Here is a 72,089-nt window from a genome sequence, read left to right on the forward strand (position 1 = left end):
AGAGCTGTAAATGGGGAAAGAAGAAACCCGAAGCTAAGATCACACTGGAAACTGAGAGTGCCACGACTCTGCCTATTGGAAAGAAGGTCACTGACATGGAGGCAAAAACCTCTGCTCCTAAGACGGCCGAAAAGGAAAGTGCTAAGGTAGGGGAATACCTGCATCCGAAGCGCCAACTAGAGGCTATCAAGAAAATGAAGGAATGGGTAAAAGAGACCCAAGAGCACCTAAAAGATGCTGAGCCCATCCTAGACGATGAGATCGAAGATCTCTTCAGCATGAGCATGTCAATCTCACCCCCTCGACCAAAATCGAGAGATGTGATTGCGCCGCAAGCGATACCGCTTAGGCAAATCCTTGACGCTATAGGCCAGCAAATCAGTCTCACGGCCATGCCAAGATAATCTGGAATAGGAGAAAGATGAGCAGTCAAGGACCTCCTTATCATGCTAGTGACTACCCCTGTGACGTTGAGCCTAGGAGACCTACTTAGGCAGCACTCCACCCTATGGCAAGACCTGAAGCAGTGGGTTGAAGGATCACGAGAGAAAGCTGCTCTACAGACATGCACGACCATGATGCAAAGACACAAATATCGAGTCTAATCCTGCACTCTGTGCCTAAGTCCTTACACATTAATGCTTTCTAGGAAGGCACTGAGATGCATGCGGTCTTACCTGTCTTAATCCTAGGTGACACAATGAGAAAGGGGATTGTAGACACAAGAGCAGGGGTTAGTGTACTGAGCCACGCAGTGCTCCAGACCTGGGGAAACTCGCATGTCAAGACTTCCATGTTCAATGTCACACTACCAAACGGTATGAGAGTGAAATCATTCGGGGTACTTAAAAACTGGTCGGTGAAAATCGCAGGCGTCTAGTTTTTGGTTGACTTTATAGTCATGAAGGGAGTGGACTATGATATCCTATTAGGCCGACCCTAGATGCGCAATGTCAGAGTCATCAAAGATTGGGATAACGGCTTAATCTTCCTTGGCATACTTGGAAGACCTCGTCAGTCGACTTGGATGCCATCTCCGCGATGCTTAAAGGTAACGCTCAAGTCAAGCAGTCCTATGGGTCCTTGGCCCAGTATATCCCATGCCCAGAGGATGAGTGAGACTGGATACGTGTGCTTGCTACACGATCGACTTGCCATTCTCGGATCATGAGGCATATGAGCAAGCCATCAAGACAGTCGGCAAGTCAAAAGATACACCCTCCATACCAATCTGCATGATGGCAGGAACCCTTCGTGGGTGACCTAAACCTGTCACATTTCAAGTGCCAAATAATAAGAGGGAGCTCCAAGAGATTCTGGAGTATTTGATTGGCAAGATAGCTAGCAATCCAGCGGCAAACTTCAAGCCACTCCAAGATCTGTTAGATGAACCAAGGTGGCAATGGACCAGGGTGCACGACTTAAACCTCATGTGTAATTGGGCCCTAGTCCTCAATCAGAGACAAGAGATAGACCAAAATCAAGGAGACAATGAGCAGTCGGACAAAGATGGCTCCCACAATGAGTACAAAGGCTGCCATTCTTTCAGTGATGAAAGTGAGGATGAGATAAACACAGTGGAATACAACACTGAGGGACAAGAAATAGAACAGATATAAGTGGACTCCAAGCCACAGAAAGAGAGTGTCTTTAAGATAGAGCGAGGGGTCATGCGCATGGATTGTGACCACACTTGGTTGGAACACATAGGAGCCATAGATTTCGAACAAGCAGGCCTAACCCAACCAGGTACGGCACCAGTACTTAGAACAGAGTCACCCTCTGAGCTACGATCGCTAGGAGATACCACCTATTCTAGCGAAAATGGCGTGTTCGATTTTGAGTCGGAAGTAAGCTTAGATAGCGACCTAGAAATACCTAGACCATCCAAGTCTAGACACACCAAGGGGGACCTACCCGTCCACCTGAGGCACAGACGGTTGAAGGAAGAAAAGGCAAAGCAACCTAGCAGCACACAAACAGAAGAGCAAAGAAAGCCGCATGATCTCCTGAAGAGATTTACGAAATTCAAGAAGGGTGACAGGGTAGTAATCATGTTGGGTGCCAAACGCCAAGGGCAAATGAGTGAACCCATCGAGGGACCAGCCAAGGTCAAGGAGGTGAACCTAGCACAAGAGGGGGAGACACCCCGACCGGTCTTTATTGCCGATGACTTGACTGAGGAAGAGGAGACGAGTCTTGTTGCTCTCTTGCGAGACTATATAGACATGTTTGCTTGGACCTTAGAAGAGCTTAAGGGGGTAGATCCGAGTGTATTGACTCATAACATACCCATGACGCCAGATGCAACGCCGATCAAGCAGTGACTGTACCCGATGAATCCAAAACATGCTCATGCAATCAAAGAGGAGATTGACAAGCTGATGAGAACAGGATTCATCTACGAAATTGAGCACATAGACTGGGTGTCGCCCATAGTCATAGTAATGAAGAAAAATGAAAAGATTAGAGTGTGCGTCAATTACAAGAAGGTGAACGATGGCACTAAGAGAGACAACTACCCATTGCCGTACACCAAGCACGTACTCGAAAGAGTGGTGGGCAAAGAGGCATACAGCTTTCTGAACGGCTTCTATGGATACAATCAGATGCAAGTGCATCATGCAGACATGCCTTCGCCACTGAGTGGGGCGTCTTTGCTTACATAGTCATGCCCTTCAGGTTGACTAATGCCCCAACCACCTTTCAACGCCTCATATGCACCATATTTAAAGACATGCTTCGCAAGGAATTGGAGGTATTCGTGGATGACTTGTGTGTTCACTCGACTTGGAGAGAACACTTAGACAAACTCCGAGCAGTCTTTGAGCGGTGTCGCCTATATCATCTCTCCTTGAACCCCTTAAAGTGCCAGTTCTGGATGAAACATGGATGCATCCTAGGGTATGTAGTGTCAAAGAATGGCATTGCCACTGACTCCTCGAAAGTCAGGGTTATTGTTGATCTTTCGTCCCCAATCAACTATAAGGGAGTTCAATGCTTCTTAGGCCATACGGGATACTATCGACAGTTTGTGCTGAACTATGTATTGATTGCTAGACCTTTGTACAAGCTATTGATCGTCTTTGAGTGGACTGAAGCATGCTAATGAGCATATGAGGAATTGAAAAAGGCTCTGACTACTACTGCACCGATTCTATGAGCCCCAGATTGGACCATTACCTTCCACGTGCATATTGATGCTTCGAAATTCACCATGGGGGCAGTGTTGTGCCAACTTGGCGAACACAACCTCGACTATCCAGTGAGCTTTGCTAGTAGACAACTCATTGAGACTGAAATGAATTACTCGACGACTGAGAGAGAGGGTTTAGCTATGGTATTTACTGTAAAGAAGTTTCAACATTATCTGTTGGCTATGCCTTTTACTTTCTTTGTGGACCATCAAGCCTTGCTATATCTAGTAACCAAACCTTGCGCTATAGGACGCATAGCTTGATGGCTCCTTCTGCTTTTAGAATTCGATTTCTCCGTGGTTGTATGGAAGGGAAAACAGCACTACATGGCTGACCACATATCACACATCCTCACGGGAGAGGCCACTGGACAAGGCATTGCCGATAAATTACCAAACGCCCATCTATTTAACCTTTCCAACGAGAGAGATTTATTCAAGGCTGATCTAACACCATATTGGGCAAATGGCATCATCCAAGTGCTAGAGCACAGCCTACCTGAGCAACCGATAGAAAAAGCTTAACTTAGGCAACTTATCCTCAAAATCCAACCCTATCAGTTGATAGTAGGCCAACTATATAGGTTAGGGCAAGACGGGTTGTTGCATAGATGTGTATACGTGCATGAGATGCACGATGTGCTCGCAGAGGCACATAGCGGGATTGCTAGAGGGCACTTTAGTGGAGGCACGATGCCCTGCAAGGTGCTGCAGTCTCAACTGTGATGGCCCACGCTTTTTCGCAATGCAGCACGATTCATCAAGCATTGTGATGAGTGTCAGCAGACTAAGGTCCCAATTCGCAAGGATAAAATGAAGTTGACCCCAATCATTGCACGACAACCCTTTGAAAAATGGGGGATCGACTTCATAGGACCCATTAGTCCTGCGGCACAATACTCACATGCCAAATATATCATTGTGGGCACAGACTACCTAACGAAATGAGCAGAAGCGAGAGCGATACAAAAAAATGATGCTAGAATGACTGCCAAGTTCTTATGGGAGCAGGTGATCTCACGATTCGGCTGCCCCATCCAACTAGTCAGTGACCAGGGCACGCACTTTATCAACGAAGTGATAGTGCATCTTCTGTCCACCTTCCTAGTCATCCATCGAAAATCCTCTCCATACTACCCTCAGGCAAATGGGCAGGCAGAATCCACAAATAAGATCCTTGTAAACGTCCTGACCAAAGTAGTCTCTGCCTCACGCAGCAACTAGGATAACAAGCTAATGGCAGCATTGTGGGCTTACCGTATACCTTATAAAATGGCTGTCAGCCAGACTCCCATTAGGTTGACCTATGGGACTGAGGCAATTCTACCAATAGAGTTCTTCATTCCTACCTTGAGAATAGCGCTTCAAGAACGATGGGAGGGGAAGGAGGCATGGATGCAATGCTTGGTTGAACTTGAATGCCTCTGGAGACTCGCCTTCTAGCCACTCATGCGCTCATATGCGAGAAGGCACGACGCAAGAGCTGGTTTAACAAGCACATCAAGCAGTGCAACTTTGAACAGGGCGACTTAGTGCTCCTGAACTCAGTTAAAGGACACAAGCAGAAAATGAAGTTTAGAGATCTTGGGCCTTTCAAAGTTCGTGCAATTAGTCGAACTAGCAACGTTGAGCTCAAGACTCTAGACGGAAGGGCATAGGCTTCTTCAATGGCATTCGCATTAAGAAATACTACCCTTCCACGCACTCGCTACATGATCCACCAATGTTAGAACCCCCTGTCAGAGTACGAGTTGCCACAATCACGGAAATTGATTATGAGGATGAGGAAGCCGTAGAACCCGCATATCTCCACATCACGGTCATTGCCAAGCAAACATGCGCTTTCAATGCCTTGATCAACGAGGGATCAGACTTCAATGTCTTAACCCACAATCATTAGACCCAGCTTGGTAAACCACCACTACAGCCCACTAGTGCCAAATTACACCCATATGGAGGTCGCTCATACACACTTCTCGGCAAGGGCAAGGCCGTTGTTGCTATCAAGTCTGAGACTGTACCAATGATCTTTTACGTGTTGCCAATCACTAAAGACGCAGGCATGGTGTCACTGCTAGGACGAACCTTCAAAAACAAACTCACTACAGCGTTGATTATGAGTCGCAACGTATCCACCTCACCATAGGCAACATCCGCATTATTACTGCCTTCAGCAAGGGCTGCGCGACCTCATCAAAGTCTGCACGGCCACTGATAGAAATACTTGCAACCAAGGCTACGGAGGGGGATAGTGCTCCATCCACCAAATCTCACAAGCCACCACTCACAACAGCAAAAGTTAAGGCCCAATAGCCTAAGTTTCAATGGAGGCATAAACAACCGCAATCTCCACCTAGGAGTAGATGCTCATGTCCTCGTAACACAAGAAACTCTAAATCCAAGAGGCGGAGACACAGTTACAGAAATCAAAGCATGATCAAGCCAAGATGGGTTCCTAAAGCCCTCTTGCACGCGCAAGGCTACTATGAGAGAAATGCCTGGATATGGATCCCTAAGGCCTGAATGGCCCAAGGCACTACTCACACTCCGCCCTCAAGCTTGATCACCCTGAGCCCCATAGAACCTCAGAACCAGAAACCGCAGCACTTCCCGGAGCCGCCTCCTATTGGCTCTTCCACACCTAAGCCCAGAAGAGTTGAGCAAGCCTATCGGCCCAAACCACAAATGTCGTTATCCCCTTCAATCCCTGCTAGTGCCGATAAGACTTGCCAAACCCAATCCGAGTGCAGCAGCCCATCCGTAGCAGCTATTACTCCGACGCTTATCCACGAGGCTCAACCACCGCTTCATGGGAAACTACCATCATCTATCATCGAGCCTTCTAGCCCCATCAAACCCCAGCCACCTACATCCCTTAAACCCTCCTACGAGTGGAAATCCTTCTTAACTCTGGCCGCAAACCTAGTTGAAGACACAGGGGATGATGTTATTGCTTGTCTTAGATGCTTAGATGCCACATTCATGTCACTGGCTCTAAGTTATGACCGCTTGGACTTAGGCTTGTTGCAAGAGCCTTTAGCGACTGAAGTTCACACAATGCCTTATTCTTGGGAAACATTCGAATTCGCATTTGTCAAAGCACCCCACTCAACTACCAAGTTGCTATGCATTGAGATATCAAGAGAACAAGCCATCAAACAGCACCTCATTACATCCTACGATAAGCACATGTTTTCTTCCATCACTAACAAGGAAGTCGAGGAGTTGAAAGCGTTAGCTAACACCGACTCCCCATTTTTACAAGAAACTGGTACACTCTGCGATTGCAATGGGCACTCGAAGTATGTCAAATCATGACCAACATTGAGCAACGTCACGCAATCAAGACATCGGAGTATGACCCAACCTATGTCATGCACCCACCTCATATAGAGTGTTAACCACTCTTTGTGGCCAATCCATGGAAGAGCATGTCAAAGGACACCCATATATTGACCATCTCCTGACCGAAGAAGAGCTACACATCACTAGCCGTGTCGATTCCAATGATTTCCTAACGAATGTCCTCACTTACATCACACACGTAAGTACCCGACCCTTCAATCTGGACCGCAAGGCTCAGTTGGAGTATAACCCAGAATTCTATACTTGGCTCATGCACAAGTAACCCTTATATCTGCATGTTGAATGCCCTTGCCCTCCTAACCTTCAATCCTAAGAAGGATTCTTCTCAATCTGGAAGGGGAGGGGGTAAGGTGAATCGAATTTCATGATCAAGCAAACGCATAAACACAGAAGAAACTAGTGATGTAGGAGGAATGCCACAAAAGCTTTGAAATAAAAGGCAAAAAGTCTGAAGGGAAGAATCTATATTGGATCTTAATGCTTTCATTCAACAAACATAAATTCTTTCTTTTTGGAACATTATTATTTTGAAAAGCACTAATGGGAATTATGGTTCATGACATGAACAAAAGATGTCGCAACAAGACCGTGCCCACCGACTCCCCTTCACGAAAGAGGAGAGGACCCAGTACGGCATCTCCTTGGAAAGCCATGCCTACAACCAACTAAAATTTTGAACCATCCATAACATCGAAGAAGTAGTGGCCAAGTAGGAAGTGGCCAAGAGGGTCATAGAGCAGTGCAACCTCGTGAAGTACCTCGAGAAGTTTGCACAAAAGCCCGACCACACAAAGTGTGTGGAATTCCTCATAACTAACAACCCGGACTAGGAATGTGGAATTGTAAGAGAAGGCCAAATAGGTACAGGTATCCTTGAACCCACCCTTGGTGGAGAAGGCACTAGGGCTAGAGCCTAAGGTAAGAGCCGAAATGCCAAAGAATCTAGGTAAGAGATGCTGAATCTAGGTAAGAGCCGAAATGCCAAAGAATGGAAGCCTCGACCACCCCAATCCCCACCACTATGACGCCACCTGCAAATCATGATGCATACGTTGATGAATTACTCTTGCAGTTAGAGAGGGCAAGGGAGGAAAGGAGGATAGTGATTGCCGAGTTGGAAGCGGTAGTGGTCTTCCAGCTCAAAAAGACAAGGCAAATGGCTACACAACAAAAGGAAATTCTCGACCTGAAACGAGAACTAAAAACCAAAGAAAAAAAGGAGCAAAGTTGGCGGTGATAGCTCATAACTGAAAATCAAGAGCTCAAGAAGATATAAGGAGAATATAAGCTTCTAATCATGCAACACGAGGATCTAGCAACAAAAATAGATCGGATTGAATAGGGCATGAAGGAGTTTACCACAGGAGAGGAAGGAAGGAAGCGAGAAGAGGAGCAACACCACCGAGAAATGGAAACTGTGATGGAAAGGCTGAGCCTCAAAAGAGAGGAGCAGGAGAGAATGAGCAAAGAACTGGAAGATCAGGAGCGGAGGCTCACGGCCTTGGTGCAAACACAAGGAGAAGGCATGGAGGAAATGAAAAAGCGAGCTGAAGAGTGGGCATGCCAAAATGAGCAAAGAGTGAAGACCTTGGCACATCGCCTGGCTCTTGTGGAAAAAGAGAAATTTCTAGCAGAAAACAGAGCAAAGGCAGCCCAAGTGGACTTTAGTACTCAACAATGAATCTTCCTGAATACCCTGATGGACGCCACTCATGCGGAGGAAGGGGAGTCCTTGGAGGTGGTAAAAATGAAACTAAGCATAGCATGTAGAGCCCTACGAGCAGGGCTACACATGCCCTCCCAACCCATTCCAGTTGGGCTAAGCCCGGAGGAACAACATAGGTATCTGCTATCGGCTAGCCTAACGCCCCAAGAGGTTGATGCTCTGGGGTTTGTAGAAGAGGTACAATAGCAAGAGTGCCTAGGGAGTGAGGCAAAACTGCACATCGACCTAGGCGGATTCAAAGAAGAAGTTGTTCCACAACCCCCTTCACCCCATCCTGAAGGGCAGGGGCAGCCAACAAATGCATCCGAAGAGAGGAAAATTACCTTGAGGGAGAAGAGGAGGAAACTGGTGGAAGAAGCCAGACAAAGATTGAGGGCTAACCCCATGGCCCAACCATCTGTACCCCTCCCGCCATGCCCAAATGGCATGACTCCTAGTTTTCATGGAAACTCATAATCTAGGAGAGACAAGAAAAGGAGAAGCGGCCCTTCACCTTCAGCTTCCATATCCCTAATGTCTTGCACCGAGTCCTTCCCACTAAAACAGTGGACGAGGTGATCAATGTCGAAAGCCGACTAAGCCAACAGTGGGTGGTTGAAGGAAAAAGAGAAGAATCCCACCCTCTGGGGGCACCAAGGATGCGGAATACTGGCAAAATAAAGTTTTTGAAGTGCCTCAGTCCATGCCCGGATACGAGTGCCAACCACTGTGAAAAAAGTGCATCTGCGACAACAACGTATTCGCATGGATGGCCTTCTATAACACTCTTCCTTCGGAGAGGAACAACCCTACCTACATGGCATACCCTCGACAAATAGGAGTAGACTTTGATGCAAACGCCCATGGCCATTACGACTTCCCTGTAATATATAACCCCTATACCACCACTTTAGCCCAGGCCCTCACCTTCACCTCCGACAACTTAGATGCCACCATGACACGCTTTATCGTTGATTTCTCCTCTTGCCCGGATCCCGCTTTCATCACCACTTGCAACTATCTTAGGCTCCTAAAAATCCTACTTAAGCAAGACCCCACCCCGATCGAACGTGACCTTCCCCCACTCTTTTTTTATCCTAATGCAATCGATAGATGTGCAATGACCCACCTGATGATGCGAGCCAGCCTCCTCCCTTCTTTCTGCCTCGTTGTTCTTGAAGATATGAGTGACAACTAGTTCACTCACTGCAGCCATCCATTCCTCTCCACCACTCCCCTCCAGGTTCGATTGAACCTTAAGAATTTCATGCAGAGCTAGAGATTTTTGAGCCATTCCATTAAATCTCCTTCACCACCCCCTCCTGTGAGGACGAGGACTAACAATTCCCTACTACTGAACCCCACCCAAAAAAAAAGAACGAACGAAAGAAAGCACATGGCTCATAGTCCCTACACCTAGGGGTCCTTAAGTTAGGCACGTCCGATGGCCTCGGTTGGCCGGCCCCGTTCCTGCCCCGTTCCTAACCCCCTAGCCCCTTTTTACCCCCACTTCATGCTTAGGGCACCCCAAGGGTAGGACACACCTAGGGAGGTAACACTCGGTCGCCTATGGTTAGACCTGTCACCCTATGCTACACATATGGCACCTCCCTACCACACGAACAGGGTCCTGAAGTGTGGGACATCACCTAGGCCTCTGCCTGTGGTTAGACCCAACTCCCTATTCCACCAGTATGAGCGCAATGCACCACACAGTAAGGCAGACACTCCCCTTAGATAGAGTACCGCACCTTCTCCTTTTAGATACTACAAAATGCAATGAATCACCAACTTCGGGGGCCCCATCATCCACGTGATATCTGATTCGCTCTCCATCAACCATCATTGCCAAAGCTTCCAAATCATCTCAACCCACATATGGCCCTACCATCACCTGACCAACAACTTGCCAACTGCCTACCCTTTCCTAACAAACAACTAGAAGTGCCATGGGACTGGCACCTGTCTCGGAGGGGGGTAATGTTAGCCCCAATTCGTCAATTCGACATGGCAAAAAAATGAAGGAAAAAGCAGAAAAATGATGGAAAAGAGCAGAGGTGTAGAGGCAGCCCCTAAAGCTAAGCTAGGGCAAAAAGCGCAATTTTAAATGAAAGGCGCCTCTAAAAACTCTAAAAACTCTTGTAAAGAGCGCCAGACTCCCTCCTGTGCCATTTGTAAAAGAATAGACCGGTATAGGTTGAGGGTGTGAAGCAAGAAGAGGGAATTAGAAAAAGGGACCTTGCTACAATGGCTGGTCATGTTAAAAGGGATGAGCGCCCAAAAAGAATTTAGGGTTTTGTATATAAAGTTTAAAAAGTGAATGAGAGGTCATTATTGGTGTGTGGCTAACAAGAGTCCTCTCTTCTTCTCTTCTTCTCTTCTTCTCTTCACCTTGCTTGTGTGTGTGCTCTTGAGAGAGGGAGTGTGAGAGGGTGAGGAAGTAAGTGAGTGTGTGGGAGTGAGGGATCAAGAGGGTGAAGCTCTTCACCACCCCCTCTTCTCTCTTCTTCTCTCTTCTTCTCTCTTCTCTTCTCTTCTCTTCTCTTTTCGCGTGCGCACGGCTATGGTGGATGGAGCTTGGAGATGGAGGAGGCTTGAGGATGCTTGAGCTAGCATCTAGGATTGTGGAGCTACCGGCGTGTGCGAGGGAGGAGGCAACTCATTTCAGCATCAAGGTAAGCTCACTACACCCCGAGAGGATCGACGGCACGTCGGCTAGGTGAGAAATAGCCATGAGAGCTCGCTTGGAACGCTTGAAACAATAAGCGATCCATGGGTCTTAGCGGTTGAGCAAAAGCTCCCACATTTTTCCAAGAAGAAAAAGTATGCATTGTACAAGAGAATGATTGAATAACAAGAGAATGATTGAATATCTATCTAGGATATTCCTTGATAGTAGCTCCTCTCACTAAATTGCTCAAGAAACAAGCAAAAAGTATATGGATGACACACAAGTAGGAGAGTTTTGATCAGCTGAAGGAATATCTTACTACCACTCCCGTTTTGAAGCTACCAAACTTCACAAAGAAATTTGAGGTCATCATTATTGATACTAGTATGATGGAACTTGGATGTGTTCTTACCCAAGGACACCCATTAGCATATTCTTCTCGTAAGCTCAAACCTTATGAGAAGAATTACACTGCACTTGACTTAAAGCTTGTGGTAGTTATTCATGCCTTAAAACTCTAGCATCACTATTTTCTCAATATAATATTCATGCTTGTGACAAATCGCAAGAGTCTTAAGTGGATTTCCACCCAACTTGATATTAACACGAGGTAGAATATATGGATTGAAGTCCTCAAGGAATTTGATTTTGAAATCAAGTTTCCTCCTTGAAAAAAGCTTTGAGAATCATTTAGATGTCTAGTTTGTGGTTAGAGATTTGCATGTAGATTCATGTGTAGAGAATTTAATGTTGAATAATGTTAAATGCATATGCATTCATTTGGGCCTCTCTCTCTCTCTCTCTCTCTCTCTCTCTCTCTCTCTCTCTCTCTCTCTCTCTCTCTCTCTCTCTCTCTCTCTCTCTCTAAACTCTTAGTGACACCCATCTATAACATTTGAGGAAGTTATTTTTAGTGTTGGAAATAATTTAAGAATCCTAATGTTTTGGGTATACTATGCATTCATGTTGAATAATGATATATTTGGTTTGAGTTATAGGCTTGGGGGATCACTTGCTGGTTAGATAGAATTTTTTTTTTCTATCTTTGGATGAGATATCTAATTATATAGAATGTATCATTCTAGATTTAAGGCCGAGCAGCCAAGTGTTTCTTTGTGGCACGGCCGGTTGGGACAAAGTCTTTTTAAAAATACTAATCCCAATAAAGTCTCTCCTTAAAAGAACACATGGTCTCTCTTGACATGCATGCTTTGTGAGAATCCAATCAATATGGAATTTTCACATCGGACAACTAGCAAAGATTATGTGTTACATGTTCATAGGCATAGACTCAACTCTATGTGACATAGATGACAACAAGTTGCTAGGCTTAGGACTCAAATCATTCATGACTATAGACAAAACATAATCGGAGGGAGCACAAAGAGATATGTTCTCCTATGGCTGGGTGCCAAAACATTTCACAGAGAGAAGCTCTAAGTCATGATAGCTTGATTCATGTGGGAGTTCAGAGTTTGGTGCGTATTATGCAAAATATGCCTTCTCGCATGAGGATTCTAGATGGGAATAGTGAATCAATTGAGCACCGAATTGTTGTGAATTATAATTTCAATACTAGAAATCACTAAAGTCTAGGAAATCCTGTGATTGATGAGTCACGTGTCAATAATGCTCCAACCTTTAGCCCTCAAAATGGAGGTTTTTGCTCCATTTTGCTTGATTTACCTACAATGGATATTTATCCTGCAACCACAATATTGCTATTTTCAAGACCTGATTGCACATTCCATGGGAAGTCTTTTTGAGGTGTGTGAGTGATGTTCAGCTAAATTATGGAGACGCGAAACTTAAGTGCAAGGATCAATTTTGTTTAGTAAACATTGTTGTCAAAATGGAAAAGTGATGTTGCCACCGTTGCAACATCCACTGCAACCATTGCATGATTTGTTGCATGGCATGCATCCTCAAAGTAGAGTATTTAAAATTAATATATGGGCATATAATAGTGCTCTTACATTTGTGTCACTTGGTACCAATGTTGATGAGTTTTTGTCTACTGCGGGGATTTCTTATACCTTTAGAATGCATCGCTCCATTTATCATTGAATAGGCCCTATGCTTCCTAATGTGCAACAACAAGAAAGGCCAAGATTTCACAACTTTATGTTTATGATACTAAGCATGATTTATCTAATCGATTGGGTGCTATGTCTAATTTATTACCAAATTTACCTTGGGGAGCTTTAGTCTATGATACATTGACATAATGTATATGCACAAGCCTTTAGATCCATGGGTATACAATTGCAAAACGATCCCTTGCATGATTTAAGAATGACTATTTTTGGAGTTCAACAGGCTAATAAAGAGGAAGGAAATTCTGCAAAAACTTCTTTTGGAAACTCTCCCAGGTAGTGGGACAATCAATGCTCTTGCGAACCACAGTCCACCATAGAGATGCTCGATCGACTAAATGATTAGTGACACATTTAATTTTGTCTTTCTCAGCATATGTCTCTTCATGAAAGTAATCATCAAACGGACTGATAAATGCAAGTACAGTCTTTCCATCTCGAGATCCATTGAAAGTACGAAATTTGAAGTTTCTTTTACTTATCTTTGTTTCTTTGCGGATGGATTGAGCTTCGAGTGTCGCATCAATGGTACGTTGTATAAGATCTTAGGGTTGCGGTCCGTTTTTGTCGGTGGTAGGTCGTTGCAAATTGGCCAATTGAACTTGCAAAGCTTGTCGGGCTCTTCGTTCTTCATCAAGTTGCATCATAATCAAATCCAATTTTTGTTCCATCATTGGTTCGGGAATATCACCTTCAGCCATTAAATCGTCCATATTTTGTTCCGTCACCTGTAAAAATCCAAAAGGCCTCACACTCTCGAAATCTGATTAGCGGGATGAGCGTAGCTCAAAGTCGGGTATACAAGGCTTATAAATTTTTGTTTGGCTTTTGTAGTCTTTGTCTTTTGCGGTTGTGAGATTCGTTATCTTTGGTATAATCTTCGTATGACCTTCTGCGTTTGCTGAAACTGGTTCAGCAAGTCTGCATGTGTGAACAGAGTCTTCCAGAGAGCAATTCCATAATTCTGTGCTTCTGCGCAGGAACAATCTTTATGGGAGTAATTGAGATAAGTCTGTTTTGATCCTCTGTGACTTCCAGGACTTGAAGGACTTGCAGGAGTAAATAAGCTTGAAGAACTTAAGTGATTAAGCGTTTGTAAAGCTTAAGTAACTTAGACTTTAGGAGAATTTTGCTGACTGTCGACGATTTAGGGGGGCGTCTGTTTTTCACGCTGTTTTTGTCGTCAGCATGTCGCGGCCACAATCGTTGAATTTTCGTTTTAAGTAAGCTTTTTAAAGCTTACTAATAAGGCTTACTAAGCTTTGACTTAAGCTTTTGAACTTGTGGTTATGGATGAAGAGCTTACTGTTCACTCTTTCAAAACGACTTGAAGAAGGAGATGTTGACATGGAACTCCGCCTCCTCAGGCCGGTCCTTCGCGATCAGAGGCTGCAGATAGAGGTTCTTGACTGCCAGAAAGCCACCAATATCGACCGTTCGCAATGAAACTGACTGTAAAGCTCGTTTGTTCCAGGAGCTCCGCCTTCACGCAAGATGGTAAGCGATTGGAAGCTCTCGATCTCAGCTTCGCTCTGATACCACTAGTGCACAGATCGGATGCCGTAAGCGCGCGTACTGAGCGTCAGAAGGTCCCCAAGAACAAAAGAACTCTACTTTTTGTACACAAATCAATGTAGAAGACTTGCACGACATGAACAAGACACCAATTGGGTGCAATCTCCCCCTATGCCTTGTGTGAGCGCTCCACAAAGCATGTATTTTATGTATTAATCATCTTCAAGCTCAAATAATAGCCCAAATTACAAAATAGCACGCTTTTGGCTTTTGAGTTTGCTTTTGTGCAAAATAGAAATAAAGCTAATGGGCACCCAAGAAGTCAGGCATACCCAATACAATGTCCAAATACAAATATCTAAATCGTGCGCCCATGCGCATACAAAAATAATAAATAAATATCAAACGCCTTGATAAATAGGCACGACAAAATATAGGCGCCATGCCCAAGGTATGCGCCCATCAAAATATTGACGATAACTTGAATACACGCTATCCTCCAATGCTTTCCACTGCCACTGTTGCTATCTCTACACATCAACTGAAGCATTCACAATCGTTAGTAAAATAATACAATTAAACCGACAAAAGTGAATACCTAGCAATCTTCAGCTAAATAAATCAATTGGTTAGAAATCAATCCTAACCTTAATTTATCACGAGTGCGCACTCTAAACTCATAAACGTTTATTAATTTAAATATGTATTTTGCGGAATCACCCGCTATGGAATCACCCATGTACACACTAAATTAACAAAACGCCCAAAAAGGATAGGCGTCCCCATCAACTTCTCACACAAAGAATCCACTTTGTGTATGAGCCCTGGTAATAAAAGTTTACGGAATCCACCGTAAAACCTCATGGAATCCACCGTGAAATATGCCTCCTGGCATCATACCCCCAAGGTGGGATAGCAATTGTCCTCAATTGCTATTAGCTCAATGTGGAGCTAACAGAGTGGGGAAAGCATTTAAGTCTCTAGCGTGCATCCATTGGGCCTCTTCAACAGGATGGTTTTTAAACTTGACCAAATATCTAGAATATCTATGATCGGTTCTAGTGGTCATAAAGTCAGTATCTATAATAGCTTCAAGTTCAAGGATTTTAGTCTCTTCATCTAGTAAAGGTGGGTTTTCGTAAACAGGGTGGACAGATAATTGGCCTCTAAAGGGTCGTAATAAACTAATATGAAAGGTGTTGTGGATTTTCCAATGTGGTAGTAGTTCTAGTTTGAATGCATTGTCATTGATTTTGTGAATGATCTTGAATGGTCCATAGAATCTAGGTGCTAATTTCACAATTGGGTGTTTATCTATACTTTGTAATCTACGTTTTTCTATTCGTAACCAAACATAGTCATCAACTTTAAAATTCATGGCCTGTCTTTTCTTATTGGCTTGTTTTGTATATGATTGCTGGGCTTTGGCAATCATATCTTTAACTTCATAAAAAATAGTAGCGTGCATGTTAGCAATACCATCAGCACTCTGAATTTTATTTGATAATGATGCAACAGGTGTAGGCAATCTATAACCATAAATCACTTCAAATGGTGCTTTCTTTGTAGCTGTGTGTGGTGTATTGTTATATGCAAACTGAAGTAAATGTAGATGTGTATCCCATGTATGTGGTTTAGAAATAGTATAAGCACATAAAAGATCTAAAATAGTACTGTTAGTAGCTTCTGTTTGACCATTTGTTTCAGGATGAAATGCAGATGAAAAATCAATCTTTATTCCTAAGTTAGCAAACAAAGTAATCCAAAAATTATTACAGAATCTAGAATCACGATCAGAAGTAACAACTTTTGGTAAACCATGATTAGTAAACATAGTTTTCAAAAACAATTGAGCTGCTTGAGATGCAATTAAAGTTTTATTGCATGGAATGAAATATGCTTGTTTGCTAAACCTGTCTACAACAGTCCAAATCATATCATGGTTAGCTTTAGTGTTAGGTAAACCAGTAATAAAATCCATAGAAATCTATTCCCATGGTCGTGATGGAATAGATAAGGGCATTAGTAAACCATACTATTTACCATGATGTCTTTTAACCCTTTGACAAACTAAACATTCAGAGACAAAGTTAGATACATCAGTGTCCATATGTGGCCAATAAAAATCTTCAGTCAATGTACGCAAAGTAGATATAATACCTCTATGACCTTGATATGGAGGACAATGAATCTCATTCAAAACAAAAGATCTAAATGGAACTGTAACACAATCTCTTTTCATAAAATATGAATCCATTATTGTAAAAGAGTGAATCAATAGGAATCCAATTATTTGCAACTAATTTATTCCAATCAGATTGAAAAATAATATCCTGATGATAAGTATTTTTCATAGGGATAAGGAAATCAAATGATATCACAGAAATATTATGAATTGTTGGTCTTCTACTTAAAGCATCGGCTACTACATTCTCTTTTCCTGGTTGATATTGTATAAGGGGATGAAAACTTTGAATGAAAGCTGCCCATTTAATATGTCGGTCAGATATTTGGGGTTGACTAAGGAGATGTCTAATACTTTGTTGGTAAGTTTTAATCATAAACTCAGAACCCATTAAGTAATGTTTCCATTGACGTAAGGCTTGTACTACAGCTAGCAATTCTTTATCATATGTAGAATATTTAAGTTCGAATGGTTTCAGTTTACAGCTAGAGTAGGCTATGGGATGATTATCTTGCATAAGTACAGCTCCTATTCCAGATCCGCTAGCATCAGTAACTACTAAAAAGAATGGTCTATTGAAATCAGGTAGTTGTAATACAGGAGCATGGGTTAATGCATGTTTCAATAAATCAAAAGATTTTTGTTGATTATTAGTCCAATTATACACAATACCTTTCTTTAAAAGTTTAGTCAAAGGCAAGGCAAGTAATGAAAAATTTCGCACAAACTTTCTGTAAAAACTAGCAAGACCTAGAAAAGAACGTAGCTCATGCACATTTTTGGGTATGGGCCAATTTAAAATTGATTCTATCTTTTTAGGGTCAACCTTAATACCTTCTGATGAAATAATATGACCTAGATATTCAATTTCTCTTTGAAAGAACTCTTTTCTGGATTAGCATACAATTGATTATCTTTTAACAACTTGAAAACTAAAGACAGATATTCATAATGCTCATTCTCATTTTTACTGAATACCAATATATCATCAAAGAATACTATAACACAATACTGATATTTCAAAAATATGCGATTCATGATTCGACTAAATGTAGTAGGTGCATTAGTTAGACCAAAAGGCATCACTAGAAATTCATAGTGTCCAAATTGTGTTGTAAATGCAGTTTTGAATATATCAGATCTATCCAATCTTACTTGATGATAACCAGATTTAAGATCTATCTTACTAAATATGGCAGAACCTTGTAGTTTATCCATAAGATCATCTACCCTAGGTATCGGATATCTATTCTTAACTATAATTTTATTCAGGGCACGATAATCAATGCACATGCGATAAGTATTCTTCTTCTTCTTTACCAGTAAAACAGGTGCGCCAAATGGAGAACTACTAGGTCTAATTAACCCTCTGTTTAGCAATTCCTCTACTTGATTTTGAATTTCTTTCAATTCAATTTGGTTATGCCTATATGGTGCTTTACATGGTGGTTGTGTACCAGGAATTAAATCTATTTTGTGATCTTTAGGTCGTGAAGGTGGTAATCCAGGTGGTAAATCATCAGCAAAACAATCTTTAAATTGAGCAAGAAATTGTTTATGCCTAGGATGCATATGTTTTTCTTTAGCTTGAAGTTCATTCACCCAAAGTAAATAAGATTTACTACTTTTACGTAATGCATGTTTAGCTTGAGTATGAGTAAGCAGTGGAAAATTATTAGAAGCGTGTATACCATGCAATGTAATTTGTTTTCCTTGAAAATAAATTTTAATTGAATGCGTGGAATAATCTATGTCAGGATTATACTGATGACGCCAAGGCATACCTAGGATAATATCACTAGACTGCAAAGATACAACTAGAAAATTCCTTCGTTCAGTATATTCACCAAATTTAATTTCTAAGTTATGCACCTCTTGTGTTCCATTATATCTTGTGCCTAAGAATGTTGCTTTAATGCGATAATGTGTAGAAGCAGTTTGTAAATTCAATTCTTTCACTAACTTTGCAGAAATAAAATCATGTGTGCTACCATCGTCATGCAAAATAATCTTTTCTTTACCATGCACTAAACATTTCATTGTCAACAAAGAATGTGGAGTTGGCATACCTGGCAAAGTATCCGAAGTAGTAGCAATGTTGTCGTCATCTTCCGTAAAATCAGGCATTTCCTCATGTTCTTCATCTTCCATTGCGCCAAGATAATTGATATGGACAGGTGGCTTTTTCGATTGGCAATTGGCTGTTAGATGTCCAGGTTGATGGCATTTGTAACAAACTATTGGTTTGGCTTTAGATACATTGTTGGCAATGGCAGGAATCTAGGAATGTTGGGATTTGGCTGTGAGGATGGCTTAGGGTTTGGATTGGTATTCGATGCAGGTGGTCTTGTCTAAGACTTACAGAATGATAATGGAAGAAAACGACTTTGATTGAATCTTCCAAAATTTGAATTGAATTGCTTGGAACCACAGTTACCATTTGCTTGAAATTGTTGCGGACGCTTGTCTCTTCCTTGAATCTTGTCTTCAGTGTCATGAGCCAAAGAAATTGCATCTTCAAGGGTTGTTGGCTTGAACATATTGACTTCAGCATAGTAATGTCCAAGTAGGCCAGACATAAACTTGCGTTTGTGAGTCGCTTCAGGTACGTCTTCGAGCATGCGTAGTTGCAGTAGGGCATTCCAAAAACGTTCAGTGTATTGGGAAATAGGTTCACGATCTCTTTGCTGTAGAAGATCCCATTGCTTTATGGCTTTTTCATGGAATTGAGGAGGAAGGAAATTTTGCAAAAACTTCTTTTGGAAACTCTCCCAGGTAGTGGGACAATCAATGCTCTTGCGAACCACAGTCCACCATAGAGATGCTCGATCGACTAAATGATTAGTGACACATTTAATTTTGTCTTTCTCAGCATATGTCTCTTCATGAAAGTAATCATCAAACGGACTGATAAATGCAAGTACAGTCTTTTCATCTCGAGATCCATTGAAAGTACGAAATTTGAAGTTTTTTTTACTTATCTTTGTTTCTTTGCGGATGGATTGAGCTTCGAGTGTCGCATCAATGGTACGTTGTATAAGATCTTAGGGTTGCGGTCCATCTTTGTCGGTGGTAGGTCGTTTGCAAATTGGCCAATTGAACTTGCAAAGCTTGTCGAGCTCTTCGTTCTTTATCAAGCTGCATCATAATCAAATCCAATTTTTGTTCCATCATTAGTTCGGGAATATCACCTTCAGCCATTAAATCGTCCATATTTTGTTCCGTCATCCTATAAAAATCCAAAAGGCCTCACACTCTCGAAATCTGATTAGCGGGATGAGCGTAGCTCAAAGTCGGGTATACAAGGCTTACAAATTTTTGTTTGGCTTTTGTAGTCTTTGTCTTTTGCGGTTGCGGGATTCGTTATCTTTGGTATAATCTTCGTATGACCTTCTGCGTTTGCTGAAACTGGTTCAGTAAGTCTGCATGTGTGAACAGAGTCTTCCAGAGAGCAATTCCATAATTCTGTGCTTCTGCGCAGGAACAATCTTTATGGGAGTAATTGAGATAAGTCTGTTTTGATCCTCTGTGACTTCCAGGACTTGAAGGACTTGCAGGAGTAAATAAGCTTGAAGAACTTAAGTGATTAAGCGTTTGTAAAGCTTAAGTAACTTAGACTTTAGGAGAATTTTGCTGACTGTCGACGATTTAGGGGGGCGTCTGTTTTTCACGCTGTTTTTGTCGTCAGCATGTCGCGGCCACAATCGTTGAATTTTCGTTTTAAGTAAGCTTTTTAAAGCTTACTAATAAGGCTTACTAAGCTTTGACTTAAGCTTTTGAACTTGTGGTTATGGATGAAGAGCTTACTGTTCACTCTTACAAAACGACTTGAAGAAGGAGATGTTGACATGGAACTCCGCCTCCTCAGGCCGGTCCTTCGCGATCAGAGGCTGCAGATAGAGGTTCTTGACTGCCAGAAAGCCACCAATATCGACCGTTCGCGATGAAACTGACTGTAAAGCTCGTTTGTTCCAGGAGCTCCGCCTTCACGTAAGATGGTAAGCGATTGGAAGCTCTCGATCTTAGCTTCGCTCTGATACCACTAGTGCACAGATCGGATGCCGTAAGCGCGCGTAGTGAGCGTCAGAAGGTTCCCAAGAACAAAAGAACTCTACTTTTTGCACACAAATCAATGTAGAAGACTTGCACGACATGAACAAGACACCAATTGGGTGCAATCTCCCCCCATGCCTTGTGTGAGCGCTCCACAAAGCATGTATTTTATGTATTAATCATCTTCAAGCTCAAATAATAGCCCAAATTACAAAATAGCACGCTTTTGGCTTTTGAGTTTGCTTTTGTGCAAAATAGAAATAAAGCTAATGGGCGCCCAAGAAGTCAGGCATACCCAATACAATGTCCAAATACAAATATCTAGATCGTGCGCCCATATGCATACAAAAATAATAAATAAATATCAAACGCCTTGATAAATAGGTGCGACAAAATATAGGCGCCATGCCCAAGGTATGCGCCCATCAAAATATTGACGATAACTTGAATACACGCTATCCTCCAATGCTTTCCACTGCCACTGTTGCTATCTCTACACATCAACTGAAGCATTCACAATCGTTAGTAAAATAATACAATTAAACCGATAAAAGTGAATACCTAGCAGTCTTCAGCTAAATAAATCAATTGGTTAGAAATCAATCCTAACCTTAATTTATCACGAGTGCGCACTCTAAACTCATAAACGTTTATTAATTTAAATATGTATTTTGCGGAATCACCCACTATGGAATCACCCATGTACACACTAAATTAACAAAACGCCTGAAAAGGATAGGCGTCCCCATCAACTTCTCGCACAAAGAATCCACTTTGTGTATGAGCCCCGGTAATAAAAGTTTACGGAATCCACCGTAAAACCTCATGGAATCCATTGTGGCACGGAATCCACCGTGAAATATGCCTCCTGGCATCACCCCCCCTTTTGGAGTTATATTATTGACAAGGAGCAAGCTCCTCCATTACACATAAACCAGTTCTTAACTTGTAGATCTTGGGAACAAGATCAGGGTTCTTTGCACAGTATACAGTCGGCTAACACTTGCATAACTTGGAAGTTGGCATCTTTTGATCCTTCTTGAGTCTCTCCTTCTCTCCTACACAATATGTGTAGGGATCTCTTGGAGCTTGATTTCAGCAGAGCTTCTGCAACACTTGCACAACTCGAGGGTTGGCAAGCTTGAACTTACACAGATCTTTGCATGGTATATAACCGATGAGCACTTGCACAACTCGGAAGTTGGATCCTTTGATCTTCTTGATTTCTCTTCTTCTCTCCTACACAATATGTGCAGGGTTGCCTTCTTGGTGCTTGACTTTAGCATAGCTTCCACAGCACTTTGTGAGACTTGAACCATCTTCTCTCCTCCTCTTGCATATATGCAAAGTGATGCTTCCTTCACCTCCTCCACACCCAAGGAGAGCCTCCATTTTATAGGCTCCGAGAGCTTCTCTTCTTGGAGAGAGACTTGAGTGCCAAGATTGGAAAGCTCGATCTTCATGCAAGATGTGTCTATTCCAGGACCTACTCTGCAGCACCAATTTTGGAATATCTTTCTATGCCTTGCTTGGATGGAAAAACATCCAATACAAAAGTTGTAGATCTCATCGTTTCTATCGCAAGATATTTTAAAAATGGGTTCACTATATCTATTTTAAGAAAATCAACACTCTTACACTTGGCAAACACTTCCTTCCCCCTTCATAACTTGTACTACCTGTACCAGATATCCTCGTCACATTGCTTAGATCACCCCATTAAGTGATGCACTAGGAATACTGGTCTCTAAATGGTCTCATGGCCATGCTAGATCATCATCAACACTTAAAGAAAAGTGAGTCATTAACTCATTGATATAAATTTACTAAATAGAGAATGCGTAATAAGCAATCAATTTAGTGACACTAATTATTTTTTACATTATATTTAAGTGTTTGCTCGACTTTTTGCAAATGCCTACTCCAAGTTGGGGCTATTATCCAAATTTCGAATATCAAAAGGAACTGCAATGTATCTTGGGCGTAGTAATAATGCATTATATTATAAGAAGAATGCTTGCAAGGGTCATTGAGCGTTTATATGATGATGTCAATATAGAGGTTTTACTTTCAATTTTTTTCGAGGTGGTGCATTGTGGATATACCTAGTGTTTTCAAGTGCATTGTGGATATACCTAGTGTTTTCGATGTTCTTACACCGATAGAATACCAAAGGGGTGGTTGACATATGAATTTAAAGATTTCGGTTGCTTTGTGATGCTACATTAAGCTATGACAATGCCTACTAAATAGTTTGTAGATGTTAGACTATGTATTGTTATTCTAAAGTTAAAGTAATCTTCGTCAATTGTTATATGTGTTTACGTTTACAGTGTGGCTTTCTAAAATTTTAGGTGCAAGAAAGAGAGCAAAGACTATCATGTCCCCTGTACTATCACCAAGACAAGGAGTGGTGACATAAATTGCTTCACCTAGCCATGTTGTGTTGGAGAATGGAATTATTTCTAGTGATTCCTCAAAGAAAAGAAAGCTTTATTTTGGTTAGACTCCATGGGAAATTTTTGATTTTTTGTTCACATTGGGGCCCTTTGTGTAATATTTGGATACAAATGCATAGGCACAATCAAGGAGTAACGCTTTGTGGTTTGTTGATGCTTGACTTTGTGGTGCAAAGTTATTAGTGCAGTCTCTAGAACAAACTTTGGTTTCATGCTCTACTTCACCTATGTGTATTATTATAGTGAGAGTTTGTTTGTAATGCTTGGATACACTTAGACTTTGTGGTGTATTTTGTGTAATTGTAACACTTAGAGAGGTGGAAAGAAGGGGAGAGAGAAAGTGAATGGTGTTGCAGAGAGAAGAGAGAGATAAAAAGGAGAGAGAGAGAGAGAGAGAGAGAGAGAGAGAGAGAGAGAGAGAGAGAGAGAGAGGTGACAAATATGTGAGAGAAAAATCATAAAGAGGAGAGGTGTGAAAAAGGGTGGGGAGAGAGAGAGATTGACAATAAATAGTGAGATAGATTAAAAAAAGAGAGAAAATAGTGAGCAAGCATGTGACCTCTTGCGCTTGAGGATGCAAAAGAAGAATATGTGTTCATGTTATGGTTGTGCAATTGTATAGATGTTATGATTGTATACATGTTATGGTTGTGTAATGGAAACAAATTATATGATTTTTTTACACTTAAGGATGCCAAAGTTACTATGCGATAGGGAAGTGAAGCTGCCATGTGATAGCATAATAGTTTCACTATAGTGTTCCCGTGTAAGAAACGCTAGTTAAGACATTAAGGAAGATGTTGGTTAGTACTCTAGGTGGGAAAGGGAATACCAATAGAAAGCATGAAAAACACTCACTAGATTGTTGGAAGGCCTCACCTCATGTGTGCCATTTTGCATGCATGTACTATGGGGATATTGCTAGGTTTATTTTTACTTAGGGGTGGGATGCATGTTTGTAGAGAGGCTCACACCCCACATGCTACTTGTAGAGAGGCTCACACCTCACATGCTACACACTTAGTGTACAACACAAATTAACATAGTAGCAACAATAATTTACAATTTGGAGAAATGTATGACACAAAATCACCTACTCTTTGTTTGCTATGCATCAAGCATGGAGTTGATTTTTCAAAGGGTGGTAGGTTTGGTGCCAAGGGTGGCTTGAGTGATGACAAATCGATAGGAACCAATAAGTTGTGGAGAGGTTTTGGGGGTAAGGTTTGAACGGATCCTAAGGTATTAGCCTAGGCCTCTGGCAAGAAAGAGAAGGGCAAGCGAGCTTGGGAAGCAGCTTTGGCTATGGAGCACCTAAGGTGGCAGGCACGGATCCGCCAACTCTCGATGGCCATCATCTTCATCTTCTGAGGTATGTTATGGCGCCGCCCCTACGTACATAGTCAGCACGTTCCTTCCATCCATCATTCCATCGGACTGCCCCATTGTCTGCTAAACCCTAATCTTCCTCTCTCTTCTTTGTGTGCTGATACTTTGCCTCAAATTTTTCTTGTCTAATTGTCTCTCTGCGCCTTGCTCTGTATCTCTCTCCTGCTTCCTGCAGGTATGCCTTCTCTTCATGCTGCGAGCACTATCGCGTCTCAGGCCGCATCGCCACTTCGTTTCGCACATTTGAAGTACCCTAGCGACCATGTACGGACATTGGAGCTTGACCTGGAGCTCCTATTCGCTCTGACCCCCTGCTTCCCTGCACTGATTCGTCCCCCAACCGCTGAGCAGAGAGGATTTGTTTTTGTGGTCACTGGCTTGAAATCAAAGGACGAACTCAGATCTAGCGCAACAGAGGCTGTCGTACACGGGACAATAAGCAGCTCCGTATCCACCAGACAGGTGCCGAAGAGAAGCTTCAAGGAGAGAACTATTGCAGGAAGGCTAGTTCTGACAGCAGTAGCTTGGAGCATTGCGATTTTCAGGAACAGGCCCAGAGGCAATTCAATTTCAACATTTAATAGAAAACCCATCCTGTTTCAAAGAAACTACAGCACGAGAAATCTTGCAGGGATTCTGCCATTCAACTTGATAGACTTTTTTACACCCCTAATTATATTCAACGGCGTCCAATGCTCCATTCTCTTTCACATCTCTACTCTGCTCCAAAGCGTTAGAGAAGATGGGTGGCCAGCTGCCTCCTGCAAACCACTACGGTCTAAATGGAGGAAACCCCCTGATCGTTAATGCAGTTCATGATTTGAATACAGTCGATTCAAGGAACGTTGACGTGGATGAAATTGTGGAGCCAGACAGGAATGATCAAACCACAGACAGCTTGGAACAGGAGGATGACTCTGACTCTGCGGTATATCTAATCTATTCCTCGAACTTCTGTTTTCACTCTCTTTGTCCGATTAACACTAACCTTTTGGCCAAATTTGGCTTGTAGATTTGGAAGTTCACCTGCTACCATTAAGTTTCAAGGATTTTGTTTTGAAGTTTAAAGTTCTACAGAGAACTGGAAAGGTTTACAGATCTCTATGTTCGGCAGTGGGTTTAACCACTGTAATATCAAACTAGTCCTTCGCTCATGCAAATGTTTACTGAACAAGTGCGTTGGAAATAAACCACTGTAAAATCAGACTAGTCCTCCCAAAGGAGTTTATTCCTTCAGTCTTTCAGTACGAGAGCATTCCTTTGTTCTTTTAAAAGTACGAGAGCATGAACTTTGAATCTTGTTCTCAAAGATAATATTACTGACGACTTATGGGGGATACAGTAAATTCTTTGGTAAAGACAGAAGTGAATATTAACTGACTTGTGAAGTGGAGTGACTTGGAGGCCTTGTATGCAACCAACGTCTTTGATTTCAAAAGAAGTTTTAGTAGGAAGTCGGGCTAGCTTTCCCAACTAGGTTATATTTCTCCCTGATGTCTAGGCTGTTAGGATGCAGGCGATCTAACTGTGTGGCTTTCCTTTGTTTATAACCAGGTCTGCTTTGAGTTAGTCATGGTGGTTTTGTAGTTCGATTGATTGAAATGCCTAACTGCCATGGAATGACAGAGTGATGGCCTGGGAGAGGCGTTCAAGTCTCGCATCCTTAGTTTTCCCTGTTGTGGTAGTGAGTCGGACCAAATCAGGTTGGCAGCCGGTCAGCCTGCACTGAGGTAAGGCACACGATTGAATGTCCACTTGGGGGGGGGGGGGGGGTGTGTGGTGTGCCTCACCTCCAAATATTGGCCGAGAGTATGCATGTGCTTGGGCTCTTGGATGTACAATGTACTTCAACAGATCCGATGCATTTGGCTTCTTTTGCTCTCTCTTGCCCACCTCCCCCTGATTGTCTAAGTGTCACCTCAACAGCCTCAAACAAGTTGCACTGTGTTCTATGAATAACACAACAGTAGAAACTTCTCACCCTTGTGTTTTGGGACCAAAACCCAGCAATAAAGGGTAGCCAAGAGTGTAGGCAGCCATATGGAGTAGAAAAGGAGTCAAAAGGAAGAAGCATGGCTCTTAGATGTTTAGGACATTGAAGTGAAGCTTGAAGCTGCAGACAGCAAAGGCCAATGAACCAGCAGCTTGTGCAAGTAATAAGTGAATCTTGCTATGAACTGTTACTAACCCAAGTACCCAAACATGGCAGAAGCTTATAGCGATTGAGAACCTAAGCTCAAATAAACTCTTACAAGTATTGAGCACATGAATTGAAGAGAGAGGACATAGACATTATTGCGGCCAAGCACTGAAGAGAATGAATGCAAGAAGGGGGTTTTTTTATATCGGCTATCAGGGAGCATATGGTTGAGAGGCCAGATGGAAATACAGTTCCCTTCTTGGAACACATTCCTTGCCCATTTGAAGGTCCTAATCCACTCCCGTACATTTTCCCAACTTCCTAGAATGCTGCAACAGGTAGGTGGGCCTGAAAGGGGAGATGCCGTGGGAAACCCAGTGCCTAACAAGGGGCAAGTTGGTCAGGCAGGGTAGCAAATTGGGTAGTGAAGGAAGTCTGCCCAGTTTATGGTGTAAAGACAGTTTGCAGAATTCCATGCTTCTGCTCTTCCTCTTATATGCCTCAGAGAGATCTTTACAATTGAGTCAGCACTTCAGCCTTTGTGTTTAGGTTGCTTTGCCTGCATATTTATCTTTCGATTGCAGCATTGCTGTTCGTGATTTTACTCTCTTTGTGCACATCATCTACTGCAGCATAGTCAAAAATATATAGTGGAGTTGGAAAGTGGAAGGGTAGAATCTCCTGTTTTTGTGTTTGTTTAAAAAGAAAGGGGGGCGTGCGGAGGCAGTGGAAGGTGGATATCATGATTTAGAGGCTGTAAGGAGGGGAATGGGGAGCTCTCAGTGCTCTTGTTAAATTAGTCTCACTCAGTTGCATGCATGCACACAACTGCTCCTTTGATTTTGTAACTGCCTTGTGAGAGCTAATTATCACAAGGCAAGTCTTTTTGGTCTCTACTTTTGTCTTTGAGTTCTGTATTCTGGAGGACTAATACCCTTTCTTATCTACAGAAACTTAGTTTCTCAAAATTTTTTTGCCAGTGACTTTATTCAATTAGTGCTGGCTTATTTATTTGAAACTCCTGTTCACAGGATTGCATTCCTCAGTCGTATGGACACTCCTTACAGCTACAAAGTGGTGGGGTGGAAGCAGATCACTCTGCCCCAACTGAAAGTGAAGAACCACCCAGGTCACCATATGGTGTTTTAACAGCTGCTGGTGAGATTCTGCAGTGGATAAATATTCGATTCGGGTGTTCTTATTTTGTGGTGATGTATATGTGCCGTTTAAAGCAGCTTTACTTCCCTGCTGATGTCTTGATCAGTTATAAAATCTATTGGAACGTTAGATGAGTGATCTGTGAGGCTGTTTGTGTATGAAGAAATTATTTCCAAGGTCTATTGCAGTGAGAAACAATGAGGTTGCGATGGTTCAAAATTGGAAGTTAGAGGTGGGGATCATGGCTAAGACCACTTTCAACTTAGCGGCATGGAGGTTGAGGCAACAGTATATTTGTAAGGGGCCAGGCTAATAGGGACAAGTTTTACTCGGAAAGAACAAAGGATCCAGTAAGAGACAGAAGCTGTCCTGTTGTGTGCTTTCTTGAGCCTGTTTTTGGTATATACATACTCCCTCGACGCTTCACTGTGTGAGACTGTGATTAGCATCTTAGAAATGGTCAGCTTGTGTTCAATGAAAAGTTGCATTTATTGCAGTTTCTGCATGCATGAACTGTATGTTGTGTAGAGGCTTCTTGGTGGATCATGCGGTTCAATGGCAGCTTGGTGCAACTATGCTCGAGTTAAAGCTGCTGAGAGACAGCAGGGTTTGTGGGGAGGAACATAAGAGTGTGTACAGCAAACACTGTGACATAGAACTTAGAAACTCAAAAGATGAATGTAACAATGAATCATGCCCAATGCTGATGCATGGAGGAGAGAGCCTCCAGTTTCCGTGTCTTTGGGACTAGTATTGAAGTGAGGAGAGTCGAGTCAATGATACTGATCAGAGCTCGGAGATGACTGCATTGTCCTGACTGATCATGTGGCAGCACTTGTGAAGGAATGCTCTGTGTGGAGGGAGTGAAACGCAGTCCTCCGGGCAATGGGGTGTCAGAGAAGACTGGGTAATGAAGGACAGCAATAGATGGAACATAATGTAGTCTTGAAGAGCTGTCATTGACAAGGAAGATTCTTAAGTCTCTCTAGAATAATGGTTGCTATCAAGATGACTGCTGGGGAGCCAACTAGAGGAGAAAATGCAAAAGTATCAATGAAGATCTCTCCAAAACAGGTGGCTGCTATCAGGTGACTGCTGGGCAGTAAAACATCGAGTGTTGGAGAATCTGGCCTGCTCCAACCAAACACAGCTATCAATGATGATGTGGCAGCTGTCTGAAGTCGTCTAAATGCTGGATGGCCTGATAGGACAGCAAAATGTAGAGTGGGCAGGAGCTGAAAATGCAGTCGAGCAGCAATCCTCTCGACTGGGTGGCAAGGTGGGTGGCAGGCTGTGGGGCAGCTCCAGTTGATGTGGGTGGCTCTGGACAGCACAGAGTGGGCAGCTGTCTGGTGCAGTAAATGCAGATGGGCAGCAGCTGGGGGTGAAAATGCAGCTGGGCAACAATCCTCAAGACAGGGCGGCAAGGTCCATGGCAGGCTGTGCGACCGCCAGCTGGTGTAGGTGGCAGGCTGCAGCAGCCGGTGGTGAAAATGCAGCCGGGCAACAATCCTCAAGATTGGGTGGCAAGGTGGGCAACCACCAGCTGGTGTAGGCGGCAGGTTGGGCAGCAGCTCTAGTTGATGTGGATGGCTCTAGACAGCTCTAGGTGGTAGCAATCAGCCACTCTTGTGGGGCAGCATCCATCAAATGTTGGAGTGGAGTGATGAGGAGCAGTCCATAAAGAGGGAGGCTGACTGAGAGTGATGAATGAATGGGGTTGTGAGAGAACACCCACACATGCACTATTTATAGGGGATTTGGAGCATTTGTCTGCCATGTGCAATAAATGCCAATAATACAAATAAAGCCTTTTCGAGGCTGTTGATGGAGACCAAAAATAGGAATCAATGCACTACAATTAAATGTTAATGCATTTAATGACTTTGGTTGCTCAACAAAGGTGGTTGTAATCATCTCAACAGGTTTACAAATGCATGGCGTGTTTGTCAAAAACCTGAAATACATATTCAAGTTTGCAATAGCAGTAAGGGGATTCAGTCTGATTGAGCTGACCTACTGTTGGACTAATCTGGCCAAAGGGTTATTTCTGTCAGTCAATAAGTGAGACCACTGATGAAGTTCAGAATCTTTTGATCAATAATGAAGTTCACAATGTTTTTAACTTTCTTGTGGTATTAGAGCAGGTTTGTTCTCAGCAGCTTGATCAATATTAATTCACACCAGTGGTGCAGCAGTAGCCAGGTGTCAATAGCAAAACAGTTTTTGGCTGATGATTTCAGCAATTGATTGGAGCAGCAAAGTATAGTTGGAAACTCAGCATTGCATGGCTGAAATAGCAGCTTTTGGGTGCAGAGGTTGAGGGATTGCTGGAATTAAAATGTTCTGGCTGAAAATGCAGCAGTTCAGGACATGTGAAGGCAGTTTGTGGGCTAACAGCGGGTTCTTTAGGTGAGACTTTTGACAGCAAGCATCTTAGCTTGGAGATGCACTTGTATAGGGAAAGTTAGTGATGGCTTGTATGATAAAGCTAGGAGAAGTTGGATTATGGGATAAGTGTGATGACTGGGGTGCTGTGGGCTGCAAAATAAATTGACATATCATTACAGTGGTGTTAGCGGAGGGAAAAGTTTCAAGTCTTTGAAGAGTTTTCATCATCTCGAATCAAAAGGCATAATGAAATCAGCCTTCGTTCTTGGACAGTGTGGTGATTAACCTACAATTATAGCAAGCAATAAATTTACAAATTTTCAATAAACACTTTACCACTTAAATTCAAAGACAATTGACATCAGATTTGACCCCAAAACTTGCACCCCTTGTAGTATTTTTAAAACTTGTATTCCATGAACACTATCGTATATTGAGATTGTCCAATGTACAATCTTCCAATCTCTCTACGAATTCGGGAAGTGCGGGTTGCTACAAATGACCAGCAACATCATGGCTCAAATTGCCCCTTGAATTCAATTACAATTGGAAACAAATTGGGCCAAGAACACTTGCATGCGGATCCACCTAAGTCGAGATGGGCAAACCACTTTAGATCTTTTTTAATTCTAATCACCAATCTTTAATCTGTGGGCATAGGAGGTCGATAAACCCTAATTATCACAATAAACAAGTTTGATGGCAATAAAATAGTGATGTAATATTTACATATTTGTTGAGAGAAGAGAAAATGAGTAAGAGAGAATATTCCAAATAGTAACTTTGATGGTGAGTCTGATAGCATCAACAACTTTGAAAGTGGGGTAAAACCCAAGTGTTGTTGACAAGCCCGCCTCTTCTACAATCACCTTTGATTGAGGTGGAGAAGAGAATTGCTGCCTCTATCTTGTTGTGTATGTGATTTGATGTTGCGTACTTCAAAAGCTGATCTAATGGCTCCATAATTGTTTCTAGATCAGGTTGCTCTGCTACCATGGTGCTATAGTAGCTCTCTCTTGAGAATTGAGATCTCCCTTTCTCAGATTTGCCCCAAATAGTACATAGCCTTACATGGCATCCAAAGTTAGCCAATTTCAAAGTGTCAAATTTGCGAAGAAATATCCTCGCACAGAACACAACACTGTACGACAAAGTAGAGAGTGATAGAAGAACACACTTAGGGTTAGGGTAACTCAGAGACAATGAACACAGAGGACGAATGAAATGATATGACTCTTGAATATACAATGCTCATGTAGCAAACACACTATGTAGTGAATTAATATTGTACCTCGAACTCCTATATCTCAAGGATCAAGGCACGAGTAATGAGCTAGAGTGTTGCGTACTTTGAACGGATCCCGAATCGCAGGAAGCAGCCTCCAGATGTTGAACACCAGTAAACGTAGCCAAGGAAGGTTGGATTTGATGCAATTGGCAGTGAACAAGAGAGAAAGACTAAAAACGCAGGTTGCAGGAGAGAGAAAGACTAAAAACGCAGGAAAAACCAGCAGTAGCAGTCAGCACTTTGAAATCAACTTTGAACAATGTATGGTAGGCTGGAAACAGGTGCTAGACTATTGTAGACAGCAATGGCCAGCTTGGACCGCAATGTCCTTGAAATACTTGAAATCTACGAAAACGAGATTAATACTGAATGGAGGGCGGCATACCTATTGATAGAAAGTTTGGGCCCTTCCAAGTGGATTTGTGCTTATGGGGTACAGACACTCTCTAGGAAGGCCTTTCTTTTTAAATAAACAAGGTTTCTTCCTTAATTAAGCATGTTTTGTGTTAGCAGATATGTTAGCTCATGTGTGAGTCTCAGCTGCAAAGGCTTGGGAACATTATTTAGGTCATTTAGGCATTGTTTATTGTATCATTTTATGGTCATATTTGGCATTTATTGCTAGCCAACCAATATTAAATGCTGGCCGATCTGACATATTTTATGGCATTATTTGTGCCTATTTATTTTGGACTTCTCCTTCTTAGTTGGTCCGTTCACCACCTGGAGTCCCCGTGGAGAGAGGAGCCGGTGTCGGTGCCCACGTATCCAGTGACTCACTATTGTATGCGACGGTCTTGTGTCTGATATATGGATTTCATTTCCCGAGCATACATCTGAGTTCTCATCTGTATTGTGTTCTTTCTTTCCCTTTCTCTTTTGTCTTATGTTTCAGTAGTTTATTAAAGCCTATGTTTACGCTTCCATTGCTGCTCCACTTTTGACATGGTATCTGATTTCAGGATTTGTGCTTCTGCTGTATTTTCTTGCTATTTTCACCCTTGCTGATCAGGTGATTGCTGCTCCATACAGACGACCTGTTATACCTGTGTTTTTTGCAGATTTGCCATCGCTTGATATCTATAGCTCCTTTGTTGCATGTGTTTTCAGTTTTCAGGCTGTTGCGACAGTTTTTCAGTCTATTTGTGGCAGTACTCAGCCTGCATTTTGGTGTTCCTAACTCCTCCTTGGCTGGGCGACTATACTTTCAGGCCGTTTTTGCTGTTTTGGGCAGTTTTTGATTGTTGATTTTTTGCAGCAGCTTTTGTCTTCTTTTGGTCAAATTTTGGGTTATACCATATGTGAACTATTGTTTTTTGCAGTTTGTACTCGTGTTTTGGTTGTGTTTCCTCTCCAAATACCTTCTCTTCTCTACTTTTCTTCTAAATCCTCTATAGATGGCAGCTCCATGCACATCCACTGATGACAAGTACCGTGGATTTGATTATTACACGTGGAGTGTGGTGATGAAGGCTTGGTTTATCCAAAAGCGGTTATGGTACATGGTTGGTGGAGCTATTGTGCATCCTCAATAATCTTCTCTTGTTCCAGTTGATTTTGATGAAGATAACCATGAGGAAGCAGTGCTTACATGGGATTTGGATGATGCCCGTGCTTATTCGGCCTTACTTCGGTGTATTTCCAAAGAAGTCCTACCGGTGTCACCTCTTGCAGGACATCTTCAAACATATGGTCGAAATTGCAGTTGATGTACGAGGCTCCTTCCACCATGAGGGCCGTTTCTCTCTATGGCCAGCTCTAGCAAACTGAAGTTTGAAACCGAAGATACGATCCAATCATTCTTACTTCGAGTTACTCAACTCCAGGACCAGCTTCGCACTATGCAGTTTGCCCTATCAAAGACACATCTTGTTGGTACGGTACTCTACAAGTTCCTTGGGAGTTTGATGGAGTGGCGAATGCTTTACGAGCGTAGACATCTATGAATTTTGTCAGTTTTCGTTATATGTCCTTGATGCTACTTGAGCATGAGGCGACTTTACGACTACAGGGGTGGCTTCCGTCGCATTATGGAGGTTCAGGTGAGGCTCTCGCACCTTGAGAGGGGAGGGGTTTGAAGATAAATAAGTCAAAGGCCCAGTGTTATCACTGTGGCAAGAAGGGCCACTTGCAGAAGGACTGCAAAAAGTTAGTGGCTTCTAGGAAGAAAAAGGAGCAGAAGATGAAGCGGGATGCAGACTCCTCCGACAAGACAAGTCATCATCTGCTTCAGATTCCGACTTAGATGCTTTGGCCAAGGCGAAGTCTAAGGCGCGGAAGGGATCCTCTTCTTTGCATCGTGGGAAGGGCTTGGTGGCCCCTTTCTTAGCTGCTTTCTAGTAGTGTGAGTATAGCGCGATCTTTCCTTTTATTATCCTGATTATATATTTACAATCAGATCTAACTGCTGCAAGCACAATCAATCTTTCCTATGCAACCATGAATGCATGCACAAATCAAAAAAGAAACAACAGTAAGTGTTTTTAGTATAGGAAGCATCCACACCTAATTCTAGGGTTTCTTTTTTAAGGTCCTACCTTATTCTTAGGATTTCACTTCCTACTTGCAACTCTTTTTTCGTATTTGCAAGTTATTTCTGGAATTTGAAGTCTATTTTATCCTTATAAAAAGAATTGGTATTTCTGTCCTAAAAGATAATATGGGCATTTATACGTTGCTTTGCCCTAACCCGCGCTTAGCAGGATTTCAAATACTTTTCCAAGTCTATTTAGACTTTAGAATTTGTATCGACAAATTCTTATCAATGTTAAACAAGTCGTACAGACTTCCGATATTTATTTAATTTCTTGATATTGATAGTTTCAAGGTTGTCAAGTATTTCATAGTTGTTTTTGCTTCAACATTCTCGATATTTTAGGTAAGGTTTTCTTGCTGACTCATACATGGGTTAACTCATGATATTGACGTTCTTGCTAATATAATCATTAATATTAACATTGTGTGTGTTTTCAGTAAGAAAATAATTTTTATTTTATTCTACTCATATTCCATGGTTTAATCAACGATGTCTGACCATTTGTTGAACTTTCAACGTTATCTAGAATATCAAATTTCATTTAGCTATGTCCTAAGTGCAATGTTGATTGTTTTTCTGAAAACTTTATTTTAAGCAATGCAGAAATCATAAGTGTAATTTTTCTTTCATATTTCATACATTAAATTATATTTTGACGCACCTAATTTATGCGCATCTAGTATATATTTTTCTATGTAATTTTATGTTGATTTAGTGTATTGATTATTTCATGATATTATCTAAATGACTTTCTATAAATTATTATAAAACTCATATGCGTCTGTTTATCATTAGCAAAATGAAATAGAGATAGTCACTTTCAAGGAAAAATTATAAAATTTTCATTTTTCTAACACCGTTTACCTTTTTTCTGATATTATAATCACACGTGTCATTAATGAAATGATAATAAATATCACGAAATAAATCATAATTAAGATATTTTTTTAATGACATGCAGATACTTCTTTTCTAAGTGAGTATTTTCACTGAATAGTTAATTGTTTTATTACTTAGGCTATTTTTCTAAGCGGCAATTCATATGTATTTTCTTTAAAATGCATTTATAATTATTTAAAGCCAAATATAGTGATAAGATTATAAAACATTATTTTTTTCCAAACTGACAATATGCTAACTCTATCAAGTTTGCAGTAATGGGGGTTTCGCCAATTCCTACAGCGTCATTTTCTCTATCAGTCATGTTTCTTGCTTCTCTTGCTTCGAATGGCCTTCTTGAAATTTTGCGACCTCGTGGAGCCATGAATGTCAGGTAAAATTGACGTGGTAGTTTAAGGAGAGTTGGTGGTCGTCTAAAAAAATTTCGCCAGCGTTTTGCTTAGTGATATGGCCGTATGGAAGGAAGGCGTAATAGGGGATAGAGAAAATGGAAAAGAGGTAGAAGAGGGGTATTTTCCTCCTTCAAGGCTCAAGCTACAATGGAAAAGAGGAGTGGAGAAAAATTTCCATCATCAGGAGGTTTTTCTTTTTTGCTTTCTTTGTGAAAAAGAGGGGGTGTATTTATAGCCATGAGGGGGAGTATGTAGTTGACTCATTCTTTTGGCTACTTGTTAAGAGCCAAGTGAGCTTGATTAAAAATGCATTTTGATTACTTATCTATTGGATGGTGACATGGGGATGATTTCAAAATGCTTTCTCTCTCCAGGTGTCAAAAACGTCATGATTTTTGGCTTATTTTTTCAAAAACGTCTTTTTTTCTTCAAAACAACTTCATCTGGTGGTTTTTGGCTAAGTTACCTCATGACTTATCTAGTTTATAAAGTCATGCCATACTCTTTGATACTTAACTTACTCAATATCACGCTCGTTCTTGCGTGTTTTTTGTCTATTGATTAAGGCTTTTGCGATTTGTCATGCGGTTACGAAATCAATACGATCTTTGACGCATTAAATGGAATCGGGAATACTAAATTAAATATAATGCGGAAAAAGTTATGATCAAGCAGTCGTAATATTATTTACGAGGCGTCTTTGCTTCTTGTTGATTGGGAACATTGAGGCGTCTTCTCGTGTCGGATTGGGGAATTGATTTAATGCAAGACTCGATATTAAAAAAAATTAAGTGCGGCCACTTATGTGATAACCCAATAAGTAAATTTTCAAAACATTTCAAGCCCGAATTTGTTTCTTGATATGAAGTGTTATGGCGGGAATATTACAACTCCCAAGTGGTTCTGAGTATTAGGTAGCTCTTGAACAAGCATTAATTAATTGATTAATGCCTAGCTCCTAGTGTCACCATTGACGTTAATAGCTAATTAAATACCCTAGACCCAAATCGACACCAGGCACCACTTGTACATGACCGGTATAACTATTTCTACTTAGGGTCCTTGGCATGCCATTATGACTTAACTGACTTGCACATCATATGGGTATCTCACATGTGTACATTTGATTAATGCCTAAGCCAAATGCTAAGCAAAGCATTCAAAATACATGTTTGTGACATCTATTGTTGTTTGTTGCTGCTATTGACGGTCATTACTAATTAGCAATATAAAGAAAAGCCAGTTTTCCTGTTTGCAAGGGGACCCTCTTTGGTGGGTCAATTTAGCCCAAGTGGCATTCTCTCTCCTTTCTTTCTTTGACTTGCTAAATTGTTTCAAGTATTCTTTTAGCATGAACAAATTTTATAACTGCAAACAAGGGCAAAGATTGCTTATTTCCCATCATAAGTTTTATTTTGGAATTGGCATAGTGCTGTTGTGTTTTTAAAAATATTTTATAAGCAGTGCTTGGCAATGTTATATTATGTTGATTCGTTTTTTTCTTGTGAATGCCAGATGTCATTCCCATTGAAGCTGCACGGTCACGCTTTCTGGAGCTTTTGCTCTCTAATTTTATCACACATCATGTAATTCCAAGTTCTGAATCCTCTGATTCATTGTACAATACTCCAAATGGAAAGGAGAAACCGAAAAAAAGAAAGACACGGGAAGTCCAATATGAAGGGGATCCAAAATATGTGTTACCTCTTGCCTATATTGTGAACCTATATGAGACCCTTGTCAATGAAATAAATGCACGACTCTTGACAGTTGAAAATATACGTGAGAAGACTATGAGTGTTGCCCTTGAAGCTGCTGGTGGGCTTTACAGAAGGCTTATCAAAATGTATCCTAAATCTGGTGAGAAATATGAGCTGTTGAGGTTTTCTATGTTTTGCAAAGACTGGAAATTTTTACATGTTATGACAAGAAGTCAAAGGCTTAGACTTCACTGTGCTATTTTCTTGTTTATCTCAGGTACACAATGCAACTTTAAAAGAAGAGAAATGGCTTCGGCAATGGAGGCAAGAAACCGTTTTCCCCATCTGATCTCTGGTGATGAAAAGCGTGTAAGATTTGTGGTGGTTCATGGCTTGGAGCTTGTAGAGCGACCCAATATGCCATATGAAGATGCAGAATGGTAATCACTGTGAAAGATGAATTTGCACTAAATAGTACGGCTGAGACTTATTGGCAAGCAATTTTGTGTAATGACAAAGTGTATCAGAGTCCCTGAGATTTGAGAAGGATTGCATAACTAACCATGCTAACAAGATACATGTGGCTGTTTTGAGCAAATGTACAAAACGAGACCTTGTCATTAGGTGCTTTGAGTTGCTACCACTATCGTTCATTTCATGGGGTGAATATTTGAGTATGAAAATAGAAGGTTTAGTCTCCAAACACTGCTTATGATGAAGTATAATAACACTGCATGCAGGTTTAAGCGGCTAACTGGAAGACATGAGGCTGCCATATCTGAAAGGGATTACAAATTCTTTGCCCCAAGGCACAAGTATCGCAGACCTCCCCAGCATTCAATGAATCACAGTCCAGTTCCGGTGCGTTATGTAGGTTAATCTATTGAAACTGTGGAGTAGCCTTAAAGGTTTGTAAACTTGTTCTACATGTGTAAGATTTGCTCCTATATGTTGTTTCACTTTGCAAACATCAACGCCACTCCCTGTATAGACTCAAGGGCTTGGAACACTGATTTACATTTTATGGCTGCTTAACTATTACGAGGGTTGGTGCTTTTCAAGTCAATTGGCCTAGAGTGCAAGCTAACAGACCTTTACATAAATGTACGTATTTTCAGGCTCTAAGGGTTTGGATGGGATGAACAAACTTGCCTGCCAAAGGGACATCAATTCCACTGGCAACTGCTCCCTACATAGAGTCAAGGGCTTGGAACACCCATTTACCTTTTATTGCTGCTTAGCAATTATTAGACTTGGTGCTATTTTCGATTCAAATGGCCTAAACTGCAAGCTAACATACTTTCACTAGACCTAAGTACTTTCAGACCCTAGGGTTTTGGATGCTATGAATAACCTCAGAAATATGAGTGTTGTCAGTTCAGAAAGTAGGGTTATAGGTCTGAATCTTTATGCTTTTGACAATGGATGATAGAGAAAAAAGCTGTGTGGAGGAAAGCTAGAGTATGATGATAGTGACCATTGGTCCATCAATTTTAGTCCTTGCACCCTAAGTGCGTCTGGCTGAGAAAAACTTCATGGATGAACCTTACAAAGGTTGATGAAGAGTTCTGCACACGGGGGCAACAGCTAGAAGAGGCGAAACAGCCTGAATATGGCTGTGAATGGCTGAGTTGTTATGGCCTTTCTATGGTATAAAACTATGGAAAAGCCCGAGAGGACACAAATGGACCAAACTTGTTTTCTCAAACTAAGAATAGTTTCCTATCTTGTTTTTAATTCCCACCACACGCCATAGGAACCAAGCCATCTACTGTTTTTACTCTGCACACCAAGCTATCTACTGTTTTTATCTCTGCATACCAAGCTATCTACTCTTTTTAACTCTGCATATAGATGAGTTAAAAATCTGTAGCTACAGTTTGTTTAAGCAGTGCTATAATTTGTATGAAACACATGGTAGATTCATTTATTCAATTTTCATATCCTGAGGGAAATAAAGTTTTGCATTTCTCCATCACGGTAGGACACAACCTCTTCTTATTAGATTTCTACTTTAGTATTTTATTTGCTCTATCTGGGGAAGGCGAGGACTTGAAGAGATCCTCACTGCCCATACAGATCCTTGAATTGAGGGCAGGCACTTGACATAAAGGATTCTGTTTTGGAGACTTTCATAGATCAGTTTTGGAGCTTATAGCTGCCTTCATGTAGAAATGCAGACAGTAATTTCTTCTGGTTTTCTCTACAGCTATTTTCTTCTTTGGTCAGATGGTGTCTACTTTGTCATTAGTCCTGACCATATGTTTGGCACAGCCTAAGAGTCTTGAGGTTGAGACTGAAGCAATGTTGTAGTGACAGCTCAATGTCTAAGTTATGAACTCTCTGCTTAGCCAATACCAAACTTTGCCTAATCTCACCTACCATATTATCATACCATTGGCCATAAGAACCAATAACGCTTTTTTGTGACAGAATAGTAAAGAGGGAAGCAGCTGTTTTAATGTTTATGATAACCCTTTGTCCTTTTTGTTGCCCTGGCTGGCTGCTCCTCATGGCCTTTCTTACATTTATGTGTTGAAAGCTTCAGGCAAAGTCTTATTCACATAAACTACAAAGTTACAGCCAAAATTGTGGAAGTCCCGGGGTCAACATCTTAATTCTTGTTGCTTTCAGATCAGAACATCTTTTTAGTCTGTTACATCTCACATATTCTGCATGATAGTTCCAACATGTTGTATAAGTGATGCGTATACTAGAGAGATGCTAGAAATTTGTGGATGGGCCCATGCACATATTCAGTATTCAGAGTATAAATCGCTGTAGTAGCACTCCAAACAGCCAGCCTTGTACTTGGTCTGTGAACAATGCATGCACACACATCCTCCTCCTTTAGCACAATATCCTTAATATCAAAGAGCAGATGTTCATGGTATTTTTGATTTTGAATACTGAATGCATTGTGGTGACTTTTCAATCATTGCACTGATACTGATGAATTGGAGAGAGACATTTTTACTTTTGGACGTTTCACTTCAAATTCCATCTGCCTGCAGCCAAACATGCATGGACCTTTGATTGTAGCTAGTAAGTTGGTTTTTTTTGGGGTTTTTTTTTTTGGTTTTTTTGGGTTTATTTTTTTGGTGGAGCAGATGCAGCACCAGATTCAACATCAATCACATACTATGGAATGCCATTCAGAGCATCAACCGCAAATACCTGCCCATTCACAGCAGCCTTTACCTCTTACACACCTACAACACTCTCCACAAGGCTCTCATCTGACAGACTCTCTACATGTACAACATACATCATCTTCTCCACAGCATGTTCGAAGAGGAATGCACCCCCCTTCTTTACATGTCGGGGCCCGCATTATGGTCTTGGTATGTGAGTTACTAGTCGCTGACATTTGTATCTGTGGTGTAAGTTGATTTGACAAAATTTTGAGGTTTTGCTTTCAAAAAAGAAAATTGTATAACTACAGAAACAAAGCTACCATCACAATAGTGTCAAGAGTTAAGTTTACTTTTAAGGACATCTTGAGCAGTTACTTTTAAGGATATCTTGAGCAGTTACTTTTATGGATATTTTGAGCTGACATTGGTTCTATCCTATCCAGCCATCACAGCCAGCTAAATATTGCGATGAATGTGGTGCTCCATATTTAAGAGAGACATCCAAATATTGCTCTGAATGTGGTACCAAGAGGGTACTATTTACAAGCCAGCTCATGTAAGGAAATATTCTCAGGGTATTGTGAAAACTGGAAGAGCAACTCTCTGGTTGCTCATTGAGAACGTCAAGTTGGGAGCTCCTATCAGCAAGCTGACAGGTACAATCTAAGCTGAAATTGTTCCTAGTGATTGCAGGGTCTTTTTTACATATTTGAAGGAAGTGATTCTGCTTTGCAGCATCACTCTTATGAATGATGATGTAATTACAAACAGTTTGTAGTCCACCTGTATTATGTTATCTTGCTTATGATAGAAAAATAGAATATATATTGCTACACTGGAGTCATAAATGCTTGTTTCTACATTTGCTAGGAGTAGCTTAGATCTTCAAGTATAGTTCTTCAGATTTGTTTTATTGAATTGCATTATATTATAGGGGCACTCCTGGAACATAGAGATGTTCTCCATTTTTCATTTAGAAGGCATCATCTTGCTGCTTCAATTATAAGTCTAGCATATTGCAAGCCATTGGAGGCATGCCAATGTATTCCTAAAAATTGAAGTCTTTAAGCTATGGGCATTCTAGAGATCTAGACGTTATTCAAACTGAGACAAGTTTCCCTAGTCTGCATGGAATGTTATAAGAAGACATGGTATTGCATCTTTAAGACTTGGGGCCACCCAAATAGGGCTCATACTTTGTAGACTGATCAGATTGTTGTGTGGAAGTCCCCTGTCATTCAAGGCTCAGATCAATCTCATTTAATGATTCTGGCAGTGACATTTTATTTGCCTCTGTTATATTGGAAAGCCTGTCATTTGAATAGCTTTTTCTCCATGTTATTTTGAGTACTTTTGCCCTTAGAAGGAAGAGGAGAATAAACAGGGGAAGAAGGTTGCAGTCTCCAATGATAAGAGGGAGATGTGGTTTGGGAAGCATTTTGTTTAAACTTACTTGAGTAATTCACAGAACTGGTATTTTCTTGACATTTAAGATTTGGAAAATATAGACTCTTGTTCAACCATTTTGAGGTGGATTAAATTTCCTTCTCCATCCATTTTGAGTAAGCTCTGTGGTGAAGCTAACCCGTGTTTTCTTCAATCGCGGACGTAGGATAGATTATGTGAATCCTCAAGCTCTGAGATGGAAAGCTGATATTAAGAATATGACTGAGGTAGGATAGATTTTGTGAACCTCCTCCAGCTTTGAGATGGAAAGCTGAAGTTAAAAAGATGAATTAGGCTTGTGTTATCAGGAGTAAAGACACAACAGACTCTGGGGGACTCACAGACACATGCACGCTCGTGTGCCCACACACACAGTCTTACATGTAGGTTGTTTGTCAGGTGATGGATCAGCTGTCCATGCAAACAAGGTTTTTTGGTGTATTCACGAATTGAAAAAATGGCAGTTTGAAAGTCTTCCGAATTTTAGGTTCAAGTATTCAGAAGTCCTTTGCCATTTAGATTGAAGGTATTCTCTTGTGGAGAATGTTGGTGGGGGCATTACCCCTGCATGCTGAGAAGAGTTCTCCTGAAGATGTAACAGTCCCAAAATTTTCCTCACCTTCTTGGCTGGGTCAGTGTGTCATAGAGTTCACAAAATGGAGAATGGTAACCTACAGTAAGCAGACGAGTTTGGTAGTTTGTGGTAGGTGACTTAAAACATGGAATTTTAGAAGGCTCATTACTGTGGAGCCAAAGAAGAAAGAATTCAAGGTGGCTTAGTCATAAGCAGTTTGGTTGTTTGGTTTCATGTGCACAGCTTGGTTTGTGGTGATGGAGCCTTAGATTCAGATCTAAGTGTGGAAGCTCTAAAGGAAATACTGCTTTTTTGGGCTGGCTTGAATTTCTTTTAAGCCTGCTTCACAGATGAATCCACTTTACATGTCCTCCATATCCTTTCTACAATTTGGGTAAGGCAATTAACAAGCAAAAGAAACCTGTCTAGAGAACAAGCAGCACTTGCAGGTGGACAGAGCCACTGAGGTGTGGTTGTCAATGTCTCTTTGAAAGGACAAGCTGATTAGTTTAACCATGTGATTTGGTGTTGGCATCAACTATGTACACCACCTTCTTGTTCCCTCCTCCCCCCCACCCTTAAGTCATTGAGATTTTGATGCAAACCTTCACTTGAACACTATACATTTATATTAAAGGCTTATCCATCTTCTTCAAGTCATAGGAGGTTGACGTGGTGGGTAAAGCTAATATGGATAGTTTGACATTTGGTCTTTGGATTTTCTAGTTGTGGCTACTTCAGCTTTTTTGTTTTCCAATGAAAGGATTTTCTCATAGTGATGTGTGTGGTTGACTTTAAAACTTTGTGTGTAATTTCTTATCGTGATGATTTGACTCACTTTCTAGTCTAGAATTTAGGTCAATATTCTATATTTTGGCACTAGAGAATACGCTTATTGATATCGAATGTCTTCACAGTTAACAAAAGAATGTTTCAATGACAAATCCATAATGAAATTAATTTAAATGTTTCATTTATGATTCATAATGAAATTAATTAGAGAATGTTGCAATGATGATAAACTAAAAAAATCAACAAGTGCTCCAAGAAAATATAGGTTGAAGAAAATGTTTATAACAAACAAGCAAAGAGCACAAAGTATAATATGATTTTATGCATCCATTTGTAGATAGCTTTTTGTATTTAGTATGAAATAAATAATAAGTTAAATGCCCTTTTACTACTTGTGTACATGGTTTTAAAAATTTTGAAACATAATGTTTCACTTTGTTTTTATAAAATAGTATTTTTAGAATTTGCCATTAGCTTCTATTAGATTTTTTTAAAAATGAAGACGTGAAATATTAAAAAGGTATGAATGTGCAATTGGGGATCTTTCCCCTATCTATCAACCACATGACTTATAAGCCTTACCAAGCTACCTCGACTTACAAGCCAAAAATTTATACATCAGAACTTGGTGGAGCTATTCTAATTGTACGAAACACAAGGTGAGCTCGTTTGTTCATTTGTTTGATGTGCAGCTTGAGATCCATTATCAGTAACTAGCATGGTTTGGGTGGCATGAGGGTTACTAGCCATTTGCATCGTTGTGTTATCCATTGTAGAGGGGTTCCCAGTGGCTTGTGAAATCGTTAACAGTGAACCCCAATCAGGCGAGGTAGAGTAGACATCGACAAGAATCCTGATGGTGTAGTCCCTAGTTGTAGTTGTATTTATAATGCTTTGGAGCAGTTCAGCAATCTCTCTTGATTTAGTTTCTCTTTCCTCTTTCAAGCATCTGGTGCTTGAATGTTTGGGAGGTTTGCATGTCATGCGTCTCTAGTTTCTGGGCATTTCTTTGAACCTGCCAACAAAGATCCACTTTAAATTGAGGGAATAAATCGACATTTTTATCATTAAATGCTTCTTCATTGTGCGCAAATTTCTATTAGATTTGTAAAGTCGTGATTGCTGAGCTCTCTCTATCTAATCTATATTTGCCTCCAATATTGTCGTAATGGTGCTATGAAGGAATGATGATCTAGTAAAATATTCAAAGATTTCATTTTGATTAAATGATTGCTATGATGAGCATTTGATATCGAGGGATTTTACCTTCATACACCAACCAATAGCTTGTAAAGTTGCGAATGTGCCATCGTTCACTACATTTACTTTTGAACAACTTATGCTCCTTAACTAGGTCATTAAGGTGTGTTCTTTTGGCCATATAATTGCAATGATCACACACATGTTACATCAATGAGATGGACAAATATTCTCTTAATCATTGGATGATTTTCCAATGGGAGTGCTTGTGCATACAAGCTAAATGTTGAATTTTATCTTTTGCCTTATGGCCATTAATGTCAAGTTGGGAAGAACCTTTAATCCATATGCTTTTTTCCTTGATCTTTAAAATGTAGAAATAATCTCTTCATGATGACCATGACAGGCATAGTGAATTGTTGATTGTACCATAAATTCCTTTATGTCCACGTCCCAATCTACCCGCTGGTGGAAGATCTTAGATTACATCCTAGAAGGTTGCTTTAACTACATTAAGTTGACCATAATCTTGAAAAATCTTGTTGTTTTACCCACATTGACAAGGTCCTTCGAAGGTCTTGTAGTTTTTCAAAAATGTTACAAGAGTCACATAGTTAAGAAGCGTCTTCTCTTTGAGGAATATGTATATATTTTCATTCTTTGCATTATTTCAAAAAAAGAAGCAATTTTTCTTTTTCTTAGGTCAAATCTTTTGTTGCATGATATGTTTACTTAAGCAAACATAGCAAAAATTGTCCTAGTAGGCTTTATGATATTCACTTCTAGATAGGTTGGGGTGTATGAGGCCTTCCTTATGAAGAATAGGCATGGCAAGAGGTGGCTTAAGACTACTTATCCCACAAGTTGAAAGTCATGGTAACTTTTGTCTCCACGATTATAATCAAGGTTGGCCAAAGCCATACTTAAAGGAAAAAATTGGCTTTCAAAATAGCTATGCTATTGGTCTATGTTGTCATGCAACTTCAAGTTATCCAAACACATGTAGATTGGCTATTTTTCCCGCTAATTAATGGGCAAAGTGTTTTTCTTCAGCTATTGATTCAAGATAAGAACAAAATTTGATTTTTCAAGCAACAATCGGAGCTTCATAGAGTGGCAACAAGAATTTGTGCTATAACATTTTTGTAGTTTTGGCAATTCGTTAGTTGATGTTTTGAATGAAGAAAGTCTACTTCCATTCTTTTGAAAACAAGAAAAGAAAAGCTCTGGCTTAAATAGTAAGCAAGTGTATCACCATGTGAAGAGGTAAAGCTTTGGCACATGTAAGTGCATTAATATTGGGAGAGGTGGTTATGTTTGTGGGGGCTAGGTGAGGACCAAGTTATGGGACACTTACAACACTTTTAAGAGACACACTAGACATATTCAATGAACAAGTGGATTTAACATTTATTGAGGAGAGCTCATTAGTCTTGAGGTACAATACTACATTTGACAATGCTCCTTTAAACAAAAAATGGCAAGGATAATCATTATGACAATGGTTCTTATTAACTAGCAAATGTACTAGCTCATCATAGGATCAATGGATTTAGGTTGAAGCCTCACACTTATAGCACAATGACTATCGAAGAGGATGGAATTTGTTGATTATTTAATGGGCATTCAAATAATTCGCTGTCTTCAAGCTTTCCATATTGTAGTCTACACCATGGCCGCCTCCTAAGCTTAAACACACTTCAAAACCTAGTTGCCTTAGTTGTATATAATTGTATGCCCTAGTTCTATATAGCATTATGCCTTATGAATGATATCCTTGTATCTAGTCATTTAATTTGGCCCCATTGAGTATCCTTACAAAATGCGGTAAAAAATTGGCATAAGGGAAGGAATCTCATTGTTAGAATGTGGCCTTGTGGACTTGGCAAGGGAAAGAATCTCATTGATAGAATGTAGGCTTGTAGACTTGCTCCAAACTAAGTCTCTAATTTATGTAATGTAGGATTGTAGACTTACCCCCACCTGAATCTCTCCAATCTATGCCACATGGTTTTTGTAATAATTGCAAATGTCTCATGATTCAATGTTGTGGCAAGGGAAGGTGAGATACCCTTCATACCATTTGTTCATCTTCATTGAGCCCTTTGTTCAATGTAAATATAAATCATGGGATTCCATGAGAAGTGGAATGGCATCCATCGCTACTAGCAAGTTGCATTTCATTAGGGCTATCATTTGAATGCCTCCTTTATAATCCAAGCTCATTTCTTTAAAATATCTCTTGGACTCCTTCCATGGCTCCTTCTAGGAAACATAAAGTTTCTTGCAATCTTAAAGAGAAATGATGAGAAGAGAAAAAGAAACGAGAAACAAAGTGACACACAAGAAATAGAGAGAAGTAATGCTTCTACATTCTTCCATGCCATATATGAAGAGGAGAAAGAGAAATGGTGAGAAGAGAAAGAAGACGAATAATAAAACTGAACAAACTAATATAACAAAAGAATACATGAAATAACAAAAGTGCAAGAATTGAAATGATTAGCTCCCAAAGAAAACATAATCAAATTCAAAAGACAGTCATATTCAAAGTTTTTGAAACATGGAACTTTATTTTTTGAGGTCCTAGTGAAATTTTTTGAGAATGGGACCATTAAAAATGAAAGGAAAGGAGAGAGAAAGATGAGATAGATGCAATCATAATTTAATGCTTATTCGGACTTGAAATTGGAGAAAAATGAGCAATTAATAAGGTGTTTACTTTCCTATTTTTATCTAGTTAGGATATAATTAACAATTTATCCACATCCTTATAGGGTTTGTTTGGCCTTAAAATTGCTCCTAATGGCTCAAAATATGACTAGTATGAATTGCCCATTATCACTCACACACACACACACACACACACACACACACACACACACACACACACACACACACACACACACACACACACACACACACACACACACACACACACACACACACACACACACAGCTCAACTCTAGGGATAGTATGTGTGCATGTTGGTCAAAAGTGTGGAGAGGCAATACACATCCCTTCGATGATGAGGGTAATAAAGTCTTGAAGGAAGCCCAATGTACATATTAGTGCTTCTTTTGTGAGGAGAGGGTAGTCATAATATTGGATCTTAACCTTTTGTGGACAGTGATCGCAATTGGAAGTAGTCATAGTAGAAGATTGGGTTCGCAAAAGGTGGATTGTTAGGCCCATGGTTGAGGGGATCCCCAAAGAGGATGTTGTGGAAATATATAATAGTCTACAATAGCTAGGCAAACAAAATTCTTCCATATCTTCCATTGCTGTCCATGAAAGCATGGATGTTTCAAAGCTGTTCTCTTGTGTTGGGGTTGGGTGGGACTACGGCGAGACGCTGATTGTTTTCTAGATTGAAATTATATGTTGTCATATTTACCATTTGAGGTCTATCAAACAAGTCGAGTGAAAGTTGTTTTATTTTTTCATTTGAATAGTTACAAAGGGGGATTTGAAAAGAAAAAACACAAAAAGTTGAATTTCATGGAAATAATTGGATAAATAGATAGAGAGGATGAACGAGATTATTAATTTATATTTAGTTAGTCGATCAATAAATCGATTTAGATAAACTAATCTACTAATCAACATTTCAAGGAAAATATGAAATGGTTATGTTAAATTAAATATTTTTAGTAAATTTAGATGAAGGATTAATGTGCTAGCCAAATTAATGGTTGTTATTTTCACTAAAGCGATTCGGTACAATTTTAACTAACTACTTGTTAGGGGTTTTACCCTTGGGATCTGTACTAAGTTGGTGCTTCACATCAGAGGAAACAACATGCGAGGGGGAGGAGGATATTATTAGGAGTTAGGAGTTAACACCGAGGGGCTCTACATGTACTATTAATAGTTATTATACTAAATTATAATAGTTGATAGCAATAAATAATTAATATATTCAAAGAAATCATCAGCATAACCTTTTATAATGGTATTAATATAGTTACATATGAATATTCATAAGATTATTAATAATAACATAACCTTTTATAATGGTACTAACATAGTTAACATATGAATATTCATAAGATTGTTAATAATATACCTTTTAATAATGACATTTACATTATTAATATATTAACATCAATACTTATGACTAATATTGATATACTATAATTACTATCATGCAATAATGTGTTAATCACATAATATTGATTTGTTAATATTTGAAGTATGGATATTATTAATTATATTATTAATAATAGTGAGACATACATCTTGTGCAAATTTTATTAATTACATGCTATTACAATATTATAATAAATGCATATGTAATTATCAATGTTCATAAGTGATATGTTAATAATGTATTAATAATATGTAAATACAAAATGAATACACATGATTAATTCAATTGATAATAATGTTAGCAAGACCTTTTGTTTAAATTTTTGACAAATAAAAGTGAAATTATTTTAGCATTTTCTCCCTAACAAATGTCCCACTTAATATTATTCATTTTATTTCTCATAAGTGCATAAAATTGCAGGGCTTTCAAATGGTTCACCCCTTAGAGGTTTTGCAAGGAGTGCAAGAACTTGACACATGGCACCTTCACACATTTGGTATTATTCATTTTCTTTCTCATAAGTTTGCAAATGTTGTGGGGGTGGCAGGTGGTTGACATATGGCACCCTCAAATTTTTATTGAGGTTCATTTTCTTTCTCATAAGTCTGTAAAAGTTGTGGGGGTGCTAGGTGGTTCACATGTGGCACCCCCAAAAATTTTACGCGGGGTGCAAGAAGTTGGCACATGGTTCCCCTTGCAAAACCTCTCAATATGTATATATTATAGATTTATTTAGGGGTCTAGTCATACCATTCTAACCAATTGATTATATCACCTTGTTGATCATAATATGCACTATTATCATATATTCTTTCATAGTATTGTATAAGCTATGCATACAAGTAATTTTTGTGATATGTTATTCATAATACATAGTAGTATCATTTATTTTTTTGTAGTATTATATAAGGTATACATGTAAATTCATCCTTTTATTATGTGTATTATGATTATCTAGTCATAATATGTAGTATTATGATTAACTTTTTCATAGTATTATAAAATCCATGCATATGCCATTATCTTGTTATACACTTACTCATAATACATAGTATTATCATTTATTCTTTTTAGTACTATATAGGGGATGCATATAAGGGATATTGGTGGGCCAAATAATGATAAATAGTAGTAACACATATAAGTGAGAAATCATTAGTTGTAAGTAGCTTTGCATGTGCAAGGACTACAAACCAATGAATTGCCAAAGAGAGTTAAATACATAGAGCTTTGAATGTATATGTTAGTGTGATGAGTACTATAATCCTTTTAGGTTCCATGTGATTGGTTAGTGAGCACTATTATCTTGTTGGGTTGTGTGTGACTATTTAAATATAAAGATTTAAATGAGTCATAGGCAAATGTGATGATAAGTTTAATAGGCCAGTTAGTTGATAGCCTTGAAATGCAAAAAAGAAGAAGGAAATACCCCAAAAAAGAGAGAAAAAGATCTCTCGATTAATAAAACAATCTTAAGCTACATGTGTCAAGAAGGATCAAGGTGTAATTTTCAAGCACTCTTAATCGGGCAATTACAAAACTAGTAGCATTTGTGGTCAAATTTGAAAAGGAAAAGCTATTTAAGTAAAATTTTTTGCCATGGATGTGTTTTTACTTAATTAAAGGATTATTTATCTTTATGCTAGTATTCCAAAGGAGTTTTTAAAGGAGAAGGAATCATATTCCTTCCTTGAAGAAAGGGTGCTCTTTGTTTTACTCTTACAAAATGTGCCAACCACATAACATCATGAAGCAACAACATATATGTGTGCTTTGTGGAACTCTAGCCATGGTCGATCATTGGCTTGCACAAAGTATGGAAGCATTAACCAATTGCTTTTTTTTTTGGGTAGTATTGTCAAGTTGTTTGTGCAATGTTGTTTGTGAGTGTATGTCAATGATGAAGCGATCTTGTTGAGGTTGTATATTGCATGATTGATTGATTTTTCATTTAATCAAATAATAAATGGATAATGAGGGTATAGAAGAGCTGTGACTAAGTGCATTCCATTGCAAGATGTAGGAAACATGCATTTCTAGATAGCACTAAAAGTTGACAAAAATGTGTGGGGAAGATCTTGCCCTTATATCAATATAATGATGGTAAAGGTAGATGTGTGTGAAGGGGGGAGTATCTATTTAATTAGGCTTATCCGGCGATTGATGTAGCCAAGAAGGGGATTATGTATGATACACATGTGATGGTATTATTCAAGTAGTAGGATTGTTGTGATTACGTCTTTGTGGATATAGTTGCCACTTTAAGTCCCATGAACCTTCTTTGATAGGATTCATGTTGTCTAAGGTTGCTTTTTTTGGTGGGTGCATCATCCAAGTTAGGGGTGGCCCTTTACTATTTTGAAGAAATATAAGATTCTATACTTTTTTCTCCCAACTAACTTAGGTTTCTAAACTCGTCTTGCATCATTGGTGAAGTCTTCCTTCCTAAATCTTGCAACGAATACCTAGATGAAGTCAAACTCACATGCTAAATGCTCTAGGGGTTGGTATCTTGAGTATCTTAATGGGAATGAGAATTCATGGTTTGGTCACATCAACTTTCATAAATAGAACATAGGTCTCATTTGTGCACTTTACTATGTGATCACAACACTTGAACTCAAGACCTTATGTGACTACATACACACCCATAACACTCTGGGTTGATGGTATGGGATGCCAACCCTTGTGGTAGAGGTTAGGCCTATTTTTTGCTACTTGCAAGGCTTGGGGGAGAGCTCATATTGGCTCTATGGTTCAGAGGTGAGCATGATGTTTGTTTTCTTATGTTTGTTGTATGTGCTTGTTTGGCTTGTGTCATATCGTGTGTTTAGGATGGACCATTGGGGCAAGGGATTACATTAGCATTGGAGATTCTTCCTACTCTAACGTGTGCATTGAAAAGATGAAAGAAACCACTAAAATATTGGTAAAATCAATTAATGCCATCACACATTGCACTTGTTAATGTAGATATTTGGATTACCATTGACTACCACAATATTGGTATTGTAGGATCTTACTTATACTTATAGGATATTGACAACACTTTGGTGACTTAAACTGGTGGTTGGAAGGTAGGTAGTTTTGCTTGCCATGTTTCCTCACTTGATGATGCAAGATAAACCCTATAACAACAATACCTTAGTTCATTATAGATTCTCAAAATTGGACATCTTGATGCCTTTGTATCAACGATTCTTACTCAAAATAAGGATCATAATTACAATGCATGGCGAAAGCATAGTTTTCTTGAATGCCAAATGTAGTCTGCAGTGAATGCACAATCTTTTTGAACATAATATGTAGAATCCTTCATTTGATAACCAAAATTTGATAAGAAGGTACACAAGGGTAATCTTCTTCTTGGTAAATGTTTAGAGAACCTTATCAACTCGTCATACAACATTACAAGGTAAAAACTACATCTATCTTTCCAATATATACATTGAGAAGATTAACGGTGCATCAACACCTGGGGTCCTATTGGCTTCTTAGTTGTAGGTGCCTTCCAATCTCAACTTATGATTCAAAGTTTCAAAGCTTAAAAAGGTTTGCATTTACAATCTAACACCTCTCTATAAAAACCATGGAGAGAATTCATCAAGAAGGTTTTTTTGAACCTTAGATCTAGGATGGCATTGCTCAAGTATGATTTGAGTGAATGCATGTAAAAGTAAGTGTGATAATTCAAAATTATAGTCAATTTCTATATCTTATCCAAGTATTATAAAAGTATAAAACTTGTCTCTCATGATATGCGATGAGAACATATTGCAGATCATTAGGGTTTAAAATCTCAAAGAAAAAGTCTATAATTGAAGCATTTTTCTTGGTTAAAATCAAGGAATCCACTACATGTACTCTTTTTTTCTTGTCTAGTGGTAGTGTGCACAAAAGATAGTTATTTGAGCTCATATATAACTAGAAACATATAATAATAAGAAGCACTTGAAAAAAAAGATAGCGTCATAAGCTAAATTTTAAGATGCAAATGAGCCAAAATTTCAGATGCAAGGCAAACATATGGAAATATGATATGGAATCCAAAATGCCCCTTCAACTTGATCATCAAAATACTCATAAAAAAAGAAAATTTGCACTAAGAATTTTCATATTTCTACTTGTGATGGCCTTGCATATTAGATTTATGATACTCCTTAAAATTAGAACGTTAGGTCAAACAATTATTCTTTTCTCCAGGTAATTTATGTCATTAGTATATAGAGGAAATATGAGTTGATGCAAAAGGTTGAGAGGACCTAGGTATAAAATATAATTATTTTGACTAATAAGAAACTATCAATGAAGAGGAATTTTGAACTTAGAAGTTTTTTTCTTTCTTTGTAAAGCTAAATAAACTTGTTTCTTTGATAGTGCCACCAATATCTTCAATGTACCATGCAATATACCTCATGCTATCTTAGAAACCTGTTGGTAGGGACTCTTGGTGACAACTACTTTTGAACTTGAAATCAAAATGTGAGAGGTTCCATTGCATGTGCAACCTATTAATAAGATTAAATATCCATATGTTTAATGGAGTGATGCTAGACATTTCTATATGCATTGTGGGTTTCTCATATTTTCTACTTAATGTTGTTATATAAATTTGTGTATATGCATTTGCATATGCATTGTGAATTTCTCAAATTTTCTACTTAATGTTGTTATATTTGTTCATATATAGCACGCATAATTACATCAATATGCATTGACAAGTCTTTAAACATATTAAATTTAAAGAAATTGTGTTATTCTATACCTCAACCCTTTTACGTAAAGGAGGCAATTTGACATTCTGAGATTGCCTCCATGCATACCACATGCATGGATCAATTTCAACATGGTTTTCATCCATGTACACCCAAAGAAGAGTTCTCTGTCATTAGGAAAGTTCAAAAAGTTGAGTCCAAGGTATTTTGGACCATACAAAGTTCTCAAATGCCTAGGAGCTAATGCCTATAAACTGCAACTTCCTGATTATGTGAAAGCCCACAATGTATTTCACGTTAGTCTTCTGAAAGCTTATGTGGCAAATCAAGATCATATTCTTGATGACCAGCAAATTGTAATGCCTAGTCAAGGGAGCACTTGAACTCTAGCCTAATAAGATTCTAGAAGAGACGTGGATAAAAACCACACCATTTAGACATATTTCTTGCTTATTGGTATATTTTATTCTTTTCTTGGTAGGTCAAAAACTCTTTTTGCCATATTTGGTCAAAGTGGTATTTCAACTTGCTCTTCTCACCATTGGCATCCTCCACCATGGTCACTCCATTGTGCCTAGGTCGTAGGTTGTCCACCTCCCCTTCAAACTTTCCCATATATTTCTTTAATCCATGTCTATCTACCAACTCTTTAACTTCTAAATTCTTGACCATTAATTCAACAAGGTTATGAATCCAACATGTGGGGTCCGTATGGACCTTGACAAGCTCAATTGACTTGTCCTCAAGCATCTCCCCAATGAGTGATGGTTCACCTCAAAGTCCTCCATGTTAAAGTTTTCATGCAACATTTTCTTTAGTTTATCCACATCCATGACTAACTTCCTAGAAAGCAACATGTCATATACATAGAGAATAAAAATCGTAAGGCTGCCATCCATAGCCTTCCTAGTGTATAGAGAGTAAATTAATCTCACTTTTAGTATACCCCCTGAGAGTGCTTAGTGGGATCATGTTTCAAACTATATAAGCTCTTATGTAGCGTACATACCAACTAGCCCTTGCCTTCCACAACAAACCCTCCGGCTTCTATATATAGGTGTCTCATGCAAATCTCTATGCAAGAAAGTAGTCTCTTTATTCAACTGAACAAGCTCCACATCTTTCGTATGCAAGTATCATGTGAAGGATGGTCATGACTAGTGAGAATATCTCATCAAAGTGAGTTTCCTACTCTTGTTTGATCCCTTGGCCACCAATCTTGCCTTGTACTTAGGCAATGCATTAGATGGAGATCCCTTCAACTTTCTTGTAGATCCACTTGCATAGCAATGCATATTTGTCTTTAGGCAAAGGAACTAACTTTTAATTAGCATTTTTCACAAAAATTTCATATGTGGCTTCCACCATGACTGTCATTCTTAATCATTTAAGTAATTTAGCACTTGGTAGGTTCTTTTGCATGATTGTGGAAGAAATCTTACTTGATTGCTCTCAACATGCTTAATGCAACAATGATAAAGGCCTAGAATTGATGTCCATCACTTTGTTGAGATTCTAGCTTGTATGTTGAAGGTGTAGAGCCATTGTACTTTATATACTATGAATATTGTAGCATTAGGGAAAATTTGAGATCTAAAAATGACCCTTTAAGAGACTATGACCAAATTGTTCCCTCAAAAAATAGGAGAACAATATAAATTTTTATGTTGTCCTACAAGACTTATCTTTGTCACAAGATTTCTCTCTAGTAGTAGAATTCCCCCTTGACAAGTCTTTTTCTCACTATCAAAAGCATTAGAGCTCTTGTTAGCATCAACATTCTTACAATTAATCTCATCCACATGCAAGTTGCTTTCAATATCTATACTTTAAAAATTATCCTAGTGGTCTGGAATTGCTTATGGCAATACAAAATGTGTCAGGGCACTCATGTAAAGTAAGAAGAAAAAATATAGCCTTTATAGAATTGTGGAATTGATTGACTAATGACAATTCAAGTGACTAAGAATAGTGTTGAACTCATTCAGATAAGTAGACATAGAAGTATCTTCTTTTATATGCAAATCAATGAGCATCTTGAGAGCAACTATAGACATGACTTATTGTTAACATGAAAGATAGAGATTTAAAGCCAAGTCAGACACTAGAAGAATGCAAGCCAAAGTGCCAAAATAGGCATTGGAAAGGGTTATATTTTTGGGATTCATTTGAGTAATTTAGGCACAATCATCCATGACGATGTGTAATTATAATGTCTTCCAATTTATTATTGTAGTTGCATTATTATTTTGTGACATTACGTGAGAGTGGGGCTCACTCTTACGAAAATTGGAACATATTCCAATATTAGATTAAAAGATCCACAATAGATGAGATAGTGTGGGTATGAAATTTCTATTCACTTTGGTTTGGATGAGGTCTAATTAACCCAAGATATATGCAATAACTAAAGAGGGCTAGTTGAAGGCCTAAAAAGTGGGTAGGAAGCGCATCTTTTGGTGGAAACTCTAACCTTAATGTATACAAAGCAAAAAGTGAATGGAAGAGCTCATTCTTATGTGTGCAACTTTAAGTGTAATGCTTCGCCTTGCTTCCATCTCATCTTCTTATGCATATTATCGAGAGTGAGGGAGAGTGAGAGTGTGAGTGAAGAACTTAGACAATGAATCTCTTCTCTCTTTTTAGCTTTCTTCTCTTCTTTCCCTTCTTCTTGCATAGCTTAAAGAATGAGAGAGTGAGAGTGTGAGTGAAGAAATTAAATAGTGAATCTCTTGTCTCTTGTTTGCTTTCTTCTCTTCTTCCTCTTCTTCGTGCATAGCTTGAAGAATGAGAGGTAGAATGTGAGGTTGAGATTCCTTCTTCTCTACTTTTTATCTTTCCAATGGAGCATTTTTGGATTGAATTAGATGCAATGGAGTAGAGAAAGTAGATTGAAGGGCAACACATGAATTGTGAGGCCACCAATGAAGCTGTAAAGACATTCAGACTACAATGGATGAAGGTTAGAAGAGGCGAGTGAGAAGGTGAGTATACAAAACAACCTGTTTAGTGTTAGTTTTCTCAGTTACATTGCACTCATGAGGAGAGATTGAATGGCTTGAAGATCAAATGTGAGCCCACTATGTGAGACACAATCATGTGATGTCAATGTGTGCTTTAAAATTCTCGAAAAAAAAAGTCTATCAAATATTCCATTGTTTAGCATTTGCACCAAAATTTTGGTTTTGTTTTGCATAGTCATAAGATAGAATCAATCACCAATGGAACTTGCATTCCTATTGTGCAACGAAATAGGGAGCTTGTGTACTTGAGGCCAAGATGGAACATCAAATAATTGATATCGCATTTTGATGCCTTGCATACTCTAAAACTCACGTGACTAGATTAGGAAATCAAATTAGTCAGAAATCGATTTTATGTTTTCATTTGTTTACTCAGAATAGAGTAGATCAGGTTAAGACAATTGAATAGACAAAAACTTTTAAAAAACCAAAAAATTGAAAACTCTCTAATTGTCAGCAGCACAATTGCAAACTCAAATTGTGTGTGTTAAGAAAGGATTGGTTAAAGATTTTTGGTTTGTGGAAACTCTAGACTCTCTTTGTTCCTCTTTTTCCATAGTCAAAGAGCAACCATTTGAGCACACTTAAATTCTACTGGATTGCACTCAAGTCCACTCAAGTGCCAGCGCTCTAGTGCACACCTCTCTACTCCAATGTACTGGAGCACACTTGGCATCTAATCAAAAGCAAATAAAAATCGCCATATCTAGCCTTAAATCCACCCCTAGCTCTGCCCAATATTACCACAATTTTCACAGTAGCAAATTTAAACTCCTCCTTCGCTAAGACATGGCATTCTCTCTTGTGGATTGATATTTCTCCACCTATCCATCTTAACCACTCCCTCAACTCCTCACTACTTTCACAAGCAACCACACAACTTGATGTCTCGTCTCACCACCCAATAGCACTCTTGAGTGCTAGGGGCAGCACCAGGCTGCCAGCTGGTGACTCGAGTGGCACTCGATGGCCACCAACCATTCGACTACCAGCAGAACTTGACCCTGCACACGCCACTGGATTCGTAGTTGCTACTCGATTGTCGGTCAACTGATTAATCCCCCACTCAATCCCGCGCGCTACACCCTCATGCTCCTCAGAACGTCTCGACTGATCTTATCATGCCACATCCCTTAATCCAGGCACACTCTAGGCATCTCACCCTCTTGCCCTTGGGACTCCAAAAGAATATCACTTACACATCGCTAGCCTTAGAATAGACTATACTAACCATAGCATGTGCACATATTTAAAATAACCACATTCAACTTGCATTTAAGATGGATACGTGCATTTGCATACACACTAGGTGATGGACTTATGGCATTCACATATGCCTTTCACCTTTAGACACCTCATACACTAGCCATCATGGATTTCATCAAAGGGAAGGTGCATTAGAGTTAGACATGCACCTCTTGCACGTAATTTAAAAGGTACCCCTTATGCACTAGTCACATATCTATAACCCTTGTCACCAACGGAATAATATTGTGCACACCATAAATCCTAAGTAACTTTCTTTTAAGTCATTCCCTTTGGCACTCAGAATAGGGTTTCACAGTGAGCCACATATTCTTATGTCGAGCAACTTGCACCCCCACCTTATGTTAGGTGCATACCTCATCCAATAGTCACCCTCATAACCACATATGTACACATATTTTTATGCTAGATTAAATTAAGTATCTCCATCATAGCCAAACAAAAGATGTACACCAGCAAATTGGGGCAATTCAACTTACAATGGATCACTTTAGGACAATTGTAGGCATAACCCTAGAACAACATGTACATGCTTAAAGTCTCACCAACCTCTTACATCATTTTGGGGATGGTGGGCCATAGGATAACAACCACTTTCGGTCATCAAGACAACCACCGTGCCTAGGTACATTAGACCTAGCACACACTACACATATAGACCCTAGGCTTAGTTTTCAACTCGTTCACTTGACCTCATCCACTTAGAACAAGGCTTAAGTCCTAAATTGAACTCTTAGTTCATTCACTTGCACACACCAAATGCACCTGGCATACGGAATGTGTAGTTCTAATGTACATAGACATAGACCACCTAAGACTACAACTCACTCTGTTGCCTTAGGAATGTAAACGAGCCAACCATCATTGCATGGAACATCCAACCAAGTTGTGAAGAAAATTGTGTAGGATCACATCATAAAATAGACTCAAGAGTTCTTGAGACCATGAGATGGCACTAGAATTGACAAAGAAATGCACATGTGGGGTATTGTGATTGAATGTCAACTTGGTCCTATCTAGGTATTAGAACTATGAAATCATCAAGGATTAGGCTTGTAAAATCAAGAGTTAAAAGCATAGTCACGAGTACTTGTCTCTTAAGACTAAAAATCAATTGAGTTCTACTCACTCATATTGCCATGACTAGCTAAGTAAAATTGGCTCAGTGTACTACCACTTGTGACATCAAGCAAGGCTTGTAATATCAACGGATTGCCCATAGGTTGCAAATCAAATCAAAGTGGAAATTGAGTTAGGCAAATAGCCAAAGCTTCTTACTCCTTGAGAGACAACCAAATTAGCCACCATAAGATGACAAAACAAAAGCTACATGAATTGGTGGAGATACACATGTACATGCAAACTGAATAAAATTTGGATGGTCATTGACAATTCTAGTGAGAGATCAGAAAGGGATTTAAAACGGGACAAGACACAAAATTGTAGACATGATGGATAAATGCAAAGAGAGCTAGGGATAATCCACTAACAACCCCTAGTCTAATCTCAAAAGCAAAACAATGCACAAAAATACACACAACCTAATGCTTGAAGAAAATGAAACATAATTGCAAGGTCTCAAAAAAAAAAAAACTAGAGTGTAAAATAAAAAATTGATCTTGCAAAGGAAGTTCAAGAGATTTATTTTGCTATCTAGAGTCTAATAGTTGATGCAATCACATAATGACCTAAAAATTCCAACTCTAGGATCCACTAGTTTTTTATGCAGCGAACATCAACTAGAAGTTACAATACTCCCATCCACAAACTCATTAACAAAATAATGAAGCTAGAAAATTGAGAAACAAACCAAGGACTAGTTGATAAGATGGTATTAGAAAGATTCTAGAAGGATGTCCCACAAGACATTTAAGGGTTTGTCCAAACTTTCAAAAATGCCACAAAGTTTGGCATTAGCCAATTAATTGAAGTTGTATTGGAAAATTAAAAAATGCTTTAGAACCAAGGGAATAATATTTTTGTTCCATTGTTAGAACTAAATGCAACCACATATAAAGAGCAAACAATATTAAGAGGTTGATTCTAAACTTGGAGCAATGGAATCATCGACTAGTGATTCTGTGTTAGACTTAGTGTAACATTGACTTGTTGATAGCATCAACATGCTCTAAGTAGGAGCACACACTCCTGGAATGCAAGGGCAAGCCAAAATTCTCCTCATTGCTCAACAAATGGAGAAATGTGGAGTGGAAAACGATCCCTGTAGTTTCATAAGAATAGTTTGAGCACATATGTGAGGCCAATGATCTTACATTGAACTCAAAAAAAGTGCAAGCTTTGAGATTGTGCTACTTAGATAAGAAATGGTGAAATTTGTGGAAAATTAGAGTGGAAGCAAAGATTGAAGTGTGCACAAGAGGGAGAGAAGAGCTCACAAGTACAAGAAAAAGTCTTGCTTATTCAGTTGCTCATGAAAGTACAACTTGAGTCACTCTCACTCACTAGTTGATGTAGACCCATGGGCTGTTTAAATAGCCCTAGCTGGCTAGGGTTAGGGTTTCCATTTCCCCCAGGACTATTCACACTTAGCTACCCTTATCCCCTCTAGCATAAGGAGAGTTAACATGCCTACACTCTCAACACCCCCCCTAAATGCCAGGTGGCATTGGATAAAGCATGACAAGATGCCCCCCCTTAATCCACACTGAGATGCCATTAGGCTACAAAAGATGGTTATAGGTAGAGATTTTAGAAGACTCAAAAGAGTCGATCTTTAGTGGATTGGGAGGCAAAATTGGCCTCCAATTCCTTAGGTACTTCAGGATGGTTAGGACATTTACTTGTAATATGTCCTGTCTTCTTGCATTTATTACATTTCATCTTTTCTGGGTATTTTTTCCAACATTTGTTTGCAATATGCCCCTTCTTTTTACAAAAAGTACACTTATTGACAACTGTATGCACCAAGGCTTGGTCACGTGATGTTGGAGTAGATGTTTGATTGGTGTTTCCTTTTTTCTTCATCCAAATAGGATTGGACGGTACTTGCCAAGGTTAGTTAACGGAAGTACAAATGATACCTTGTTCATGGGAGGAATTGGAATTTGTGTTTGCCAAAGCTGCCTAGGCAGCCAAGGAAATCATGGTCACCAAGCTTTCCATTGAACAAGCACGCAAACAACGCCTTATCACATCTTATAACAAGATCAACGTCCTTACTACGGACCAAGAAATTGAGAAGTTGAAGCAACTTGTGAGCCAACAACTCCTCTTTCCTATGCAAAAATGGTATGCCCTTCACCTTCAGTGGTGGGCACTAGAAGGATGCCAAGTCATGACACATGTTGAATAGAGACACGTGATCAAAACTGCAGAGTATGACCCGACATATGTAGCTCCAACTTCCTATAGGGTGTTGACCACCTCTCATAATCGACCCCTTGAAGACCATGTTAGAGGGCACCCCTATTTAGATCGAATTCTAACTGAGGAGGGGCTACACATTGCCAATCAAATCAACTCCGGTGACTTTCTCATGGATGTTCTCACCTACATCACTCAAGCAAGCATTCGTCCCTGCAACATGGACCACTATGCTAATCTAGGATACAATCCGAACTTCTACGATTGGCTCATGCAAAAGAAAAACCCTGCAACCAAGTGATGATTGCCCTTGACCTCTCAAGCCTTAATCCTAGGAAGGATTCTTCTTCTTTCCGCAAGGGGATGGGGTAAGGTGAAAAAAAGAATAAAACTCAAAAGCAAATGGAAACAAATCAAAACTAGTTCATGATTAAGAAAAAGGGGCATAAAATTTGGGATGTATGGACTGCTTGAGGGTGAATCATTTTAATTCTGCAAGCACATGATCTTATTCCTATGCAAATAATTGTTTTGAAAAGTACTAATGGTGAACTTGGCTTCATGACAGGCACCCAGCATGATGGCAGGCCAAGAGAAAGCCAGCAAGTTGCCATTTTCAGAAGAAGAGCAGACAAAATATGGCCTTGTTGTGGAAACAAGGGCCTTTAACCAGTTCAAGTTTAGGCACATCTTAAACTTGGAGGACGTTGCCATGGAGGAACAAGCAATGAAGTAGATTTGAACAATGCCATCTACAATAGTACATCGAAGCAATCGGCCAAGTCGTCGACTACGAGAAGTGTGAGGAATTTCTCCGGACTTTTGGTAGAAACTACAGCACCGTTGACAGTATGAGAAAGAGAAGAAGCCCGCCAAGTCCAGATCAAGTTAACCCTAGAATTGGTGGAGAAAGCATTGGGCCTACCAAACAAAGTGGAGAGGCGGCCAAAGAGAGATGTGTACGCCGTGTTAGGAATGGTCAATGTGAAAGGGAAGGGATGCAAGAGATGAGGGAGAGAAGAGCACACACAATGTAGGTGCTGTCAACAAATGTTATGACAGCCTTATTGCACTTTCATATATATATATGAATAAAGAATATGGGTGGTCACTATACACGGGCATGCCCAAGGGCCTTTTACCCCAACAACCTCCCACTAAAAGGCCAATGGGCCAGGGAGTGAAAAAACAAAACAAAAAAAAAGAGACAGGGTGAGGAATCATGACATCTCACCCAACGCCCAATCGGAAAGCGAGCTGTGCAATAAGTGGCACGAACCTCCTCACAAGAAGAGTCAAGCATCCCTGAGTCCATGACATCCAGGAGACAAGCGATCCCATAACTCTAAACAATAGAGCAATCCATGAATGCTTCCCATGAAGCAAGCAATACAACTCATAAAGTGCATGGCTGTAAAGCATCAGAGTGGTGCATAGCATCAGCGCAGTGCATAAAAGACAATGGAGAGCATACAAACTCTCCAAGGTCAATTATCGAAAGAGGGCCGGCATCTCGGACACAAGTTAAATGGGGTCTCAAGACAGTATGCAGCCTCAGCAAAGCGGAAGATTGACATATGGCTGTAGAATCAGCCATAGAGCGCACTGAATACGCATCAAGAGGCCCGAGAGGTGTCTGCGTCTCATAAAAGACATCATGACGGCTGCGTAGAACCTGTTGGGCATCTAAATCCCAAAACCTGTAAGCCATCGTAAAGTCACCATCTCCATAACCAAGGAGTATGCATCTGCGTGACATAGGCTCATGTGGCATATTGACAGATGCCTGGCAGCCAAACATCCTCAAGTGATCATAGGAGGGTCTCATGCAACTCCATGCCTCATGCGGAGTAATAACATCCAAAGAGAAACACGATGTTCGATTAACCAAGTAGACTGCCGTCATAAGGGCCTTAGTCCAAAAGCCATAAGACAACCTAGCTGTGGTAAGCATAGAAGCAACCTTTGCCTGTAAAGTTAGGCACATGCCATGAGCAATCTCATAATATCGTGGGCATAAGAAATCAATGCCATATTGCTGACAAGAGATCCATAAGTTGGGAGAGATAGCATGACTCTCATAATCCATCTGCAAGCATCTAGTCCTGCTATCAGCAGAATCCATAACAGCATCCTCAATCCATACCAAAGGTTAAGCCCAAACACGGTGGGTAGCATGATCCATGAAGGTCACAAAATACGACACTCCACCGTGACTGGGAAGGCATTGGTCCATATACTGCAACATGGACTAGATCTAGAGGAGCATGCCTCACACGATCGCCATAAGTCAAAGAGGCTCTGCATGGACCATGAGTACAATGAGGGCAAGTAGCATGGGAAAGAGCAGGCAATAATCCCATATCACATAAAGCATCCATCTCAGTGTGTCGTACATGGCCTAGGCGATAATGCCATAACAATGCATGTGGTATCTGCGTAACTGCAACCATAGAATCTCCCACATGAGAGACATGCACTACATAATCACTGCCATATCTAGCGCCTCTGGCCAATACCAAGAAACCACGACAGATTTTCCATGAAGTGTCCCCAAGAGAGACATAATATATTGTAGCATGCAACTGAGACAAAGATCAGGCTCTTACTGAGTGTATGTATATGCAAGACATCACAGAGCATAAGAGAAGACCCATTTGGCAAAGCCAAGTGTATATCCCCTATACCAATAACATGACAATCCTGCTCAAGGCCCAAAGAAATACATCCGTCAACCTCCCTGTAAGAAGAGAACCAAGCTCTATGCGGAGTAACATGACAAGATGCCATACTGTCTAAAAGCCAATCAAAGGTATAGGCCATATCATTGAGCAAGTAATCTATAGGGTAACACGATGCCAGGAGTCTAGGCTCAGCTGCATCGTCATGGGTAAGTACATGCACCATACCACTATCAACAGTGGTCTCACCTACTGTATCACTGACTTTGGTCTCATGTCTAGTGCAGCGCAATCTTTTCTACTCTCTAATCCACTTAAAGCATTTACGCTTCACATGCCTTGTCTTTCCACAATGAAAGCAAACAAAATTTGTACAACCTGTAGAGGAGGACAACTGCTCTATAATAGCATGAGTAGGGCTGTCCAATACATCCAAGGAGCTCAAAGAATCAAGGAAACTCTCATCAAAGAGAACAGGCTCATCAAGAGGATTGTCTGCATGACTAGAAGAGCTGGAAGTCGTCATAGCATACTGCAAAGGGGACTCATCCAAACTAGAAGGGGAGAACACAAAGGCATCAACCACGGATGCAAAAGCTCCCACACAGACAAGCCTAGTAGACAAAAGCATGACATATCCAACCACTGTAGTTCGCAGCCATAAAAGCATAAGCATGCCTCAGAGCCATAAATGCATAAGCATCCCCAAAACATAGGAGTATACATAACTTTGCAGTGTCTCATACCATGTACTGACATACATGTCCAGCCAAGAACGGATGGTGGCAAATAAACCTGCAAGAATCAAGCTCCAATAAACGCCCAAATACCTGTGTAAAAGCATCTAGGTAAGAGGCTCTATAAAATACATAGCAGCAGACCATGTGCATACATGGGTGGCCATAAAGATCAATTGCTCCCTGACATACACGGGCAATAGCAGTCCAAATAGCATAGATGCCATACAACAGAGAAGCAGGACGGCCATAACTGTAAATCCCAAGCACTATCCAAGTCCACTGATCAGTAAGTATCTCGCATATCAAATGCAAATGAGCAATCACAGCTCAATAGGCAACTGCCAAAGCAAGGGAGTAGTTCACTGCTCAATACCTGTAAGTGCATCCAAGTAATAGCCAAGATCCATAATCAGAGCATCAAATCCCAAACGCAGCTGATGAGGGTGCAGCCACCGCTCCAGTGCCAACTCATAGGCATACATTCATAGACATGTAGGCACCGACCATCAGGCATCAAATGACCATGTAGCATGAGCATAAAATGTAATGACACGGGGCTGCCTTGTTTGGGCCTGCCTATGGACTATGCAAAACAGTCAATGGCTGAGCAAGATCAGCTCCAAAACCATCTCACATGATAGGAATACATTCCCACATCATTCGGGGAGCATTCGGGACCAACCGGGCGACCAATGTCAATGCCAATGTGGCCCAAACATAAAATGATAATGTAGCACTGCTGTAAACTGTCTGTGAACAATCCTGAATTGAAGCAAATCAGCCCACAAATCAATGCCAAGTCAAATGCCAAGTGCCGAGGTCAAATGCCAAGTGCCGGGGGGTCCAATGGACCAAGATCAAGTGCCAATGAGTAGCCAAGTGGGTGGGGGAGCTGGAGAATGATCACTGCTGTCCAAGGCCTGCCAAAAAATGGCACAAACTGCCCTGAAGGGGGGGGACCCAAGGGAGCCACAAGGGGGCTCAATAGGTGCCAATGAAGGCCCGAACAAAGCCTCAACAAGCTAAGCAAGGCGGGAAGCTTCAAGCTTCAAGGGGGAAGCTCATCAATGGCTGCCCCAGCCTGTAAACCCTATTGTACCTATGTGGACTGAAGAATGAGAGAGAGCAAGATCTCATACCTCGTGTAGATGCCGGGAAGAGCTCGCGAAGGAGTGACTTTGATACCAGTTGAAAGGGATGCAGGAGATGCGGGAGAGAAGACCACACACAATGTAGGTGCTGTCAACAAATGTTATGACAGCCTTATTGCACTTTCATATATATATATGAATAAGGAATATGGGCGGTCACTGTACACGGGCAGGCCCAAGGGCCTTTTACCCCAACACAAGGTGGCAGTCCATACAAATGATGGCATCAGCTTGGCAGATATCCCCAACCCCGAACTCCAACATCTTTCCATGATGATGCACTCATTGTTCTCTAGTCATAGGTACAACTCAATAATGAGCCGAATCAACATGCCTATGCTAGAGAGCATTGCAGCAGGATCCCTTGACGAAGTGAACCTAAATGGCTTTGTGCGAAAGACCATTGAGTCTTCAACAAAAGCACTAGCAATAGGAGGGAGACGACCAGGAGGAGAAGTGTTGTTCTCAAAGGCCTCTACCATTGGATTCGGTGGGGTCTTGACAGCCATAATAAGGAAAGCAGTGGGGGAAGAATAAGGAGTTAGAGAAACACCAAAGAGGTCATCTCCTTACTGCGAACAGTAGCCACACTCCAATGAAAGAACGGTGAGCAAGGATGATGAAGAAGAATGAGAAATGCAAAGTAGCCAACGGAAACCCAAAAAACCAAAGAAGAAGGATTCACAAGAGAAGGCCGAGGAGGAAAACAAGAAAAAAGAAAGAGCAAAATTACAAAAAGCTAAAAGAGAGTCTAAGAAGGAAGAGAAAGAGAGGAAGAAGAAAGAAACAGGGTCAGAGGGATTGGAGGAAGAACCAAGAGAATCTGAGGAGGAGTTGAAAAGGACGAAAGACAAAGACATGGCTTTGGCAACATGCCTGTCTATAGAGCAACTATGTAGGTAGGACGAGTTGGGTGCAATGAGCCTGTCTAGAGAGAAGGGCACGAGTTCAAGCACACAATCACCAAAAATTGCACCAACCACAGTGAAGGAAGGCAAGGGCAAGGCCCCCAATCGATCCCACTCTTACCCTCATAGTGCCTGCCACTCCCACAATCATGGCCACACTAAGCTCCACGGCCAAACTGGATGCTACTAACCGCATGGCCTATGTACATTACTTCGTTAATAAAGAAATGGCCCAAGTAACGGGAGAGGGTACTCCCATAACATGAACTAAAAGACTGGTGATACTAGATGCTAAGTCTAGGCAAGATCCCAAGAAGCAGAAGAGGGAGACCTCCACAACCTTCATGCCCACAATAGAGCTACCACCTACAGATTATGATGAATACATCAAAGAGCTCCTCTCGTAACCAGAGAAGAAGGCAAAGGAAGATAAGAGGATGGCGATGGCTAAACTAGAGGTAGAAAAGGAAGCCATGGCTACATCCCAATTATAGAAAACTCGTCAAGTAGCCATGTGCCAAAAGGAGATAAGTGAGCTAAAGGAACACCTGTGAGCCAAAGACAAAGCAAAAATCTAGTGGTAGGCAAGGCGGCTGGATGAAGAGACTCAAGGCCTAGTAAGCCTGCGATGCCATAATGACGAGCTCGTAAGGCTCTATGAAGACCTACAAGGGGAGATGGAAAAGATCTATAAAGCCATAGAAGAGTTGAGGTGGTGAGGGAAGAAAGGACATGTAGATACCAAGAGGAGATTGAGAAACTAAAGCGAGAGGCAACCTCAAAGCAGGAGGAGCAACACAGGCTGAGAAGAAAGATCAAAGATCAAGAGTAGAGGTTAATGATGCTAGCTCAAAGGCAAGGAGAAAGCCTCGAGGAAGTGGAGAAGAGAGTAGAGGACTGGGCAAACCAAAATGAGAGAACAGTCAAAGCTTTGGCACGCTGTCTGGCTCAGGTGGAAAAGGACAAAGTGCTAGCCAAGAGCAGAGTAGAGGCCGCCCAAGTGAGTCTTGAAGCCCAGCAATGCGCTTCCTGAGCACACTACTGGATGTCACTCAAATGGAGGAAGGGGAGGTCATTAACTCCATAAAGAAGAAGCTAGGAATTTCACATAGGGCCATGTGACCAAGCCTGCAGATGCAAGTGCAACCCATAGGTGTCAGCCTTGGCCTTGAAGAGCAATGAAACAATCTATTGTAAGCAGGCTTGACCCCACAAGAAGTCAATGCACTGGGGTTCGCTTAGGGGGCACAATAGGCGGGCCAACAAGGAGAAGAGGCTAGCATGAGCTTTGACATGGGACCTCGCAAAGAAGAACTTGTCCCACGTCCTCCTTCCCCATGCCCAGAAGAACATCAGTAGTAGTAGGTAGACACCTCTTCTAAAAGAAAATTAGAGCTTAAAAGGAAGAGGCAATGGATGGTGGAGCAAGCAAAGCGTAAGTTGAATTCCAAGCTAGTAGTGGTGCTGACCGCGCCCATCCCACCAAGCCAGGACGACGACCCAGCAAGCTTCAATGCGAAACTTGTGATCTGGGAGCAACAGGAGACCGCTAAAAGGCCCTTCGACCTTAATTTTTTGATTCCCTACCAATTTGCGCAGACAGTAGCCAGTCAAGGTGGTGGAAGAAGAGATTAATGTGGGAAGTTGGCTAGGAGGTAAATGGACCTCTTAGAGAGAGCAGAATCCTACCCTATGGGGGATTGAGGATGCATAATTTTGGCAAGATCAAGTTTTTGAAGTGCCCAGGCTGTGAAGGGCTATGAGTGCCAACCCACATGGAGGAGGCACATTTTTTATGTGAACATGGACACTTGGATGGATTTTTTTAAAACCCTACCCTCCTTCGAGCAAAATAATCCAACCTTCATGCCATATCCAAGAAGGGTGGGAGTCAAATTTTAACCCAAGCATCCATGGCCGGTACGACTTCCCATGGATTTACAATCCCAACGCTACTAAATCCAAAGGGGCCCTTATTTTCATGCCAGAGGACCTATATGATTCTATAGTTCGCTTCATCGAGACAAATTCTCCTCCTGTCCCAATCCTGCCTTCATCACTACGTGTAATTATCTTAGACTACTTAGGATCCTACTTAGACAGGATCCCACACCACAAGAGCATTGCCTTATACCCCTCTTTTTTGATCCCAATGGAAAAGATAGTTGCACCATGGCAAGATTGATGATGCGAGTAGCTCTACTTCATTTTGCTTAGTCCTTCTGGAAGAAATGAATGATAGCCACTTCACACGGTACAATCATCCATTTCTTTCCACCACCACTCTCCAAGTACGTTTGAACCTCAGAGGGTACCTACAGAGTTGGTAATTCCTTAGTAAATCTCGTAAGCCCCCAACTCCACCCTCTCCCAACATGAATGATGAAGATTAGCCCTTGTCATGACTATGTAATTTATATATAAAAAATTTAAGAGAAAGAAATCATAAGCAAAAGTAGTTAGCTCCACTTGGCCATTGTCACTACACCTAGGGGTCCTCAAATTAGGCATGTTCGATGGCCTCGGTCGGTCGGCTCCATCCCTAGCCCCCTAGCCCATTTTTTCTTCTCCACTCCATGCTTAGGGCACCTCAAGGACATCACTTCCAAACCTATCTCCCTAAGCTGCGCACTGCACCACACCTCTAACAATGCACGAACTAGGTCCTCAAGTGTGGGACAACACCTAGGCCTGCCTGTGGTGGTTTGACTCAACTCCCAATCCCACTAGCACAAGCATAATGCACCACCCGGTAAGGTAGACATGCCCCCAGAAAGTGCACCTTCTTTTCTTTTTAGGTAAATACAAATGTTGCAACCCACCAGCTTCAGAGGCCCCATCATCCACTCAATTCACTCTCATCCCCCCAAGACCGATTCCCCTGAAACCCTATCACCATCGACTTCCACGATAGCAATTGCATGACATGTCACCATGCAGCCGAAACAAAGAAAAGGAAGACCAAGGCAACCCAAGCTAAAAAGTGAATGAAGAAGCTCATTTTGCTTAGGCAGGAAAAAAGGCAGGAGATGGCAACCTCAAAAACAACATGGGGGAGCCCCACCTATTTTGAAAAGGTCCCCTCAAGAATAAGGAAAGCCTTATCAAGGATGAAGGATGCTCTCTCAAGGATGGAAGAAAGCACCGAATATTCTAGCAATGCTCTCTCAAGGATGAGGGAGCACCTCGGAAGGCTCTCGCAAGGAAAGTGCGAGGTGCAATGTAATTCATTTTATAAAAAGTGACAAGTTTCCTCCTGTGAAAGTGGTCAAGTCTAAACTGCCATGATGAAGGGATAAGGCAACTTGCAGGGAATAGAGAAAAGCCATGTTAAGCTCGTAGGGTGCGCGGGGTCTCTATCCAACACCATTGTTGATTTCAAAGACAGATCCGCCCACCTGCCAACCTCTCGGAGGGATCTGCCCCAACACCAGATTCAATTTCAAGGGTTGATCTAGCCAACACCATCCCCACATGGGTTTGTATACAAATTCAAAAAAACCATCTCGCTACACCCATCCCAGCTTCCAATTCCTGCACATTAGTGCTATGGGACCGGCACTAGGCTAGAAGGGGGGTAATGTTAACCACAACACAAGAAAAAGTGAAAAAAGTGAAAAAGTGCAAGTCAGGACCTAAATGAGGTGGCCTAGAAGGAAATTGGACACACAACAAAAGAAGCGGAAAGGGAAACGGTCGAAAGCGCAAGGGTGACCTCAAAAGCTAAGGCAAGGGCAAATGCATATTTTTAAATGCAAGGCACCCCTAAAACTTTTTGTAAAAGAGTGCCAGGCTCCTTCGTGTGCAAATTGTAAAGGTAGATGGGCGATAGGAAGGAAGCTAGGAAGATAGGAGAACAATGGGAAAAGGGCCCAGCTGGCCATATAAAAAAAGGGGATAATCGCCCAAAATGGATTTAGGGTTTTGTATATAAAGTTGAAAAGTGAATGAGGAGCTCATTCTTTGGTGTATGGCAAAGTGGACTCATCTTATTCTTTCCTTCTTTGCTTGCTTGTGTGTGCTTGAGAGAGGGAGTGTGAGAGTATGAGGGAGTGAGTGTGTGAGGGTGAGGGATCAAGGAGAAGAAGCTCTCCATCATCTCCTTTATTCTTCTCTTCTCTTCTCTTCTCTGGCCATGGAGGATGGAGCTAGAAGGTAGAGGCTTTGAGGTTGGTTGATCTCGCATCATGAATCGTGGAGCTATTGGTGTGCTTGAGGGAGGAGGCAACTCATTTGGGTATCAAGGTAAGCTCACTACACCCTGGTAGGATCAAAGGTGCATTGGCTAGGTGAGAGATAGCCATAGGTATTCACTTGAAATTCTTGAACAATAAGCGGTCCGTGGGTCTTGGCGGTTGAGCTGAGCTCGCCTCTACAAAATCATACTAATCAAGTCCCATTACATGTCATGTAGGTAAACTTAATACAAGCATACCAGCTATCAAAATGTCAGCTGATGGACTAGAAAGTCTTGGATACTTCTATTGTAAGAACCCCCCCAAATCCTACTCTCCAAGTGTAAATGTGTAGTGTACTATGTGACATCAAGGAGCAAAATGTCAAGATTGTTCATCCATCAAGGCATATATAACCATGAGGTACATAGAGGCACGTGCAGAGCTAATGTCAAAGAGGTGCGAAAGACCATAGAGGAAATGGTAAGAGACTTTAGTGTAGCTCTACCTCAACACTTGCAAATGACTGTGGCTAGAAGGCTAGTGATCAGGGCCCCAGTTTGTGAGCAAAGTGTTCCCATATCTGACATTGAACTCTTGATGATGCTTGTGGAACTCCAGCCACTCATTCAAGGGAATAGGAAATATATTATTTCATTCACAACACATCTCAAAATATCATTAATATGTTGAGAGCAATCACGGGATGGAATCTCGTCTTCTAAAGTTAAAGCAACATTGTGCATACAAATTTTTCCATGGTAGCCTATTTCCTGGGCAAGCTGTTGACAATGATAGCATGTGCTTTATATTCAAAATGTCAATGACTGTGGGCTAGCATCAAGGGTTGACTTAGTGAATCGTATGCAGGGGAATGGCATTGGGGATATATGCAATAGTTGGATATGCTTCAACTACATGCATCACATTAATGATTGGACCACCATAGTAGCACTTGTGTATGACCCAAGGTAGTTTCTCTTTAATGATTCTATCATCACAACACAAACTTGACGAACAATGTTCTCCTTACTCTTCCATTCTTATCTTGTGTTTCTATAGTATAAAAGAGTTGATGACTCTGTGTGAGATGAAATAAGAGTATACAAATGCACATGCACTTTTCTGGACAAAGATGAATGAAGTGATGGAGAAGCGTAGCCATCCAAGGACTGATTTTCAAGGATTCATGGTAGACAAGGCAACCACCAACTGGAGGACTATTCTCACAATGTTCAATTGTGGTCCAAACAATGTAATGCAAGGAAGGGCAAGATCTTGCTTATTTCATTGGAAACAATGCCTCCAAATACACACACCATAGAATGTGCACAAGAGTTTCCAAGATAAGCGTAAGTGTTTATGCCACATGTGGAGGTATGCAGTCATAGAAGATGATGCAATGGTGCAATATTGATTCATTCGGGCTTGCTGAGCCTTAGGGAAAGTTGTAGATTGCAATATACCAACAATGGATCATTGATTTAGTTAGTGGCATATTAGATATCCATATTGGAGGCAACAATTTGCTCGTGTAAGACTAATTCATAATAGTAGCATATGATGTGTGGTGCAATTATTTCTCATGCTCCATACCCACTGAGGACATTGCACATATGCCAACCACAAACCTAGTAGACCCAATGCATGCAAGTTGGTTGGCAGGGGAGAGATTCAGGAAATCTATCAGCTTGTACGATACATGTGTCAATGATTCAACTAC

At 40.5% G+C, this 72,089-nt stretch overlaps 1 protein-coding gene across 4 annotated transcripts; it reads left to right on the forward strand.

Moving 5' to 3' along the window:
- The first annotated feature begins 24,442 nt into the window (after positions 1-24,442).
- Positions 24,443-42,913, forward strand: LOC148034885 (PPR containing protein). 4 transcript variants are annotated; one of them, XR_015691125.1, is made up of 9 exons: positions 24,446-24,618; positions 24,811-25,563; positions 27,807-27,933; positions 36,956-37,300; positions 37,418-37,580; positions 37,881-38,001; positions 40,251-40,484; positions 40,721-40,933; positions 42,123-42,913. XR_015691125.1 is itself a non-coding variant. In XM_087679821.1 (8 exons), the coding sequence occupies exons 2-8, from the start codon at positions 25,378-25,380 to the stop codon at positions 40,735-40,737; spliced, it is 1,197 nt and encodes a 398-aa protein (XP_087535947.1). In that variant the 5' UTR covers positions 24,443-24,618; positions 24,811-25,377; the 3' UTR covers positions 40,738-42,913. The 4 variants fall into 4 exon arrangements, 2 of the variants coding, with proteins under 2 accessions (XP_087535947.1, XP_087535946.1); XR_015691126.1 differs by having other exon boundaries at positions 42,541-42,913; XM_087679821.1 differs by having other exon boundaries at positions 24,443-24,618; positions 40,251-40,488; positions 40,721-42,913.
- The last annotated feature ends 29,176 nt before the right edge of the window (positions 42,914-72,089 follow it).

This window comes from Lygodium microphyllum, chromosome 6 (assembly GCF_053477565.2).
Source record: "Lygodium microphyllum isolate KBCC chromosome 6, Lygodium_microphyllum_v1.1.10, whole genome shotgun sequence".
In the NCBI taxonomy this organism is placed as follows: domain Eukaryota; kingdom Viridiplantae; phylum Streptophyta; class Polypodiopsida; order Schizaeales; family Lygodiaceae; genus Lygodium; species Lygodium microphyllum.

Coding starts and splice junctions, on each gene's coding strand:
- LOC148034885 (XM_087679820.1), top strand. CDS start 25,378: ATGGGTGGCCAGCTGCCTCCTGCAAACCACTACGGTCTAAATGGAGGA. Junction 25,564..27,806: donor AGGATGACTCTGACTCTGCG/GTATATCTAATC, acceptor TCCTGTTCACAG/GATTGCATTCCTCAGTCGTA. Junction 37,581..37,880: donor CCATATGAAGATGCAGAATG/GTAATCACTGTG, acceptor CACTGCATGCAG/GTTTAAGCGGCTAACTGGAA.